Source organism: Myxocyprinus asiaticus, chromosome 25 (genome assembly GCF_019703515.2).
Source record: "Myxocyprinus asiaticus isolate MX2 ecotype Aquarium Trade chromosome 25, UBuf_Myxa_2, whole genome shotgun sequence".
Lineage (NCBI taxonomy): Eukaryota > Metazoa > Chordata > Actinopteri > Cypriniformes > Catostomidae > Myxocyprinus > Myxocyprinus asiaticus.
In genome coordinates, this window is record NC_059368.1 from 6,621,432 (window position 1) to 6,693,520 (window position 72,089).

Here is a 72,089-nt window from a genome sequence, read left to right on the forward strand (position 1 = left end):
CTGTCATTCCCTATTCTTTCTTTTCCTGTTCCTTTTCTCCCTTCCTCCCTCTCTTTTCTCTTCCTTCCATCATTCCATCCTTTTATTTTCTTCCTTTTTTTTCCTCCATTACTCTATTTCCTTCCTTTAATTTCCTGTCCTCTCCTTCATTCTTTTCTTTTTCCTTCCTATCTTCATTCCCATTCGTTTTTCTCCCTATTTCCTTTCATTTCCTTCCTTCCATTCTTCCATTCTTCCTTCTTTCCTTCATTCCTTTCTTTTCCTGTTCTTTCTGTCCTTCCTCCTTTCCTCCCTCCCTCCCTCCCTTCCTAGAGTTTTTGCAATTTTATTGACCCCATGTGGAGAAAAGAATGGGACAAACAGAGAACTGACTTACCTTTCAGTTGCTTCATTATGCTCCAGAGTGATTGCTCGACTGCAGTTTGATTATCTCGGATATTGAACTTGCTTGTTACTGTCAGTATAATTAGTGCCTCTGTCTCTTTCCCATCTTAGTGGGTGATAATGATGGAATTGTGTCACAGGTACAGTACTATATTGCTGCTTTATCATATAAACACCAACTTCTCACAAAAGACTGTGACCTTTAAACAATAATGAATGAAACAAACATTTATAGGTTCCACCACTTGTGTTATAAGTATCTAGATCAATCTAGATTTAGAGATTTTAATATGAAAATTAATGAAAAATAAAAAGTATCAAAACCAAGGTTCCTTGCAGCTTGTTTTTAATGAAACAGAGAATTTGTGTTCACGTTTTGACAGTATGCCATTTTTTTTTTAAAAACAAATATTTGCAGACTTATTCTCACCAGAGGAATATTTTCATGTACAATATCTGCATTTGTTCACATGGTAAATGTAATGAGCTTGGAGTGAATAAATAATAGTATTTGTCCTCAGTACAAAACAAACATTGACTATTGTGACATGAACACAAATATCAATGATTTTTGGTTTGAGTATTATGATAAGATTCCAAAAATCTAATAAGAATTTAAAAAAAAGATACAGAATTTTTTTTTTTAAAAAAAGAGAAGTAACCTTAAAGATTTACAACCATAAAGATTATCCTAACTGGAACAGTTCTCGCACATTGAACATCTATTAAACAGCATTTAGCATCAGTCCTTTGAACTCACACATAACATTGATAAAAGAATAAATGATTTTACTGTCCTATGATAAATATCAGGGGAACACACGCTTGATCTTAATCATGTGATGTCTCATTTAGCTGCTCAGAGTGAAGAGAAATGTTTAAAGGCATGTGCAAAATTGGAATTAATCCGTGAAGGCGCTCAGACAATTTAGACAAAAGAAAAACAGACACATCAAAAATGTACTATTACTTTTGTGTAGTTTGAACCAGCCTGAAAAAATAATCGCAGATACAGATACATAGATATATACAGAAACACAAGTATGTACCCCATTTGTTTCTTTACAAAATTGTTCATCCAAAAATTTAAATTATGTCATTGTCTACTCACCCTCATGATGTTTCAAACTATTATGACTTTCTTTCTTCCGTGGAACACAAAAGAACATGCTACAGTCACCAATTAAATGAATGGTGTCTAACATACTGAGACTAACATCTCCTTTAGTGTTCCACAGAAAAAAGAAAGTCATATGGGTTTGGAACAACATGAGGGTGAGTCTATAAAGACATAATTTTCATTTTCGGTAATGGAGAGCTTTTTTGAAAGTCTCCGTTTACGGTGGGGGAAAACGCTGTTCTAGTGTGGATGAGAGGCGTAAATGTAGCGGAATTAATGCATTTTAAAACAAAATCAATTAGTGTGGACGTGGCAAAGTCTATAATAACCTCTGAACACATAGTATGTGGCTGATATCCAGTTTAAATAATTGAGACAGGACTTGATTTCCAGTGCCAGTGAAATGTTATTACCTCAGAGACAGCCAATGTCCCATGATGCAGTTTCCATGTACTGGTTCTTAGCAAAGGATTAATATCCGGCTACTTTAGTGTTCTTTCTTTCAAGCCTACACTAAATTATTTATACCAACTATTGATCTGAAGTGCCAAAGAGGCAGGTTGATGCTCAAATCAATTACATATACTTACTTTTTATCACAAAATAGTATTTCTGATATTAAAGGGGTCATGACATGAGGAATTCAATTTTCCTTCATCTTTTCACATATCAGAGTTCTTTGTACTATAAAAACATACTGTAAGTTTCAGAACTCAAAACTTCCTCCTTAAGAAGAGCATTTTTTGAAACCAAGCTGCCAAAATGACCGGTTGTCTACTTCCTTCACATTTTGATGTCACACTGTGGTAAACATTTGCATCTGACCATCTCCACAACAACACATCAACACCTACTTTACTACTTCTGTAGCCCCGCTACGGAAACCAAGCGTTTCTGACAGAGGATCAGAATGAGGGTGGAAAATTATCATGTTTTACAAATATATGACTGTTTTTTTGTGCAAAAAACTTGACTAATATTATAAGTGAACCTCAAGGAACATATTAAAATAATACAAAAATGCATGTCATGACCCCTTTAATATTATGAGTATTCTAGTGTAGGTATATTAGCCTCTCTCTCTCTCTCTCTCTCTCTCTCTCTCTCTCTATATATATATATATACAGTGGGCCAAAGAAGAATTTGGTTGCTTAAGCGACACATAAAAATATCAATGCCCTATCAGAGTAACCACAGGTGTAGTTCATCACATTAACTGTGGACATGTTTCACTAATGTTTGATAACCAGAAAGTGTCCAAATAATTTTTGACTTTATTTTGAACAGTATATCTATTTTTATTTATTTTTTTAAACCTAACACTTAAAACATTATTTATTTATTTTGTATTTATTTATTTATTTGTGCAAAACGTTCTGCTTGAAAATTGTGCTTGTGGTATCTTTAAAATAAACAGAGTTTCTATTTGCACCCTGGTGTAAATAGCATCTGCCACACAGTGCAGCTGTTTGCACCCCAATAGTCTGGTGGAACCATCTAAACTTTACGTGTCGCTGCAGTGGCGTGGGGTATAAAGAAGGTGTGTGTATGTGTACTGTTGTCTTGGTGGCCGCGGTTCGAATCCACCTTTTGTCCCACTCTTTTTCCCATCCGATTTCCTGTTTTCACTCTTAATATTTCCTTTAATACTACTTAAAATAACAGATAAAAATGAATATAAATGTTTATTTCATCGCAGTGATTTGGTCACGGTGAATATCGAGGAGTGGAGAAAAGGGTGTGATCTGAAGGCATCGCTTGTATGTAGATTGCATCACTGTATTACTAATATTATAGTAACCATGTTTTTGGAAGAAACCATAGTTTTAATGCAACTAACCATGGTGTAAGTACAGTAAAAATTATTACATTTTGCAGTTAGTGTAAATTTACAAAAAATAGCATGGTGAAACCATTACTGTATTAATACCAAGGTTATTTTTTCTAAGGTAAGGTAAGGTTTAGGGGTAGGGGTTAATGTAGTGTGTCTGTGGGACTCTAAATAATCACAATAAAGACACTGCATTGATGCCCACACTGTATGTTAGTATTTAAATATGGGTGCAATTAATATCTGACACTATTTGCACCAGGGCGCAATTAGTATCTACTATTATTTGCACCAGGGTTTGGGTGCAAATAATATCTGCCACTATTTGCACTGGGGTGTAAATAGCACATACCTTTACTACATAAAACTACATGGAATTTACAATAACATGTTGTTCAAGGTTTAGAAGAAACCTTTAGGTTTTAAAACTAGGATACACCTTTATCAATTATTCATGTTCATCTGAGATTTGAAAAGTAAACAGTCTGCTAACATTATGAAACAGCATGTAAAAAAAAACATGTGTCCTGCTTAACCAATCAAATATTTATAATACTTGGTTCCAGAGGCTGATATTAAAGAGGGTATAAGCATCTTTTCATAACAGAACATCATGTGCTTCAGGGAGGGTGAACGGGCAGTGTGAACCAGTGTAGATGCTCTTCAAATGTGATAAACACAACGTTTGTAAATGTCTGTTCCTTTCCACTGAGGGCAATTTACAGAGAAAAACAACTTCGTTTTTGCAGCACCTTAGGATGTAACCCATAATAGCCAACCAATGTAAACAGAGTGAAGGCATAAGCAAAAGAAATCAGCGCTGTTATAGGGTTTTATAATTTACTCACCGTCATGTAGTTCCACATCCGTATGACTTCCTTTTTTCCATGAAACACAAAAGGAGATCTTTTACATGCAGTGAAAGGCAAAGGGGACAGTTGTGGTCAACATTTATGTTCAATGTGTGAATAAGAGCAGCTTGGACATTTTGTTAGATGACTCTTTTTGTAAGTAACTCATGGGTTTGGAACAACATGATGGTGATGACAGAATTTTCATGTATGGGTGAACTATCCTTTTAAATATACGTTCATAAAAGATAAGCATCCGCATGTTCTTTGGTTGGATGTTTTTCTTTCCAGAGGTCAGTTTAGTTGTATGGTAAGTTTGGATACCTTAGACTTTCATAACACATTTTATTTGCATCAAACAGATTACATTTACAATTCAACACGTTTTCATTTAACATGATAAAATGAGGACACTTCAGACAAACCACAAAGTGATCAGTCCCATTATGAAATAACAAGGAATAAGTTCAAATGAAAGGGAACCTAAAAATGTCACCATTTGTCACCATTTAGGGGCCAGATGCCTTTTTTGTTCGTTGGACAGACATCTTTGAATGTTGACCTATGTCTAGCTGTTTTTTAGATCCCATGTCTAGAATTTAAACTTTTAGAAACATGTCTCGATATTCTATTCACATTCAGTTTTATTCATTGTGCAACACCTAGCGTTTTTTAGCGTAAAAACAAGTTCGGTCTGAATGGCCCCTTACCCTCATGTCATTCCGAACCCGAATTATTATTTTCTTTTTTGAAACACAAAATGAGATGTTAGGCAGGATGTCTAAGCTACTCTTTGCCATACAACAAAAATGGATGGTGATTTATACTGACAAGCTCGAAAAAGTAGTCCATTCGACTCATTTTCAATTAACCACAAATTAATCAGATTTCATATGTTATATATATGCTTATTTTTTCTTGCCAAGTCATAATCAGCACGTGGCATGCAAGAATCAATGCTGTTTAACATCAGTGACATCAAACCTGGTATGACGTGTCTAAATGTGATATTTAGAACTGAACTAAACACAAGAATGAGAATTGAGAGTTCTGGTAGAAGGGAAGATTATCAGTGAACAATTAAAATTTTGGTCTGTTCCTTACTGAAATCTATCACATAATAGAAGACTTTGGATATTATTGAGACCCTTAGTGGACAGAGAGGGAGTTTGTTTTCTGAAATATTTTAGCATTCCCTCACAATAGCTTTATCAATCCTTTATGCAAATTAACCATGGTTTTACTACTGTAACAATAGTTCAACTATGGTATTTTTAGTAAAACCCTAATAACCACAAAACTTATTATGGTTTTACTATTGTACAATAGCCATATTTTAACCATGATATTCGTAGTAAAACCATAGTAATAATACAAGAAATGGTAACTATTACCATATGTGGTTATGGTTTTACTACAAATACCATGGTTGACCTATGATTACTGTTGTAAAACCATGGTAATTTTTATGGTTACTACAAATGTGTGTTTGTGGGTTTTGTGTTATAGGCTCTACAACAACTGTATGTTTAATTCACTTTCACACAAATCACAAGTACAATGGCTGATTATGACATTATAAACACTAATTTTTCCTCTGTTGCTCACATTGCTATGTTATGATTTCAAAACACTTTTACTCTAACGCATCATTTGAAAAATTACATATTTTAATGCTTGTGTTAAAGACCTGCCTACATTTACACATTTATTCCAACATGATTAGCTTGCGGTACCTCACCTGATAAAGTGTTGGACTTGGAATTTGGAAGACCGCGATTCGAGCGCAGCCAAGCACACAATGTGACACGTAAGACGAAAGTGTCATTGAAGCAACACAAAATAACGTGGTTGCTTTAGAAAATGTGCTTTTTATGTCACATTTGCTTTAAGGAAACTACTGGTCAGGTTTAGGATGTCTGTTTTGTTTACCTCTCATTTGCTTTTAGGACACTAGCAGTTAAAGGGTTGGTTTAGGGTAAGGAGGTATTTTTTGCTCACATCTCATTAGCATTTAGGACACCATTGGTTAGGTTTAGATTGAAGTTTTAGGTTAAGGAGGTATGTTTTACTTTTTAAAACCTCTAACATTCACCTCTACAACCTCATCTGATTATGACTCCATTTCACTCGCGCTTGGCGCGCCCCCCCCCCCCCCGCTGGACCTTTTACAGGGAAACTGCAGCAAAACGTGTAATGTTACCATGGTAACACATTTTCATGAGATCAGACTTGTTTAACAACAAATGCAATAGTTCAACTACGGTTACTGTAGTAAAACCATGGCTGATCTTCGTGAGGGATGGATAAAGCTATTGTGAGGGAACCCAAAATAATTCTAAGGGAATGCAAAATGTATTGCGAGGGTACACAAACTATTGCTAGGGAATGCAATACTTTTTGTGAGGAAACGCAAAAATATTTCAGAAAATAAATTCTCTACCTGTCTTCTAAAAGGCTCTGTCGGATATATCGTCATATGGAAAATGTTTAACGTGCTTTTTTGGCCATTTTGGAGCTTGCCAGTACAAATCACGATCCGCTTTTCTTGTACGGTAATCGGAAGCTTGAACATTCTGCCTAACATCTCCTTTTGTTTTTCACAAAAGAAAGAAAATAATATGGGTTTGGGGGTGAGTAAATGATGACAAAATTTTCATTTTTGGTTGAACTACTCTTTTAATGAATTTATCTTGAACCACATTTGATCTTACTTAACATGCTGATATAAAGCCCTACATACTGAATGTTTAACTAAAATGCAAGACGCACCTCCTTTGGAGGTGTGGCGTGATGTGTCAAAGAAATAGTGCAAAAATTCCCTTTTTTTAAATTCAAAGCCACCAAGATAAATCACCGTAACCCCTTGCTAATACTGTGCAACGTAGCAATGTGTTAAGCCTTGTGCTAAGTCACTTCTATGATACACGATTTAACTCCAAATGTGATCATATGGAGTGGCATTGCATCTTGAATAATGAAAAAGGACACAAAAAAGTTCACGGACTCCATTTTGTTCTTCATTTGCCGTAAACCAGGCAAAAATAGCAAGCAAATTCCTTCAAACCATGTACCATACAGATCCACCCATAGGAGTGCAAATCATAGATCCTATTCATACAGCACTAATTGAGTCTCAATCTCTCTGCCTTTCCCAAATGATTGGTCCTCTCCTCCCTGTTTGGACTTGTTTGCATCACATACGAGGTAGATGGTATTCTCCGGGATGTTTTTGGCATCAGAGGTATGGCACAGGTTGGATCTGCCACACAAGTGACCCAACTGGTTTACCTCTCGTTTGAAGGTCTTGCTGAAGACGTAGTAGATGAAGGGGTTATATACAGTGGAAGTCTTGGCGAACAGGCAGGGTAGCATGCTGACCTCAGGTGGGATTGAATCACCAGAGCGGTAGATGGACCACAGGCTGACGATTCCATATGGTGCCCAAGAGCCGATAAACCCGAAACTGATCAACACAGCGATCTGTAAAAGCAAACAATAATGCGTTCAGATTGTTTCTTGGTGCAGATGTTAACAGTTTTACAAAGTTTACACCAGGAGTCAGCAAACTTTTCAACATGCTGATATTTAGTAAAACCTGTAATGATTGGTTAATTTTCACGAAACCTGTTAAGAAAACCTCCTGGTCCTATTTTACTCCGAAATCAAATGAAACAAATAAGAAATTACAATGGAAATGATGGCTATTTTTATGCACATTTTACCCCCCAATTCATTACCATAATGTAAAAAAATGAAAATATTTAAATTTGAAGTATTTATACATCTTATTATTACTCTTTTGGTACTGCTTTTAAAGTTTATTGATTCTTACAAAAAATATATAATACATACAGCATCTTTTGTACTGTTCAAGGGGGAAAAAAAGTGTTTCGATAATGAGAATCATAATTAAAACAATGAGAATAGTAAAAATAAAACATCCGGATATGTTACGCTAGTGAGAATTGGGTGGTAAAATGTGTCTAAGGCCCAAAGTATACTTTGGTTAGACGTGAAAGCTAGGCATCTACGTACAGGACACGTGACATAAATGTTGTCAACAACGGAGTGTTCGAGCAATGAATGAGTGCGGCCCAATGTTTCTAATCGCATGTACTCTGAATGCACAGTATATGCACGCATGTGGAATTATTTGCACTAATTACTCAAAATTTTGCCGTTGCTTTCACAAAAAAGTGCAAGAAGATGTAATTGCAGGTAATCAACAGGAGACAAAGGTGGAAACATCAATCGTGGATGTGCATGTCAAGCGATCACATTTTCCATGCGTACAAATAGAGCGTGTCACTGTCATAGAAATATGCCTGACATTCAACAAGGATGCAGTTAATGAACAAAAGAAGCCCATATTTCAATTCTTCTAATTCATTGCAAACAGTCCATTTACACTACTTACTTTTTATGAAAGTACTGTCTTTGTGTATATCGCTAATGCTTGACGCAGAATGAACTAATAGGACGCTGACGGTTCAATAACCGGAGAAGAACCTCCGAATTAAATTACACTTGACCCAGCCCATTAGTGCTTTGCATGCACAATTTCACCAAACCCAATTGTGCCTAGACTTGGCGCATGCTTGCATGAAAAATACCAAAACTCCACGGCCATGCTCATTGACTTTGTGCCTATGACTTGAAGCATAGCGCTGCATTTAGCGCTAGCACTCTTAAAATAGGCCATAGATCCTTACAAATATTTACTTTGAATTAAATTGACTTTTCTTTCTTTCTTATTTTTACTATTAATGTTAGATGTATAAAACTAAAAAGAAAGATAGACATATACAATTAAATGTATTTGTATATCACATTTCACAATACTGTTCCAAAAAACATTTACAGAGAATAATATGACTTAACAACCCTCAGTAAGCAAATTAAAGCTGACAGTTTAAGGTTCAAGAAATATCTTATAGAAAAACTATATGCAGGTTTGTTTATTTTTTCTTACGGTTAAAATATATGGCTGTCAATAGGATAAAACTATTACAATTTATCTCATGACTTCCAACCAGACTTCAGAAAGCAGAATAAAATAGTAGTAGGAATGATAAATTTAGGGGGTAAAAACATGCCATATGGGAATACATATTAATCCATTAAGGTTCCCAAGCCCTGTTCTGTAGTACAGTAAAAAAAATGCAAAACACCTTTAAACAAACAACATATCACTCTCTATTGAGCATGTCAAAAAATAAAAAAAATGTCAAAGGTCATTCAACACTACAATTTACCATTTTAGAAAATACACCCTATTTTGTGTTTCACAATGCTATAGCATTTAGCAGCATGAATAAAATTCTCTCCCTGAATAAATTCCTAAGCAAAATATCAATGCAGAATACATCAGTGTATACAAAACCTTCACTGAAATGAACCGACTGCCTACAGCATATTTTGAAATGGATACGCAATTTGGAAAAGAAAACAGGTGTGCATTTATTCATTTACATGTTTAGTTTTAGCAAGAGAGAACTGTTTCTTTGAAAAACTCAAGGGCTTTACAGATTAATAGAGTTCACTTCTGATTGAGAAATGGTCACCTGTTATCAAAGCACAGGGAGACAAGAGTTTGTCCTGGGATAAATATTTCTGAATGAATATATAGTCAGTATTGTATCTCACCAGGAAGTGACTGATTTTCTGTGGGGTGTAGCAGAGAGGCTTATCGAAAGATCTGAATGGATGACTCACAATGGTGGCCATGAGTCATCATTGTTGTGCCATTTGAGCAAGGGAACTTAAAGAATTAATTTCAATAGAATCCAGCTGCAGCTTCGCAGCACCTGCAGTTTCAAGGCAGAAGCGCTAGTACTGCAGTCTCTGGGTGGGAGTGGGCGGAGCTAAAGTCTTATACCCCAGCAGTATGTTTCAAGCAGCATTTGAGGATGAATGTCTGTTTGGTGAAGTTGTTTACTCGCTAACTGCTTGGATATGTTTTCTGTTAATGTTTTGGATGCTTATATTTGTTGTCACGCTTTAGTGAGTCGAATATTCCCCGGGGATATCGTGTTTACCATTTGAATTGGTGAAGTGTTCAGTAGAGATGTATGCTGGTAAAACTGTAACATGTTTACAAATATTCATGAGTTCTGAGTATTTCTTTCTCTTAAAATACCCCAGATAAAACTATTCAGAATGACCATTCATTCCCCAAGCCACAGCAATTAAATTCGCAACTTGGTTGGAAACATAGCAACTGTCATAGAAACCTGCCTGACATTCAACAAGGATGCAGTTTATGCACAAAAGAACTTAAGTCCATAATTCTATTCTTCTAATTCATTGCATACAGCCCATTTGAACTACCAACTTCTTATGAATGTGCTGTTTTTGTTTATTTAGCTGGTGCCTAACAGAGAATGGACAATATAATAGGATGCAGATGGTGCAATAACCAAAAAAGAACCTCAGAATTAAATTGCAATTGACCTAGCCCATTAGCGCTTTGCGCAAGCAATTTTGCCAAACCCACTTGCACCTAGACTTAGTGCGTGCTGCACAAAAATATCAAAACTTCATGGCCATGCCCGTTGACTTTGCATGTATGAATTACCAATAATTGTAAGAGCTAGCACTCTTAAAATAGGACCCGTAATGTCTTAAGCAATTTATTCACCAATAGTGTTACCAAACGAAACTGTAAAAAATAGCAGTTGCTTTCAAAATGTTTCTGTGAACAAAGCTCTGTCTGTCTTTAGTCCACAAACAGATAAATAATAATTTTCCAGAAAGACAAGGAAATGTCTGATAAATATATCAAATTTTCATTTGTGTTTTCATTTGTAAAATTTTAAAAACCACATGCTACGTTTCAGTGCTGTGTCACGTTTGTAACATCTTAGAGGTTAAGTTTACATCAATTAAACTATGCGAATAATTTGAACTTTTTGAACAAAGCTAACTTATGTTCATTTTAAGTATGATGAACATCATACTTAACTCCCTTCTTTACCTAAAATCCCAATAATAATGCATTATGGACGCTTTATATGAAATCATTTGGATATCAATGGGAGAATCATAAACCTCCACTGCTCGTTCTTTTACCACGATGATCCAGATAGATCGCTTTTTATTGCTTTGATCTCTGATGTGTTTAATCTTGCTGCATTCATAGCCAACAGTTGGGAAGTGATCATTTTGACAAACTTTGCGATTTGAATTGTAATATGATAAAAATGATCTAATATTGCTACCACACACACCCGCTAGAGGGCGCTTCTCAATCACACAGCATTGACCGAAGCTGTGTAAGTTGCTTTTGGGTTTTGTAATCGTGCAATGTCATATCGTGACTTCAACCTTAATTCAGGCCCACATGCCTTGATGGACAGCATACTCAAGTCTGCAGGTTTCAAAGCGTTTTGGATAGTTTTCCCTCATCATGTAACTTCTACTTTAACAACTGTCACATCTGTAACTAAGAGATGTCACGTCTGTAATGCTGTTTTTATGTGATAATGACAATTAAAAAAATTTAATATTACATGTTTTTAGGAGTGCCAACCCTTCTATATTCTGTGGCTATCTGGAGTTTTTACAGAGTGTGCGGTCTTTCCATGTCCATTTTTGTCACGTCCGTAACGCAAGTTAATTTCATCTACCCTGGAAAAAAAAAAAAAAAAAAAACTTGTCTAGACTGAAAGTATTCTGATGTCTGGGCTGTGAAGTGAAATTTTCATGTTTTCACTGCCAATGTCATGTCCGTAACATCGGAACTGAATATAAAAAATTTTATTACTGTGCTGGGTCGCCACTTGATGTCCAATGTAGAATCTGATCCCAGAACAGCTGGTAGAGTAATCAACTAGACCAAACTTACGATCATGAGCCGGCGCTGCATTCTTATCATGTTGGGAATGCGATTGCTGTCATCCATAGACTTGTAGGTGACGTATAGTTTCAGAGCGATGCCAGAGTAGCACGAGATGATGATGATGGCCGGGATGACCAGGTTCATGAGGAAGATGGTGATGACAAACGACTGGCTGTGTTCCTTCATGTCTGTCCAGGCCAGCGTACAGGATAGGCCGAAGGGCTCCGGGCCATATTTACCCCAGCCAATAAGAGGAAACAGAGCCCACAGCAGAGCGTACAGCCATGTGGTCGCCACAAGGATCTTTGCATTCCTTTTGCTAATTTTTTCCTCTGTGGACAGAAAGACAGACAGGTGAGGGTGTGATTATAGAGGTCTACAGAGCAAAAGCAGTTTGCTTGTTGAATGTATGGGCAAAAATGTGGGCAAGGGTGCTTCTCATTTCTGAATTTGTGCATTCTTGTTTCCTTTCCTTGCTTCCTCTTAGGAAAAGAGGGAAGGATGCAAGAAAAGGGAACGTGGACAGAGGAATCAAAGCAAGACAGGCAATGTTGTGTTGTTAAAACTTGATTAATATATATTTGCATAATAAAACCTAATAATTTAAGATGCACTGTCAAAGCATGTGAATATTGTGGTTTATGTAAACCGCAAAGGTGAAACATGAATTAAAACTGTGGTGTCAGATGTGAAGGGCGAGGACAGTTTATGCGTGAGTCAGGTTCTTTCAACCAAAAAGCTTATCACATAGGATGCTCCTGTGCTTCCTCGCTCAAGCGTCCTTGGTAAGCTTCCTCTGTCCTCAGTCCTCGCCTCCATACGGTGCATTAAGAGAATTGATACTTCCTTCATGATGGCGGACTTTGATAGGTTTCTGGGTCACGAGCTCAAGGACGGAGGAGTGAGGAAACTAGGATGCACAATTTAAGAAATGAGAAGCACCCACAGTTTTCAAACTGGTGCCAGAAACCTCCCTACATCTTCCATTGTTTGTACAAATAGATAGTCCCACCCCAAACTCACTCCATTGGTCAAGCCATGTTGCTTTGTCGGGCTGGAAGTGCTGCTCAAACAAAAGAGAAATCTTTTGAAAGTGGTGCACAACCACGTTGTTTAACGTCTAACTTCTAACATTCTAACACTGAGAATTAACAGGGGTGTAAAGTAATTGAGTATAATAACGTAAGTATTATACTTAAATATTATTTTTTGGGATTTGTACTTTAGTGTATATTAAACAGAATACTTAATTACATTTCCAAAGAAAAAAATAGTGCTTTTTACTCCTTACAATTTTATTTAAACTCGAAAAGTTCTCACTACATTTTTACAGATCATTTTCTTTCATCTTACTGGACTGAAGCCGCCCTTTTACTGCATCCGTCATATGACACATGACAGACCAGAGGTCAGTCATTTCAAATGCAGTGTCGCATGGTGGCTGTGTGGAGTTCCGACCATCTACAGAGGTTGAATTTCGGATCTGATTTGAGCTTTGGATATGTTGAAATATTTGTCGACTAAACTTTATTTGACCGCCTGCTACTTCTACAGATTGGACAGTTATGCAGTCAAAAATGATCATTCACATTGCAAATATATATATATATACACTGCATATAAAAAACAAAAGGCTTTTGTAATTAAATGTGTACATTTTTTCTACACTTGCCTTCATATTTAAATCATATCTATGAATTTATACTCCCTATGTGCTGAATTATTATTGTTGGTTTTAGGCAACTATTAATAATAATAATAATAACAACTATAAAACCAGCACTGATAATGATAATAATAATGATAATAAAAATAATGGAACCTGAGTAAATATTAATTATGAATTTTATTGAATTCATCCATCTGCTCAACAGCAAGGTTTGGTAGCAAACCTCAGAAAACAATTCACCAAACTGACAACATTATTAACTTCCTTAACAGCTTTTATTTTTTTTAATTTTATCTTTCTCTATATCTGAAGGGGCTGGGTGCTTTGACATCACAATTTGTGAGTGCCTTCTCCCATGCAACGAACATCGTGTGACTGTCAACGTTTTTGCAAAATAAAATTATATTTAATTACACGTCTCAGGGCAGTTCCGAAGTGAAATATTCACTGTGTGGCGCTAAAAGCGAGTGAAATGTTCTCTCAAACAGATGACTTTTTTTAAGTTAATGCTCTATCGAGTTTTAAATCAACAAAACCGTCCTCCCTATCCTAAACCTTTAACCTAAACCTAACCTATAGTGTCATAAAAAGCAAATATGAGATGAAAAACAATTTCTGAAGCAACCACAACCTTTTGTGGTGCTTCTATGATACTTTTGCCTCACATGTTGACTCACGTGCTCTTCAGGACTCGTACCCCAATCCTTTGTATTGCATATGCAAAACTCTTATCAGTTGAGCTACCATGCACTATGATCACACTTAAACAAGTTTGTAAATTTAGTTGGTTATGTAATGCAAACGTTAAAATGAGTCATGCACTATAGTAAAAGTGTTTAGGTGCCATAAGATATCACTGTGGGAGGAACAGAGTGAAAAGTAAGTGTTTATGTTTACAATCTGCCATTTTACTCGTGATTTGTGTGAAAGTAAATAAAAGTCATTGTTGTTTTAGCGTCTCTAGTGTTCATTCCACCAGGAAATTGCTGCGTTACATACAACAGGCCACATAAAAATTATTTTGCAAAAATATAGTTATTGTAACATGATTATTTGACCAGGTTGCGAATGTCAGAGACAGTAAAAAGGCGACTGAACAAACCAGTCAAATTTAACAACATCCTCTCTCACACAGTCTCCTCTCTTGATTTTTATTCTAGCTAGGAAAAAAGTTAAAGTTTTTTAATACTTAAGTACAATTTAATGTGAATACTTTTTTACTTTCACTCAAGTATGTTTTTGGCTAGATACTTGGACTTTTAATTGAATACAATTTTTACTCAGTATCCATACTTTCACTTAAGTATAATTTCTGAGTACTTTTTACACCCCTGAAAATTTACACCTTTTGTACAATTTCAAGAATTAAAAGCATAATTATGAGGATTATGCACCAATTAAATTTAAACAACTATGTGACACTGAGCATGCTAAATCCAAAAGGTTCAAGAGGTCAGATTTCCTCATTTCCATTGAACATTCTAAAATCATGCTGGACTAACATCTATCATCAGGTTTCACAGGGTTTTGAGTTTCGTTATGAATTTTAATTAGATTTCTTAAGAAGCTCTAACTCTTAAATTAGAGCCAGCATGGGAAGAATCACTAATCAATCTAATAAATAACCTTCCAAAATAAAAACAAAAACAAAAAATTCATTTGGGACAATCAAAAGCAGTAAAGCTAAAATATATAAAACTTTATAAACATTATGGAATTTCATAATTTAGCAATAATGAAACACTCAGTAACAATAGAATAAATGTTAATGGAATAAGCCCACTTGATTCTATCAGACACTTCTGTGCCAGTTTGCATGGCCCATTTATCAGTACCAGTATATGTCTGGGAATTAGAACAAACAAGAGACCCATTTGTTTCCATCCCCATGTCAAGTTTCATCTCAATAATTCAGTGTTTGTCTCCCGGGGATGAGAAAACAAAAATCCATTAAGTTAGCTTTTCTGAACTGTCATCTCGAGATTGTCGGCAAATGACGACTATTTGTTCCAATGTGGATCACCCCAGCAAATCTCAACGAGAACATATGACCCCGCACAGAGATTAAACAAAATCACTTCGTCTGCCAAAAGATTCCTGGATACTCAAACCTCGTTTTGGAATCAGACAAGTCTGCTATTGTGGAATAAATCAGAAATAATCTGCTGTTTATACAACCTTTTTGGCAGATGTTAAAAATAAACACAATGTTTCTCTCTATTAGATATCTTTAATACTGTTGAATTAGCTCTCTGTGTCTTTACCGTAGTGATTTCCTTGCTTTCTTGTAAACTTGTACTGCAGGAGGAAAAATGTTTTGTCAACACTGAAATAAGTACATTTGCTACAATAAACTTTGTAAGAAACTTTATGAGTTTTGTAATATAACTTTTTATTTATTTATTTTTATTTTTTTATCATTTCACCGTTTTATTAACAAAGTTTGCTTATGGCATCGCAATTGCTTTTGTTTACATGCATTGCATGTTATTAGTATTCATATTTATTTTTAATCTTGACATTATGTATATATCATTAGAAATGTCGAGGACTCTATTTTAGATAATTAACCAATGTGTTATGGCAAAAATGTTACAGCAACAGCATCTTTTATTTATTTTTTTTGCTTCAAGAATACACATCAAAACATGTAAAATCAATACAGGAGATATGAGTTTTAGTATTCAGTAACAGTATGAAGATGTCCCATTCATTAAGCATGGCACTTGATGGCGTTAGAGAATAGTGAAGGTCTCATGACCTGTGGGGCAGTGGTGGCTCTGTTGGCCACTGTTGGGCCCTTGAGCAAGGCCCTTGACCCTATCTGCTCCAGGGGTGCCGTATCATGGCTGACCCTGCACTCTGACCCCAGCTTAGCTGGGATATGTGAAAAAAGAATTTCACTGTATATGTGCAAATGTATAATGTGTGATAAATAAATACAATTATAAATTATAAGATAGACCCCTAGGGAACTTACTGGGTGACTGGAGCGTCAAAGACACAATGAAGCGAACTATAGCCATAATTGTCAGGGTCATCATGCTTGCCGCTCCAAAGAAGAATCCCATCAGGCCATAGTAGACACAGGTGACGTCTCCTCCTATCCAGTGGTGATTCCACGCTGAGGCTACAGCCAGAGGGTACATGGTGACGGCTGCTCCCAGATCTGTCACAGCGAGATTCACACTGAGGAGCTCTGGAGGTTTCATGTGGTTCGACCGCTTGTACGCCAGGACAAGAACCAGAAAGTTGCCCAAAATGGAAAGAATTGCTATGTGAAAGATAAAAGGGAGAAATACACATAGAGAATGAGATGTCAGTACATAAACAAGATATTTGACTGGTTTAATTCAAAATACAGTTCATACTCTAGGCCTCAAAAATGCTCACCAATCACATTTATGTACTGTATATCTGTCAATATTTTTTTTTAAATATTGAGCTGGATTGTCAACTGGTTCTCACAACATAATAAGGAATGGATGACTGTGCATTATCCCGTTGTACTTCATACAAAAATAAATGGACATGAAATTGATTTGAGTTGAAATTATTTTATTTTGTAAGAAGAAAGAGACAGTGGAGCAATTTGAGAGAAAGTGATAGCTACAGGACACCAACAACCTGTGAAAAATGGCTTCAAAATATCTTGGTTTAGTGTTGTTTTTTTGTAATGACTGCAATACTTACGTTCCATTTTCTCTGAATGTGAGCCTAGATGAGCCAAATCCGCTAGTCACAGGACATATACACTCACCGACCACTTTATTAGGTACACCTACTTATTCATGCGATTATCTAATCAGGCTATGTTTTTTCCAGCCTTTAACTGAACAGTTTTGGTGAGCCTCAGCCCACTGCAGCCTGCAGCTTTCTGTTCTTGGCTGACAGAAGTAGAACTCGACGTGGTCTTCTGGTGTTGTAGCCCATCCGCCTCAAGGTTTGACATGTTGTCATTCTGAGATGCCATTCTGCTCATTACAATTGTACAGAGGGGTTATCTGAGTTACCGTAGCATTTCTGTCAACTCGAACTAGTCTGGCCATTCTCCGTTGACCTCTTTCATCGTCAAAGCATTTCCGTCCACAGAACTGCCACTCACTGGATGTTTTTTGTTTTTGGCACTATTCCGAGTAAACTCTAGATACTGTTGTGCGTGAAAATCCCAGGAGATCAGGAGTTACAGAAATACTCAGACCAGCCCTTCTGGCACCAACAATCATGCCATGGCCTCAATCAATGAGATCAAAATTTTTCCCATTCTGATGGTTGATGTGAACATTAACTGAAGCTCCTGACCCATATCTGAATGATTTTATGCACTGCACTGCTGCCACACGATTGGCTAATTAGATCATCGCATGAAAACGTAGGTGTACAGGTGTACCTAATAAAGTGCTCGGTGAGTGTATACTGTAATTAATATACACTATATTGCCAAAAGTATTCGCTCACTCATCCAAATAATTGAATTCAGGTGTTCCAATCACTTCCATGGCCACAGGTGTATAAAATGAAGCACCTAGGCATGCAGACTGCTTCTACAAACATTTGTGAAAGAATGGGCCGCTCTCAGGAGCTCAGTGAATTCCAGCGTGGTACTGTGATAGGATGCCACCTGTGCAACAAGTCCAGTCGTGAAATTTCCTTGCTACTAAATATTCCACAGTCAACTGTCAGTGGGATTATAACAAAGTGGAAGCGATTGGGAATGACAGCAACTCAGCCACGAAGTGGTAGGCCACGTAAAATGACAGAGCGGGGTCAGCGGATGCTGAGGCGCATAGTGCGCAGAGGTCGCCAACTTTCTGCAGAGTCAATCGCTACAGACCTCCAAAGTTCATGTGGCCTTCAGATTAGCTCAAGAACAGTGCGTAGAGAGCTTCATGGAATGGGTTTCCATGGCCGAGCAGCTGCATCCAAGCCATACATCACCAAGTGCAATGCAAAGCGTCGGATGCAGTGGTGTAAAGCACTGGACACTGGACTCTAGAGCAGTGGAGACGCATTCTCTGGAGTGACGAATCACGCTTCTCCATCTGGCAATCTGATGGACGAGTCTGGGTTTGGCGGTTGCCAGGAGAACGGTACTTGTCTGACTGCATTGTGCCAACTGTGAAGTTTGGTGGAGGGGGGATTATGGTGTGGGGTTGTTTTTCAGGAGCTGGGCTTGGCCCCTTAGTTCCAGTAAAAGGAACTCTGAATGCTTCAGCATACCAAGAGATTTTGGACAATTCCATGCTCCCAACTTTGTGGGAACAGTTTGGAGATGGCCCCTTCCTGTTCCAACATGACTGCGCACCAGTGCACAAAGCAAGGTCCATAAAGACATGGATGAGCGAGTTTGGTGTGGAAGAACTTGACTGGCCTGCACAGAGTCCTGACATCAACCCGATAGAGCACCTTTGGGATGAATTAGAGCAAAGACTGCGAGCCAGGCCTTCTCGTCCAACATCAGTGTCTGACCTCACAAATGCGCTTCTGGAAGAATGGTCAAAAATTCCCATAAACACACTCCTAAACCTTGTGGAAAGCCTTCCCAGAAGAGTTGAAGCTGTTATAGCTGCAAAGGGTGGGCCGACGTCATATTAAACCCTATGGATTAAGAATGGGATGTCACTTAAATTCATATGTGTCTAAAGGCAGATGAGCGAATACTTTTGGCAATATAGTGTATATTATATAACTATATATAAAGTTTTGCATGCTATAGGCTTACAGATACATAAAATATGCCTATATACAGTAGACCATTATATTAAGTGTGATGTTGAGTCAGTTACTCAAAGCACATCATGCCAATCAGTGGTTCAATAATGACACTAGTCCTATTTAATCCTCCATTGTCAATAAATTTAAGCAGAACTTGTTTTGATGTGAGTATGAAAAATGTGGCTTTGCAGCATCGTTTTTGGTTTGTCAATGCAATCACCAAAACGCGCTTGTTACTTTCTAGCTAGAACACGGACCCGAACTCCTACGCTGTTGACGCAATGTGATTCCGGTTGTGCCACAGTGGTAGATAATTTTTTTTCTCATGTGAAGTTTGGATGAAATGTAAAAGTTTTTGTGAGATTCAACAATTGACTGTAAAAAACCAAGACTACATTTCCTATTTTGCACATTGATATTGTTCTAAACATTTACAAACAATTGAATAACCAGTAGTTAACTACGAATATGATGTGGAACACATTAGAAAATCTCTGTTCAAGACAACAACAGCCTTCATCATGCACAACAGAAATCATCTCTTTTCAGAGTTTATAAAAAGACGTCTACATTATTAAAACCACATACATCTTATTAGTGATTTCTAGCGAATCCCAAACCAGTTGAAAGCTGGTTTATGTGCCAACCTCACATACTGTATCAGAACACATGGCTTAATGAATGCGACACCATTTCCACTAGCAAGTTGCTGAATGATGCATTTTACTGTCAATATCGGTTTGCATCTTTGCTGTGCTGGTGAAATCCTTTATGAAGGCTGACTGCTGGGAACGTGGATTACATTAAACATGAGACGTCTGTAGTTATACGGCCGTAAGTGATGACCCAAGTTATTGGCTGAAGTTGGTCACTCTCAAGCAGTGTTGGGTAAGTTACTCTAAAAAAGTAATTCATTACTAAATAATTACATCTTCTACAATGTAATTAGATTACTGTACTAATTACTCTGTCTGAAAAGTAATTGCATTACTTATTACTAATTACTTTCTAAAATCCTTATCAGCCTCAACCAGTTGAAAAATACTAGAATAGACTTGAAAATGTTCTTTTAATTATTTCATATAAATCATATAAAATTAATACATTAATAAATTATTCATGACTGGCCAAAGAATTTAAGGGGGCAGCGTTAAATTAAAAAACAGATATTTTAACATTAGCCATTAAATTTCGATTTTAAATTCACTATTGTTTTATATAGAATTACTCTACAGTCTATACAGTACTCAATGAAATTACATTAGAAGTAACTGTAATTAAATTACTGAAAAATTAAGAGTAATCCCTTACTTTACTTTTATCAATGAAAATGTCATTTAATTACAGTATTAATTACTGCTCTCAAAGTAGGACACGCTTATATTAAAGCCCTGCAGGAAAAACTGCATCTTAGGTACTCGCCTGTAATAGCAACAACACCTACAACATCCTTTATTCCTGTGCAAGGAACAGACATTATCATCTCTTTTAAATCAAATAAAATGTACTGCTTTCTGTTGAAAGTCTTAGCACAACATTAATTGCACCAGGTAAGTAGCACTGAGTTTTGTGAAAAAGTCACAATTAATAATACACTAAGATTTTCTTAGAAAGGAGGCAGGTTTGCACTATAAAGGATGACAATGACTTAATTTAATGTCACCATGATTTTACAATATAGGACATGATTCTGGATCAACATCCAATATTGTTTCTGGAATAACATTTTTGTCAATGAAACATAGTCCTATCCAGGGCCGGAGTGGGATTCATATTCAGCCCGGGAATTTAAAAATCATTAACTTAGGTTTTCACTTTGTGACATACAACTTCATTGCATCAGTTGTAAAAATAAGTGAATCTTAAAGGGATAGTTCACCTAAAAATTTTTATTCATTTACCCAACCTCACGTCATCCCAGATGTGTATGAATTTCTTTCTTCTGCAGAACACAAACGAAAATGTTTAGAAAAAATATCCCAGCTCTGTTTATCCTTTCAATGCAAGTGAATGAGAAGCAATGAGAAACAGATCAATATTTAAGTCCTTTTTTACAGTAAATCTCCACTTTAAATTTTTTAAGGGCTCTTCTCTCCTTAGAATTCTTTTTGGTGATTTACATTCTTTGTGCATATTGCCACCTACTGGGCAGGGAGGAGAATTTATAAAAAAAATAAATAAAAAAAAAGCACTTAAAAGTACTGTTTCTCACCCAGACCTATCATATTGCTTTTGAAGATATGGATTTAACCACTGTAGTCATATGGATTACTTTTATGCTGCCTTTATGTGATTTTGGAGCTTCAAATTTCTGGTAACCATTCACTTGCATTGAATGGACCAGATATTCTTCTAAAAATCTTCATTTGTGTTCTGCAGAAGAAAGAAAGTCATACATATCTGGAATGGCATGAAGGTTAATAAATGATGAGAGAACTTTCATTTTTTAATGTCAAGTTTATTTTAAAGTCTACCTAGACAAATAATAACACTATAGAGCTGTAACTGTTCATAAATCTTTCAAGATGTACTGATTCACATTTCAAATGGTCAGTGCTTAGTATTTTGGACAATTAGCATAGCAACAGATCCAACGAAAACATGTGCAGCAATGAAATGCTCAGGAAACAATGAAGGTTGTATTGTATTTTCAAATCAAATCAAATCACTTTGTCACACAACCATATACACAAGTGCAATTGTGTGTGAAATTCTTGGGTGCAGTTCCGAGCAACATAGCAGTCGTGACAGTGATGTGACATACCAATTTACAATAAACATCAGATTAAAACAACACAATATAAAATCTGATACACACATAATTACACAAAACACAATATACAAATAATAACATTCAATGTACAGTATAAAATACACACAATATAGAATACACATTATACAATAAAAAAATTATATATAGTATATATAAAATGTACAGTAGGTTGTATTGTACTGTATTGACATTCAGGCTGTCGGTTGATAGTAAGTTGCCAGTGTGTTGTTAAGAGAGAATATAATATAATAATATAATTTATGACAGTCAAGTGTGAGATACAAGAGTAATAAAGTGCAGTGCTGATGTATTTTGATCGTGGGAGATCAAGAGTTCAAAAGTCTGATTGCTTGGTGGAAGAAGCTGTCATGTAGTCGGCTGGTGCGGGTCCTGACGCTGCGATACTACCTGCCTGATGGTAGCATTGAGAACAGCCCATGGCTCGGGTGGCTGGAGTCTCTGATGATCCTCCGAGCTTTTTTCACACACCGCCTGGTATATATGTCCTGGAGGGAAGGAAGCTGACCTCCGATGATGTGTCTGGCAGTTTGCACCACCCTTTGCAGGGCTTTGCAGTTGTGGGCGGTGCTATTGCCATACCAGGCGGAGATGCAGCCAGTCAGGATGCTCACTACAGTGCTGGTGTAGAACCGTGCGAGGATGTGGCGGTTCATTCCAAACTTCCTCAGCCGTCTCAGGAAGAAGAGGCGCTGATGAGCCTTCTTAACAACGGCTTCAGTGTGGATGGACCATGTGAGTTCCTCAGTGATGTGGACACCCAGGAACTTGAAGCTGCTGACTCTCTCCACTGGTGCTGCATTGATGGTGATGGGACTGTGTTCTCCATCTCTTCTCCTGAAGTCCACCACAAGCTCCTTTGTCTTGCTGACGTTGAGGGAGAGGTTGTGCTCCTGACACCAGTGTGTCAGAGTGTCCACCTCCTCTCTGTAGGCTGTTTCATCATTGTCAGTGATCAGACCTATCACCGTCGTGTCATCAGCAAACTTAATGATGGCATTGGAGCTGTGTGTTGCCACACAATCATGTGTGTACAGAGAATACAGAAGTGGGCTGAGAACACAGCCCTGCGGGGCTCCAGTGTTGAAGGTCAGTGATGAGGAGATGTTGCTGCCCATTCTAACCACCTGGTGTCTGCTTGACAGGAAGTCCAGGATCCAGCTGCACATTTAAGCCCAAAGCCCGGAGTTTCTCATCAAGCTTGGAGGGCACTATGGTGTTGAATGCTGAGCTGTAGTCTACAAGCATCATTCTCACATAAGTGTTCTTTTTTTTCCAGGTGGGAGAGAGCAGTGTGTATTATAGATGCAATGGCATCATCAGTGGAGCGGTTATTGCTTTAAGCAAACTGCAATGGGTCTAGTGATGGAGGCAGCACAGAGCAGGTGTAATCTCTGATTAGTCTCTCAAAGCATTTGCTGATGATGGGGGTCAGAGCAACAGGACGCCAGTCATTTAAGGAAGTGATTTTTGATTGCTTTGGAATAGGCACAATGGTGGATGTTTTAAAGCATGTGGGGACTACAGACAAAGAGAGGGAAAGGTTGAAAATGTCCATAAAAACACCAGCCAGTTGGTTCGCGCACGCTCTGATGATGCAGCCCGGAATGCCGTCTGGACCCGCGGCTTTGCTGATTTTCACCCATCGGAAGGATCGGGTTACATCCGCTACAGAGACGGAGAGTGAACTAACCTCTGTAGCTTCGGCCGCGAGAGCTCTCTCCGCGAGGGCAGTGTTATTTCCCTCGAAACGAGCATAAAAAGTATTTAGCTCATCCGGGAGAGAGACAGCGGTATTCACGGCGGAGTTTTTATTCCCTTTAAAGTCCGTGATGATGTTAATTCCCTGCCACATGCTTCTAGAGTTGGTGGTGTTAAACTGTCCTTCAGTCTTGTTCCTGTACTGATGTTTTGCTGTTCTGATAGTTTTTCAGAGGGCATAACTGGCTTGTTTATGCTCCTCTGCATTCCCGGAATTAAAAGCGGAGGTCCGCACATTAAGTGCCGCATGAACATCGGATAGATCCGTATTGTTCTGGTCGGAACGACGTCTCTACGCACTTTCTGATGAAACACGTTACGCTATAAGCATAAAGCTCAATGTCGTCATCAGAGGCGGACCGGAACAGCTCCCAGTCCACGTGATCAAAACAGTCTTGTAGCGTAGAGTCTGATTGGTCCGACCAGCACTGGATCGTTCTGAGGGTGGGTGCTTCCTGTTTCAGTTTCTGCCTATAAGCGGGCAGAAGCAGAATGGAAGAGTGGTCCGATTTGCCAAATGGTGGCCGGGGGAGGGATTTGTAGCCATCCCGGAAGGGAGAGTAGCAATGGTCCAAAACCCGGTCCCCTCGTGTTATAAAACTAATGTGTTGGTGGTATTTTGGTGCGACTGATTTGAAACTGGCTTTATTAAAGTCCCCGGTCACAATGAACGCGGTCTCAGGGTGCGCGGTTTCCTGCTTGCTTATAATCCCATACAGTTCCTTGAGTGCCCGGTCTGTGGCGGCTTGTGGCGGGATGTTCACAGCTGTGTTAATGGCCGCTGTGAATTCCTTCTGTAACTGGAATGGTCGACACAGAAGCATGAGAAATTCCAGATCAGGAGAGCAGAAAGACTTGATAGAATGTACGTTCCTCTGATCAAACCAGGATTTGTTGATCATAAAACATACACCACCCGCTTTTACCTGAGAGGTCTTTCGCTCTGTCTGCTCGGTGCACGGAGAACCCCGTGGGTTCAATGGCTGAGTCTGGAATCTCCGCAGACATCCAAGTTTCTGTTAGGCAAATAATGCAGCAGTCCCTCGACTCTCGTTGGAAAGAGATCTGCGCTCTCAGCTTGCAGAGTTTGTTGTCCAGAGACTGAACATTTGTTAGTAGAATACTGGGTAGCGGGGGTCGATTTGCACGACGTCTTACTCTGATGAGAACAGCGACTCTGTTTCCCCTTTTCCTTTTGCGTTTCCGCGGCTGGGCTGCCCAGACAAAGGGCTCCACTGGCGTGTTTGTAAATAGCAGGTCGGCATTGAGGAATTTGAAGTCCGATTTATGGTGTGTAATTGCAGAACCAATGTCCAAAAGTGTTTGTCTGTCATAGACAATAAGGCAGACAACATCCAAGACAAAAAACATAAGAATTGTAAACAAAACAAACAAAAGACTACAATGTTGTGTCGGAGCTCGCAACGCAGCAGCCATATCATCTTGAGTGCCATTTAAGAACAGTGCCATTTACCAACAATAAAGAGTGAAAAAAAGACTAAAAAAATGTGTACTTTTCTTTTACTTGGAATGTAAATGTGGCAGTATGGTTATTTTCTCTTTAAGAAGGTTTTCATGCATGAGACAATATTGAAGGCACTCTGCGCAGTTTGTTTTGCTGAGTTTAATGCTTTGAGAGCTGTAAAGTCACATTATTTTTGTACTGTGTCTTGCTGTTGCATCTATATTAATTTACTTTAAGTACTCTTTTATTTTGTGACAATAAACAATATTGTTATAATTCTGCAATGATACGAATAAGGATTTCAGAGATTAACTGATTGAGATTGTGAGACTACAGTGAGCATTAAACTTGTGATGATCTTGTACCTGAACTAATAGCAGTATCTTGTTCTCGCTGGATCTTCCGTCATCCTTCCCCCGCTGTCAAGTGAAGCATCTGTTATGGCACAACAACCAGTGTTTCGTCTCTCACAGCCCACTATCTCATATTTATATATATATGTGTGTGTGTGTGTGTGTGTGTGTGTGTGTGTGTATATATATATATATATATTGTGTATTCTTTATATACTTTTTTTATTTTCAATATTTATCTATTTTTTTAATCAATTTTTATTATTTTTTAAAAGTCTTGTTGCTGTTTTTGTATTGTTGTGTACTGGAAGCTTCTGTCACCAAGACAAATTCCTTGTATGTGTAAGCATACTTGGCAATAAAGCTCATTCTGATTCTGATTCTAAATCAGCCTGCCATACTCAAGACTATAGTGTTTGTCATCTGCTTTGGTGACCAAGGTCTCTGAGGTTAATTTTCATTTATTTGCTTAGACATTGTATTGATTCTTATGCAAGTCTTGATTTTGAGGAGACGGTCAATAACCGACATGCAGTGATAAAGCAGACCAGTTCCAAGTCTCTTCATCCTCAGACTAATGACGTGAAAGATTACTCTGTCCTCCAGCAAACACAATTTTCCCTCCCCTCTCACACATCTCCCAGTTAAACCTGCATACTGATAAGATGATATTAGGTAGGGTGGCTGATACATGATGAGTGGCATACTGTCTATGACTCAACACTCACATATAGGCTACCTCTAATTGCATGACATAACTCTGAGAGTCTATACAAAAACTAACAGCTGAATGCTAAAGTGAATTAATGATGTCGGTGACAAAGGATGGTATAGAATGAAAGTAGCCAATGCAAAATTACATTGCTGAAGTTTATCAGTTAAATCTTGTCTTCTATAAACAGAACATTTAATAGCTCAAAAACTTGATAACATGCTTCAAATGTCCTCTAATAAAAATGTTACAGTACATATGTTTGTATTAGTTATTAAAATACAAACAAATGCAAATAATCTTTACATAAGTCTAAGATTCCCTGATTGGCTGAGTGGATTTTTTTTGTTGTATAGGCTATAATGGGATTTTTGCTCATGTCAAATTGACCCAAACAGATATAATTGTACGATATTGCACTGTAAAAATGGTACCCTGCAATTGTTCCTTTAAAGGGATAGTTTACTCACCCTCATGACAACCCAGATGTGAATGACATTATTTCTTCTGCGGAACATAAAATACGATTTTTAGAAGAATATCTCAGCTCTGTATGTCCATACAATGCATGTGAATGGTGACCAAAACTTTGAAGCTCAAAAAAGCTCATAAAAGCAGCATAAAAGTAATCCATATGACTCCAGTGGTTTAATCCATGTTTTCTGAAGCGATCCAAATATTTTGGGTGAGAACAGGCCAAATTGTAACTCCCTTTTCACTCTAGATTTTGCCATTGCAAAATGACAAGTTTGATTACACTCCTTGTGCTTGATGCATGCACAAAACACTAGACGGAGCAGGTAGTTCAGCATTGTGGCAGGAGGGACACAACATCTCGTTCCCTCAATCAGGTAACAGAGGTTACGCAAGTAACCAGGACGTTCCTTATCTGTCACTCACTCGACGTTGTGTCGATGTAGTGACACTAGGGGTCCCTATACGAAACGCTGGTAACTGGCTGAACTGTGTTACGTGAACTGGTGGTGTGTGACGGCACCACTGTGTGCCTCGTAGCCAGCACACCAGGCCGACACGTAACCTCCCCCAACGCTGTTATGAGTGTCGAACAGCCCTTTGGGGACAAGTCGACTGCCCAAAAGATAGAGACAGGCTAGCCCAGTCGTGGCCTCTTATCCTCTTTTTTTCCCTCTCCCCCAAAAAAAGCCGACTGGGGCCACCAGGTCTACATCGGGGGGGGTGTCCCTCCCAAGGTGAAGACACTGCGGAGACCACACCCCGCCGGGGGGGGGGGGGGGGGGGGGTATTTGAGTGGAAATACGTCACATGGTCTTGTCGAGCTTTGTCGGAAGTATGTCATGTGGAGAAGTCCCATGGTAGGTCCTACCCTATGGGGACGCCCAAGGAAGACGCAGTTTACCAACAGGGAAACGAATTAGTGGAAGATATACGTCGCATGGGGTTACCTATGGGAAACCACCACATGTGGAGCACCTATCCCAGTACAGGGCTTAGTTAGCACATGTACTGAGCCGGCAGCGAGTTTCTCCGTGAACTCATCTGCCACAGGGCTCGGAGGAAATCATCCAGGGAACACAGTTTGTGAACACTACTGGGAGTCAACAGCGCACATCTTGTTGCGAGGAGCGTGAGGTCTGGGAACCATGTCTGGGTGGGCCAGTAGGGTGCTACCAGGATGACCTGCTCCTCATCCTCCCTGACCTTGCACAGGGTCTGTGCAAGTAGGTCCAGGGGGCCAGTTGCCAGCGTGTCTATACCGAGAGGTGCCTCGGTCAGGGCATACCAGAGCGGGCAGTGGGAGGATAAGAGGTCTACCTGTATCTGCCCGAATTGACTCCAAATCAGCTGGACCACCTGAGGGTGGAGACTCCACTCTCCCCTGAGGGTAACCTGCCGTGACAGCGCGTCCGCTGCAGTATTGAGGTCGCCCGGGATGTGAGTGGCTCGCAGCGACTTGAGGTGCTGCTGACTCCAGAGGAGGAGGCGGCGGGCGAGTTGTGACATACAACGGGAGCGCAGACCGCCTTTACGGTTGACATATGCTACCGTTGCTGTGTTGTCTGTCCGAACTAACACATGCTTGCCCTGGATCAACGGCCGAAAACCTCCGCAGGTTGAGCAGAATTGCCAGCAACTCGAGGCAGTTGATGTGCCAACGTAGCCGCGGGCCCGTCCAACTCCAAGCTGAGAAAAGAGATGCTCTGAACCGGGAGGAGCTTGCTCTTTTCTCAGTTTACCCGAAGCCCTTAGCCGGCTGAGGTGTGAGAGCACCAGGTCCCTGTGTGCACACAACACATCCCGAGAGTGAGCTAGGATTAGCCAGTTGTCGAGATAGTTGAGGATGCGAATGCCCACTTCCCTTAGCAGGGCAAGGCTGCCTCTGTGACCTTCATGAAGATGCGGGGGACAAGGACAGGCCGAAATGGAGGACCTTGTACTGATATGACCAACTCTCGAATGCAAACTGCAGGAAGGGTCTGTGTCGAGGTAGAATAGAGACGTGGATGTACGCATCCTTCAGGGCTACCGCCGCAAACCAATCTTGATGCCGGATGCTTGCTAGAATGCGCTTTTGCGTCAGCATCTTGAACGGGAGTCTGTGTAAAGCCCGGTTCAGTACTCAAAGATCCAAGATTGGCCGCAACCCACCGCCTTTCTTCAGTACAATGAAGTTGGGGTTGTAAAACCCCCTCTTCATCTCGGCCGGAGGGACAGGCTCTATCGCATCCTTCCGTATGAGGGTAGTGATCTCCGCATGCAAGGTAGCGGCGTTTTCGCCCTTCACCGAGGTGAAGTGGATGCCGCTGAACCTGGGCGGACGCCTGGTGAACTGAATTGCATAGTCAAGTCGGACAATCCGGACCAGCCATCGCGACGGGTTGGAAAGCGCAAGCCACGTGTCCAAGTTCCGGGTGAGGGGGGCCAAGGGGACAATCTCGTCGGACATACCGGCAGGTGGGGCCTTGCATCGGGGCGGAGCCTGAGGTGCCACACTGTGTCGTGGCCGTGATGAGTTCAGGGACATCGAAGCACTTACCTGGCTCCTTGTGACCACCCCCGGAACAGCCTGGGATGGGTGAGGAAGAGGCCTGTCCTCGTGACCCATGAAGACTGTCACATCGGGGGCGGATTTGTGCCACAGCTGGGCGCGCAGGGGCTGGAGACCACCGCTGGAGCGCCGAACCTGCAAAAAATGGAATGGTGGATGGTGGTCATGATGACAGCCGTGCACACTGGGTATGTGACCCAGGGAACAAGGAAACCACTCTTGCTGAACTCTTGGGTACCGCAGCCACTTGGGCATGCGGCACAATTAAATGCAAAGGTAACAAAAGATTCTCCTCCCGGCCCTCCACCGGGGGATGGAGTGGTCTGCTTACCAGCTCCAGAGCAGCAGGTTTCGTCGTCCCTGGGTCGCCCGTCTCAGGGGTGCTTCAAAGCCTTTTGCGGGTTCTTGGCGGCTGACCGTGAGATGGGTGGTGTCTGCTTCCTGCAGGGGGACGCCCTTGGTGATGAGCAGACGGGGTGCGGGATCTTGAGCCGCGCTGGGGCAGGATGTGCCAGATAGCCTCCGTCTGCTGCTTCACCGCTGAGAACTGCTGGGCAAAGTCCTCGGCGGTGTAGTCCTCAACAGGCCAACCTGGAAAATGAGGGCAGCAAGGAACCGTGCCTTGTCGGCCTCTCCCATCTCAACCAGATTGAGCCAAAGGTGGTGCTCCTGGACCACCAAGGTGGACATCGCCCACCCGAGAGACCACGCCGTGACCTTCGTCGCCTGGAGAGCAAGGTCGGTCGCCGAGCGCGGCTCCTGCATCAATCCCGGGGCAGAACTACCCTTGTGCAGTTCCTTTAGCGCCTTGGCTTGGTGGACTTGCAGGAGAGCCATGGCGTGCAGAGCGGAGGTGGCTTGTCCAGTGGCACCATAGGCTTTAGCCATCAGGGATGACGTAAACCTACAGGCCTTGGACGGGAGCTTTTGGCGCCCACACCAGGTGGCAGCACTTTGCGGGCATAGGTGCACCACGAGCGCCTTATCTACCGGGGGGATTGCCGAATAGCCCTTGGCCACCCACCATCGAGGGTAGTGAGGGCGGGGGAGCTGAAAGATCAGGACCGGGCAGTAAAAGGTGCCTCCCACGACCTTGTCAGCTCCTCGTGCACTTCCGGGAAGAAAGGAACTGGGGCAGGGTGTGGCTGTGAGTGGTGCCACGAGCCCAGGAACCAATCATCGAGCTGCAAGGGTTCAGGGGAGAGCGGAAGGTTCCACTCTAGCCCGACGCTTGCAGCTGCCCGGGAAAGCATGTCCGTCATCTCCGCGTCAGCCTGTAACTGGGCAACTGCACCCGAAAGGAGGAGCCCAGCTGAGGCTTCCACGTCCTTCTGGACGAGCCCGCTCTCCGATGCTGCGCTTGAGAGCTCATCACCTTCGCGGGCTCCGAATAAGAGGTCGAACTCGCCATGAGACGAGCCGGCGGACTCATCCGGAAGCCCGATTGGTGCAGACGAGCGTGCTGGGGAATGGGAGGTCCGTGGGGGGATACCCGGCGGAGGTGGTCCCATTGGGGTCCCCAAATTGCCCCCAGTGCTAGCCGCGCTGGCCTCATACCCGTGGGCAAGCCGCGACCGCATTGTTGCCATGGACATGTTCTCGCAATGAGTACATGACCCATCCACGAATGCTGTCTCCGTGTGGGCAGTGCCCAGACACGAAAGACAGTGATCGTGGCCGTCAGAAGGCGAGAGATAACGACTGCAACCAGGAATAACACACAAACGGAAAGGCATCTTTAAAAAGACGTTCCTTGTGTGCCGCTCTTTTAGAGAAATATACTCTTTTAGAGAAATATACTTTTTTATTTCTGCCGAAGCCCAGGGGCGTTCTCTGCAGTGCACCAGTGCAGAGGGGCGAGAAGCCGCTGAAATGAGCCGTCAGATCCAGCAGAGGTGAATGAACAACCGTGGGAATTCAGCTCAGTGAGCATGGACCGTGGCTCAGAAGAGAAAATCTGAATGAGTGGTTGCATACCAGCTTCTTTTATACCAGTATGTCCAGGGGAGTGGTATGCAAATACCACTCGCCAATTTTCATTTGCCTTTTATCAAAGACCAGAGGTGTTTCGGGCTCCCAAGAGTGACCCCTAGTGTCACTACATCGACACAACGTCGAGTGAGCGACAGGGAATGTGTTTTGTTGGTGTAACAAATTTAGGTTTATTCAATAATGTTAGATACAGTTAATTTAGACATATAAAGTACAGAAACATTTTTTGATAACAACCGGATTTTTGAAAACTGCTTTTTTAAAATGACTATTCTTATTTAGCACCGAGGTCTCTGGGTCCCCAACATAAAGACATTCCAGTAAATTTAAACAGAATGTGAGGGTTAAAGAATATAGCCTATAATGATAGTAAAGCATATATTTTTAATCTCTGTAGAAAACACAACGAGATTAGTGGGTCGTTCCTTAGTTTTCAGAATAACAAATCCCATTTCAGTCACTTACGTAATTAATGAATTATAAAACGGTCAAAAAATAAAACAGTTCAGTAATGCCGTATGAAAACGCACAGACTCACCATTACGCACCATAATCGGTTTAAAGAAGAAAAAAAAAAAAAGTTGGAGATGTCCAGAAACTCATTCTTACCAATGACGAGCAGAAACGCGCCGGCTCCATAATCCACAGCGCGGGATACTTTAGAGGAATAAATATCCATGAGGAGAACTGATGTGTGTTCTTCAGTGGGAGATGAAGATGTTTATTCCCAGTTGTTTTCTTTAACGCGCGGTAATAAACTGAACATTGATAGGTGCGTATTTGGGAGCAAAAGTTACAGAAAATCGACGCACCGCGGAACGGTAAAGGGAAAAGACACTAGATGATACACACTGCTGTCATGTGTCAAAAACATCTGATGTCCAGGAAAGATGAAGAAGGCGATTAGATAATGCTCCCGCCTAACCAACGGAGAATCAAGTGATGCTGTTGTCTTTGGTAAATAACGACTATAACAGAGGAAAATTCCATGAGCGGTTATTGGTGCGCATCCATCTATCCAGCGGACTGTGCTGGATGAGTCTATATAGCATCTCTCCAAGAGTCCGCTATAAGGAAAGTACCCAACAACAGGAGGGGCTTCATGATTAGACCAGACTAGATAAATAGATACTGTAAACTGCTGTATTTGGCACGAATCATTAATCACTGATTATTTCTCAATGAAGTGGTCAGTCTGATTTAGTCTTGTACAATGCTTCCCTGTCGTGACATTATGTTTCGAATGGCACAAGACAGAGATTATCCATTGGGTCCTGTGACCATGACTAATGTAGACACCAAATCAAATGAATTTCAGCACCGTCAAATGTCCATGTCCATGCATCTTTAAGTGGAAAGCAGTCTGTTCATGTTAGCTTTGTCTGCAAAACTGTCGAGCAGAACTAAGATTTGAGTCTTAGAAATCAATTTACTGGCTTATTGGCTACTTTTTCTTGCAGTTACAGTTGTTGCAAGGCAACGTTAGTGTTTCTCTTAAACATTCTGGTTAGGGTTTGTTCAAAACCACTAACCCAAATGATAGAAAAACGTTTGCAAATAATTCATCCCGAACTGCTTAGCATACAGACTACAGTACATTCAAACTTTGTTTTGTCGATAATTTCAGATTTATATATATATATATATATATATATATATATATATACTGGCGGCCAGAAGTTTGGAATAATGTACAGATTTTGCTCTTCTGGAAAGATATTGGTACTTTTATTCACCAAAGTGGCATTCAGCTGATCACAATGTATAGTCAGGACATTAATAATGTGAAAAATTACTATTACAATTTGAAAACATTTTTTAGAACTTCTTAAACTACTTCAAAGAGTCAAAAAATCTTCCACGTGCAACAATGACAGCTTTGCAGATCCTTGGCATTCTAGCTGTCAGTTTGTCCAGATACTCGGGTGACATTTCACCCCACACTTCCTGTAGCACTTGCCATAGATGTGGCTGTCTTGTTGGGCACTTCATGCACCTTACAGTCTAGCTGATCCCACAAAAACTCAATGGGGTTAAGATCCATAACACTCTTTTCCAGTTATCTGTTGTCCAATGTCTGTGTTTCTTTGCCCACTCTAACCTTTTCTTTTTGTATTTCTGTTTCAAAAGTGGCTTTTTCTTTGCCATTCTTCCCATAAGGCCTGAACCTCTGAGTCTTCTCTTTACTGTTTTACAGTTGTGCTCAAAAGTTTGCATACCCCGGCAGAAATTGTGAAATTTTGGCATTGATTTTGAAAATATGACTGATCATGCAAAAAACAAACTGTCTTTTATTTAAGGATAGTGATCATATGAAGCCATTTATCATCACATAGTTGTTTGGCTCCTTTTTTATATCATAATGATAACAGAAATCACCCAAATGGCCCTGATCAAAAGTTTACATACCCTTGAATGTTTGGCCTTGTTACAGACACACAAGGTGACACAAACAGGTTTAAATGACAATTAAAGGTTAATTTCCCACACCTGTGGCTTTTTAAATTGCAATTAGTGTCTGTGTATAAATAGTCAATGAGTTTGTTAGCTCTCATGTGGATGCACTGAGCAGGCTGGATATTGGGCCATGGGGAGCAGAAAAGAACTGTCAAAAGACCTGCGTAACAAGGTAATGGAACTTTATAAAGATGGAAATGGATATAAAAAGATATCCAAAGCCTTGAAAATGCCAGTCAGTACTGTTCAATCACTTATTAAGAAGTGGAAATTCTGAGATCTCTTGATACCAAGCCAAGGTCAGGTAGACCAAGAAAGATTTCAGCCACAACTGCCAGAAGAATTGTTTGGGATACAAAGAAAAACCCACAGGCAACCTCAGGAGAAATACAGGCTGCTCTGGAAAAAGATGGTGTGGTTGTTTCAAGGAGCAAAATACGACGATACTTGAACAAATATGAGCTGTATGGTTGAGTTGCCTCCAATGCCACAAAAAAGCCCGGTTTCAGTATGCCCGACAACACCTTGACACGCCTCAGCTTCTGGCACACTGTAATTTGGAGTGACGAGACCAAAATAGAGCTTTATGGTCACAACCATAAGTGCTATGTTTGGAGAGGGGTCAACAAGGCCTATAGTGAAAAGAATACCATCCCCACTGTGAAGAATGTTGGTGGCTCACTGATGTTTTGGGGGGGTGTGAGCTCTAAAGGCACGGGGAATCTTGTGAAAATTGATGGCAAGATGAATGCAGCATGTTATCAGAAAATACTGGCAGAAAATTTGCATTCTTCTGCACGAAAGCTGCGCATGGGACGCTCTTGGACTTTCCAGCATGACAATGACCCTAAGCACAAGGCCAGGTTGACCCTCCAGTAGTTACAGCAGAAAAAGGTGAAGGTTCTGGAGTCGCCATCACAGTCTCCTGACCTTAATATCATCGAGCCATTCTGGGGAGATCTCAAATGTGCGGTTCATGCAAGACGACCAAAAACTTTGCATGACCTGGAGGCATTTTAGCAAGACGAATGGGCAGCTATACCACCTGCAAGAATTTGAGGCCTCATAGACAACTGTTACAAAAGACTGCACGCTGTCATTGATGCTAAAGGGGGCAATACACAGTATTAAGAACTAAGGGTATGCAGACTTTTGAACAGGGGTCATTTAATATTTTTCATTGTTGCCATGTTTTGTTTTATGATTGTGCCATTCTGTTATAACCTACAGTTGAATATGAATCCCATAAGAAATAAAAGAAATGTTTTTTGCCTGCTCACTCATGTTTTCTTTAAAAATGGTACATATATTACCAATTCTCCAAGGGTATGCAAACCTTTGAGCACAACTGTACATGAAACTGGTGTTGATCATGTAGAATTCAATGAAGCTGTCAGCTGAGGACATGTGAGGCTCTATTTCTCAAACTAGAGACTCTGATGTACTTATCCTCTTGTTTAGTTGTACATCTGGGCCTTCCACATCTCTTTCTGTCCTTGTTAGAGCCAGTTGTCCTTTGTCTTTGAAGACTGTAGTGTACACCTTTGTATGAAATCTTCAGTTTTTTTGGCAATTTCAAGCATTTTGTAGCCTTCATTCCTCAAAACAATGATTGACTGACGATTTTCTAGAGAAAGAAAATCGAAGTTTCTTTTTTGCCATTTTTGACCTAATATTGACCTTAAGACATGCCAGTCTATTGCATACTGTGGCAACTCAAAAACAAACACAAAGACAATGTTAAGCTTCATTTAATGAACCAAATAGCTTTCAACTGTGTTTGATATAATGGCAAGTGATTTTCTAGTACCAAATTAGCAATTTAGCATGATTACACAAGGATAAGGTGTTGGAGTGATGGCTGCTGGAAATGGGGCTTGTCTAGATTTGATCAAAAATTACTTTTTTCAGATAGTGATGGTGCTGTTTTTTACATCAGTAATGTCCTGACTATACTTTGTGATCAGTTGAATGACACTTTGGTGAATAAAATTACCAATTTCTTTCCATAAGAGCAAAATCTGCATATTTTTCCAAACTTTTGGCCATCAGTGTACATATATATACAGTTTTGTCGATAATTTCAGATTTGTATATATACAATATATATTGTATATATACAAATACTGTATATACATGTATATGCAGTATATATATATATATATATATATATATATATATATATATATATATATATATATACACACACACACACACACACACACACACACTACCGTTCAAAAGTTTAGGGTCACTTATTCTTTATTATTATTATTTTTCACATTTTAGAATAATAGTAAATTCATCACAATTATGGAATAATAGAAATGGAAATATGGGAATTGTGTTGTTTCTAACAAAAATCCAAAATAAATAAAAACTATGTAATATTTTAGCATCTTGAAAGTAGTCACCCTTTGCCTATATGAAAGTAGTCACCCATTTTCTCAACCAACTTCTTGAGGTATCACCCTGGGATGCTTTTTAAACAGTATTAAAGGAGTTCCCATCTATGTTGGGCACTTATTGGCTGCTTTTCTTAATTATTCGGTCCAAGTCATCCATTTCAAAAACTTTTTTTTTTTTTTTAAATAAAATGTTAGTTTTATAATGAAATAAATTAATATGTTGGCACAATTATATTTTTGCCTACAAGACTAATTTCAAACATTTAAGCATACGCCTTCAGATCAAAAGGTTGTTAACATCTTGAGAAACATTTCAGTCAAGTGACCCCAAACTTTTGAATGGCAGTATATATATATATATATATATATATATATATATATATATATATATATATATATATATATATATATATATATATATATATAGTGATAAGTTTACTTGATATGTGTGTTTGTGCAATATTTTTTTAAACTAAATAAACACTTGCTTTGATATTTTATTATATTATGCAAATACATTCATACATAAGTGTGGCATATAGTGGCTTAAGTGTCCAAATATGTTTGGGGCCACTGTAAATAACTTTTATTTTCATATATGAGCTATTTTCTATGAATTTACAATGTTTCAATTTATTATGAATGTTGTAATGCTGAATGTAAATTCGCAAGATGCCACAATCAAGTCACAAATTATTTTGAGCACATCAACTGATTAATTTGTAATCACCTTTCTCATTTCCCGACCTGTTCAAGTAGTGTTGTTGGATCATCATATCAATATCAGCCCACAAACACTCATGTTTGAACCTGTTCTAAGACAATCCTGTTTCCTTGGACACTACCACCACAAAGGACACTCAAAAGTCCTCCTTTGCACATCATTATTTGTTGTGCCTAATAACACCTTCACACGGCTCATTTAGAATTTTGTATATATCGCCAATCTCCAGTTAGCAACATTTACTCATGAATCTTAACATTAACATTAATTTACTTATGATCTAAAATAACAAAGAATTATAACTTGGATTTGGCATGAATGTTCACATGTATGATTGTTGTAATCTAAAAAGACTGATTTAAAGACTGTATTTTAACTGTGATTCGTACCATGTATGTAAACAAATTTGTTTCATGTGAAAAAGTTTGAAGCTGAGGTGGTAAGATATAGAGAAATCTTGTAGGCAGTTCATCATTCATACCATCCTTCTATTGCTTTTATTGCTGTCTGCACCTGTCTTTGCAAGGTAAGTTTGAACCCATTGGGCCAACTTCGTTTTGCAGCATTTCAAAAGTTGTTGTGTTTTTTATGATGAATTACTTGTGGTGCACAATTGCTTGTGTTGCACTACTCCCCTCTTGTAAGTTTTTACAATGGTTCAGTTTATTATGAAAGTTGTAATGCTGAGTGTAAATTCGCAAGATGCCACAATCAAGTCACACATTATTTTGAGCACATCAACTGATGAATTTTTAATCACATTTCTCATTTCCCAACCTTTTAAGTAGTGTTGTGACAACAGTGTTTGCTAAATGGATAAAGTGAAATGCTGTGTAGAGTCAATAAACAAATGCTTACTATAGAGGTGGAATTCCATGGCAGGTCAGCTTTAGAGTGTATTTTTTGGGGTATTTTCATCCCACTTTAGCCAATGGAAAAAGCCACCTAACCTGCAAGAGGACAAAAATGTCAAAAGGCATGGCTTTTCTATTAATAGCTAAATATTTTAGCTAATACTGTATTTCTGTTACAAAAATTCTTCTGTAACAAAATGTTATTATCATAATTTTATGCGGTTGAACTTCTATTCATCACTACAGTAATTTCTTTGGGTGGCACCAGTATGTCAACAAAGCATATTTTAGCAGACGACTTTTATCTAGAAGTTTCTGCTTGGTTTTCCTTGGACGTCATGAACGTATGTAGACAAATGGAAGGAAACAAGTGTATTTTCTTCTGCTGATTTAAGACAATGGTCTCTCAAACTACCCAATAGCTCCATGTAAACAAGGACATTATGGCAGCACACTATGGTATATTTGAACGGATATTGTGTGAAAGTTAATGGGGTTAATGGGTGTCCAAGTCAGTCCACTCTGCGGCCATCTTGGGAACGCTTATGGGCCGCTATTTTCTAGCGATACAAGCAGCATGAAAGTTCAGCTCCTATCTTATTGAATGGGGAAATAGACCGAACTCTCCAAAATGGTCCAGCTAATACGCATGCGGGTTCTTGAGTTAACTGACTGGCAATGCTTGTATCTAAAAGGTGACTGGCTCTTTAACCTGTAAGGCAAGACTTCCTTTTCTACACCCACCATATTGGGTGTTCCAATTCCTCCCATTTTTTTTTAATACAAGTGCTTCGTTTCAGGGTAAATAGACTCTGGTGTTATGTCGTCATGACAACAAAGTTGAAATATTAAATATATCTTTTCACAGACAAGTTTAGTAAGTAATTTTTATCACACTACAGTCATGTTAACATATATTATGTTTATGTCCTGTGGCTATATTTTTGAAACAGTGTGTATTTTAATGGTTTAACGGGTAATTAGTTTAATGGTTTAACCTTACTGTCTTACTATACACATGGTTTTTGCTTAAAAAAAAAACTCACAGCATTGGTTGTGTCAATGTTGCTGTTTCGATCTGGACCAGCTACTCAAACAAAGTTTTACACTTTTAAGTTAAATCAACCTATAAATAGCTTACTTATAGTTGACTGCATTTTAAGCTGGGTTAGGTGAAAGAAATTTAATGTAGAAAAAAATTACTCACACCAGCTTTACAGAAAAGGCCCCGGCACACTTGCGGCGAAGTGCTTCTTTGTCCTTTGCTCACTTCCGGCTGCAGATGGCACATTAGTGATGCGTCATTTCAAAGAACAGTGAATTTGAAAACGCCATTTTCGCATTGTAGTGTAGACTGGGAAAACTGATATTTCTGAAAACGATGACGTATTTGGTATCATTTGACGCAGTTATGTGATCCATTCAACCTAAACAATCAAGATGGTGTCCCGTGTTAAAGCAGTGCTGTTGTGCCTGATATTCACTTTGATAATTGTTACTTTGTACAACATTCACATTGCATTCCTTCAAAGGCAACAGGAAGTTTACTTGAAATTGGTGTCCGGCGACAGAACACGAGAACAATTGCGTTTCAGACTGTAAATGCAACAGCGTTTTTTTGCATACACAGTAAGTGGATTTAAGCATTTTCATACATTTCAGTGTGGATGAGCAACTTTTGGAAAATGCTTGAAAATGGCAGTGTGGACAGAGAGCATTTCAAAAACGAAAACATAAATGTTTTCAAATGTATCCGTATTAATGTAGATGTAGCCTTAATTAAACAAATAAATCGCATGACATGTTCTCGGAAAATGTCTACACGAACAATCGGATGTGTATAAATTTGCACTAGCTCACTTATATGCCGGTGTGTTCATGTTGACTAATTGAACAGGAATTAGTTGTTGACCTCAAAGTAGGTGGTGCTCCAGGTCATGCCTACCGATGACGTGGACCAATGGCAGTAAGAAGGTGTTTAGCAGCCGGTAAAAAATTTTCCTGAAAGTTTGCAATTATGAACCACCGAAATGAGCTAAAACCTTATTTTAGACTCATTTGTTTTTGATTTTGAACGAAGAGTGCAGGGGCCTTGAGAGTCCTACACACACACACACACACACATACACACACACACACACAATAAATTAATAATAATTCTTGGCCACTGGTAAAAGTCTACTCGAATATAATGACATATTTATTCTAACAGAGGAAGATGGTGGTAGAAGGGGTGGAAGAAGTGTTTGGAGACATTAGTTATTTCTGCAGTTCTGTTTGGTGACACTTGTTGTGCAGAAATTACACACTTCAGTTAAAAGAGAATCTTTTAGTCCCTTTCAGAATGCAGACACCTCCTTATCATTAATTGTGCCATTCTAAAGGCTGCCTGTCTAACTTTCTTTGATTCTTTGATCCTTGAACTGTAGAAGATGTAGATCTCTTGTGAATACTGAGCTCTTCAAAGGGGGCCAAGGGGAGTAGTGTGAAGTATGAGATGATCACTCTTCTCCTTTGATAAGCCTTGACTAAAGATATGAGAGTGACGGACTATGTTACACAATAGGAGAAAAGAAGGCAAAAGCTTTTGAGGTTCTGGGTTCAATACAAGTTAAGCTCAATCAATAACATTTACCACAAAAAATAATTTCGATTAATCCAAATTTATTATTAACTACCATGTACTACAATGAACAATAGTATATTTATAAATAAGCCAAAACTACTAAATGCTGTAAAAAAAAAAGGTTGTTCGTTCTTAGTTCATGATACCTGATGCATAAAGTTAACAAGTCTAAAGTGTTGAAAACATAAATTCTAAATTGTTAGCAATACAATCACAGTCATATATTTCTAATGGTGGGGATGAACAAACTAATTTCACATTGGTTGCTGATGGCATCACAACATATTCTTCACGTAAGAGATCCAGTGTTCCAGTCCAAGCCTCCAAATTTCAATTTGCACACCATGGAATCAAGTAACTCTGCACTTTGGGGCAATTCTATCAGAATTATATGTTCAGCCATAAAAGGGACTTTTATCAGCTTGTAATGTATGATATACATTGATATTTCCTTACTGCTGTCCATTTGTTACTCTCATAGCATTAAAAGAATGTTTAGAATCCCAAACTGTCCTGGTCATCCTTCTTCCCTTTGATCTTTTCCCTAATTCAATAAGACAACTGGTGCCATAAATAGCCATAAGTTGAGACGCTACTACTTAACATCATTCAGTGTGACAGTATTTCAGATGTTTTCTATAATGCCTTGATCTAGCCATGGAATGAAATAAAAAATGAAAAAGGTAATTCTGTCTTCATATCTCCCAACTGTGACTTTATTTCCCATAATTGCGACTTTATGTCTTGCAACTGGAACTTTATTTCTAATGATTGGAACTTTAATTCTTGTACTTGCGAGTTTGGTGGTGGTGGTGGTGGTGGCGGCATAGTGGGCTAAAGCACAGAACTGGTAAGCATAAAGTTGCCGTTTCAATCCCCACACCGTTATCTGTCAAATCTTACACAATGGTGGTCATTGTGTCCTTGAGCAAGGCACGTAACTCCAGGTTGCTCCAGGGGGATTGTCCCTGTAATAAGTGCACTGTAAATCACTTTGGATAAAAAGCATCTGCCAAATGCATAAATGTCAATGTAAATATCTTGCAATTATGACTTTATCTTGCAATTGTGACTTTATATATTGCAATAGTGACTTTATTTATCGTAATGGTGACAAAATCTTTCAACTGCAAATTTATTTAGCAGAATTGTGACTTTATATCTCACAATTCTGACTTTTTATACGTCACCGCTTACATCACACACGGAAGTGGTGGCAAAAACCGTCCACAAAAAGTACACTTTTATCGGATTCCGTTGTTGAAAAATGACTTAGGGGCTCTCGTAGACGACCGTGTCTTCAAGCCATCATCAGAACTGATTGGACTGAGGAGATCATTTCAACTCTGCAGCAAACATTTATAGTGAACATTATTACATGTTTGTTATTAACTCATATCATTATAATAATAGTAAAGCTAAGAATATGTCTGTATTATAATGGTTTTGTGTCTTTTGTTTAATCATCTTATCTGTCAAATCTAACACAACAGTCTACGAGTTTTCTGCCAACACTTACTGCGCATGCGCTGAAATTTTTGTAAACAAGAGGGTTGGTCAGTTGGAACTTTATTTTGTTTTTACAATTAGGACTTTATTTCTCGCAATTGACACTTTATATCTTGCAATTGCAAATTGTTTTTGTTTTCAGAACTGCAACTTTATATCTTGCAATTGTAACTTTATTATTCACAATTGGAACTAATCGCAATCGTTAGTTTATATCCAGCAATTTTGACTTTATATCTTGTAATTGCATCTTTATATCTCGTAATTGTTACTATATCTTGAAAGTAGAATTTTATTTTTCATGGTTGGAACATTAATTCTTGCAATTGCTAGTTTATATCTAGCAATTTTTACTTTATTTCTTATAACTGCAACTTTATATCTAGCAATTGCAACAATCATCTCAATCATAACTGAGATTTTATATCTCCAAATTGTGACATTATTTCTTGCAATTGTGACTACTTCTCATCATTGCGACTTTGTATCTTGCAATTGCGACTTTTCTCTGAATTGTGAATTTATATCTCACAATTTCAACTTTTATATCTTGCGATTGTGACTTTATATCTCACAATTGTGACTTTATTTCTCGTAATTGCCACTTTATATCTCACAATTGGAATTTTATTTTTTTCACAATTGGAACTTTATTTCTCGCAACCATAAGTCTACATCCTGCAATTTTGACTTTATTTCTTCTAAATGCTACGTTATATCTTGCTAATTAGATACTTATTTTTCACAATTTGAACTTTATCTCTCACAATTGCATGTTTATATCTTGCAATTGTGACTTTATTTCTCATAATTGTGACTATATCTTGCAACTGTAACTTTATTTTCTCCTTTTTATTTTTGTCATCCATGATGGGATTAATACATTTCAAAGAAGCTTTTCTAGTAACTAGCTACTTTTTCCAATGAGTAGTGGTGTATTGCAACAAAACTCTACATCGCTGTTTTTTTATGTCATATTGTATTGTGCACACAGCTTTACAGTCAAGTGAGCTGAAACAATAACCAACTGTGCTGCTGTCCTGCTGTAACTGATTCAGAAAACAAATCCCTGTTGAGCATTTAAGATTTTTTTTAATTATTATTATTATATATATATATATATATATTATTTATTATTTTATTTTTTTTACAGTAAAATAATTAGTTAAATGCTGCTCTTCATTACTTCATTTTCAATTCAGATAAATAAAGTAGGGTAATAAATAAATTAGTGTCATTTATATACATTTAGTTTTTTGAGCATTTAGTGTTATCTGTTCAAACTTAATGCCATCACCCTACTAGAAAAACGATCATTGTTTTTGAGCCAGAAAAATAGGGCTCTGATTAAATGATAAAATATTTAATTGGATATTTAAAAAATACTTTTTTTGTCTATTGTAGTTACTTTTTCCAAAAGAGTATCTTGTCTGTAGTTTAACTATAGATTATGAGCAGTTTGTGGCTTGGCAAGCTACAGTTTCTAAGATGTTTTCGAAGAATCCTTTTCATCCAGTGACAGGAAAGTAGCATGCATGCCCTCTGGCCTGACATGGCAAGTGCGACTCAAATCAAAGTCTTCTCTTTGGGGTGTTTGTATTGAAGAAGTCATGCAAACAGCCACTAAAATGTTCTTTATTTCAATCTGTGTATATCACCCATTGATAGGCCTCTTTCACTAGTAGTAATTGAAGCTTGGATGCATTAATGTGTATACATGGGGCTAAAAAAAACTAGATTCATCAATGATAAGTGACGAACAAAGCATGAAGGGGATGAGGAATATAAAGCGATACACTGAGTGTGAAAAATAGGTCTAGTACGTGCTTTGAAAATCAATAGGTCTTTAGAGTGTTCTTTTTGTCTTTTCTGACTATGTATTTATTTATGTTTTTGAGGGATGGTTCAACCAAAAATTTAAATCCAGTCATTTGTTCACTCACTCTCAATTTGCTTCAAACCTGTTTGAAGCCTAGTACCTATTCATTGTAACTGCATGAAAAACAGCATCCAGTACATTCTTTAAAATTTCAAATTTTGTGTTGCACCAAAGAAAAGTCATATGGGTTTGAAAAACACGAGGCTGAGTAAATGACGACAGAATTTTCTTTTTCGGAAGAATGTTTCCTTTAAACATATGTTGTGCCTTACAAGCACCAATTAAAATCACAGGTTGCCACAAAAAAGTAAAATGGCTTTAATGGAAGATAAGACAGAAAATTCTCTATCGCCATTGCTAAAAGAGTTTTTTTTTTTTTTTTTGATACCCTTTTTTCCCAATTTGGAATGCCCAATTCCCACTACTTAGTAGGTCCTTGTGGTGGCGCGGTTATTCACCTCAATCTGGGTGGCGGAGGACAAGTCTCAGTTGTCTCCACTTCTGAGATCGTCAATCCACACATCTTATCACGTGACTCGTTGTGCATGACACCACGGAGACTCACAGCATGTGGAGGCTCATGCTACTCTCCGCGATCCACGTACAACTTACCACGCGCCCCACTGAGAGCGAGAACCATTAATCGCGACCACGAGGAGGTTACCCCATGTGACTCTACCCTCCCTAGCAACTGGGCCAATTTGGTTGCTTAGGAGACCTGGCTGGAGTCACTCAGCACATCCTGGATTCAAACTCGCGACTCCAGGGGTGGTAGTCAGCGTCAATACTCGCTGAGCTACCCAGGCCCCCGCTAAAAGAGTTTTTGATAAAAGTGGTCATAATGATTAATAAATAAATCATTCAACCATCATATCTTTTTAGAAAGCTTTTTTCCTTCATAAAGGATTACAATATCTTTTATCTCACAATAATCAGACAAAAAAGAAAAAGTCAGACAGCAATAAGAGATTAGATAAATGTGAAATAATAAATAATGAAAGAAAAGAGAAAAGAGACAATGTTCAAACATTTGTTCAATGTTCCTTCATGTGAGGGCATTTGAAGGGAGTTGCTGTATCTCTGATCTCTTGCAGCATCTGTCTGGTACAGGGAATATTTGAAGCTACAGCTGTATTATATTAGTGACCTGTATACTGGAATTGAATAATCTTGGGGATCAAGGATGAAACAATACTGTCATGCTGATTTTAATAGTTAAAAATAACATTCCTCAGATAATTAGCTTTGTGTTTTACCCTTTTAATACTATGCTTTTGAGGACGCTTCTCTGAATGCATTTAAAACAGAGCAGAGACAGCTTATCAAAGCACTTAACAAAATCTTACTGAATAGCAGAATCAACCAAAATAAATTTCTTAACAGATATAGAAACAATGGAAAAATTTAGTTGCAATCAGACATTATGGGGCCAAGTACCAAATAAACATCAAAAACTGTGCATAACAGCAATGGCGCACATCATCCCACATGTGACTCGGACCAACAACCTTTCTTTTACTATAAACCAGAGTTTTACCCACTGGACCAGACCTCCTAAAAGCTTTGTGAATTAAAGCACAAGAAAAAAGACACAAGATAATTGCTGTAGACGATGAGCACAGTGATCCAAATGTCTAAAAGAATCTACAATGAGTAGAACCTCAGGCCAGATTATTCAAAAGTTACATTATTTAATTTCCAAAAGTAAGGTGGCCCCAAAAACTATTTGGAAAATTAAGGCTAAGCCATACTTAAAAATGCATGAAAGTCTTTGCATTACATAACAAAATATCTAACTATGTGACATTTATTTTGAAAGGAATCTAGCACAAACAACTTTTCACCAAAAATTATGATTGTTAGGTTTTAAATAATAACAATAGATATATTGTCCATAATTAAGAAAGTGTTCGAACACGTTCTGGTTGTCAAAGGTTAGTGGAACATGCCCATAGTTAATGTGATGAACTACACATGTGGTTACTCTGCTTGAGCACCTGTGTAAATTTGGGAACATCTACAGTACTAAAAATCACCTGGTTGCCAACTGGTTAAAAGTCATTGGGAAAATGGCTCAGAAAAGTGAAGTTAGTTTTGAGAAAAGGTCTATCAACTTTGTTTGCAGATGCCACTAGGTTTGCTATTTAGTTTTTTAATGCAATGAAATTCAGACAATCTTAAGCATGAATTTAAATACTTTACAAAGTTAAAGAGTTTCAGAAGTTATAAGAAAAAGTCACAACTTGAACTTATGGTGGCACTAGAAGGTTTCACTGGGAGGCTCCCAAATGGATCAGGGGGCTATTCAGACCCCTCCTAATCAGTGTGGCAAATTTCACAACTTTCCTCCAAAATGTTCTATGGCTGCCATAGACTCCCATGACAGAGGAAACTTGGCCCCTAATACTGTAATACTGCAATGTACTCAATATCAATATGTATTCATGAGCTTGCCAACATGGTTTAAAATCAAACGGTCATGAGTAAATTGCTGTAAAGCGCATGTTCATGCTCTCTGAAGCACTTTTTCACTCTTCAAGGTGAACAGATGCACAGATTGTTTAGTGTGTCGGCATGTGATGCAGTCTGATCATTTGAACAGCGTCAGTGAAAGTGTAAACAATCCTAATGCAGGATGATTGCAGGAAAAAGCTTGAAATCCAAGGGAGCCACGACTGGCTCATTTTGTATTAAATATTCCCATTGTTATATGATGTCGGTTAATCTAAAATGCCTTGAACATTACATTTGAGATGAAAACTGTTATTGCTTACAAAGTATTTTCAACAGATTTAAATTTAATTCATACCTGGTGCAGAAGTTTTGACATTTAGGGTAAAACGGGGCTAAAGGCTCCACAGGGTAAAAGGCTCCTTTGATTTTATTTTCTCCCAAAGCAATAAAGAGCATCAAAAAAAAAAACTACCACAGGACTTTCCTAAACAACTGTTTGTCACTATCTGCAAAATGTTCCTGATCTATGAGATCCTTGCATGTAATGTCTAAAGTTTGATTATGAGGTAATTTGAACTATTTAATATATCTTTTTTTAAATATGTAGCTAATGAATATCCTGAAAATCTTCACATTACTTATTTGTCATTTTCAATTTTGTTCAAGGTGATTATATCAAAATAATTTCAATAACTATCCAATAAGTGAAAGGATAGTATTTTTGGGTAAAAAGCCCCCCTGTTGTTTTCCTTAAGAGGGGGGTTATGAAGAATGTTCAAAGTGGGCTCACATTGACTGATCCAATCACAATGGAAATTAATTTTTTTATAGAATACTTGAGATGTAATAAAATGTCAAATGTGATTGAAATTAAAAAATAAATTATCCACCCTTTTCTTAAGCTTTTATTTGATTTGTTACTCAAAAAACCATCTTGCTGTCTCAAAAGTATTTGCATAAGCTGACAAATTGTGCCCTATAACTATTGCCCCAAATATCTACACAATATCCCTATAAAACCCCCTGGGGGCCTTTAACCCCAGGTGTTGGGTAAAAGGCTCCCTCGCCACCTTTAAAAACAAAATATAATAATAATAATTTTATTCAAAACAACCCTCTGTTGTTATTTCTTTTAACACAAATTATGTAATCCCTCAATATTCAATAAAAAGGTATGAATTTCTTGAATCTCAGTACACTATGTGACCACAAAAAGTTGTTCTCAACTAGTGAGTCACAACCCAAAAAGTTGGTGCCTGTTTCCTCTGTTTCCCACCTCTCAGTCTATTGAGAACCCCACTGGGTTCCTCTGATTGTTGTCCTCCTCTTGAAAGGGTCAGTCTGCCCACAGCATCCCAGCAGTGGTGGCAAAAACACAGTTGAATCTGTTGCAGCTCCCTGTGGAAAGACTTGCGGAAAACGTAGTAAACAAAAGGGTTGTACACCGTTGAGCACTTTGCAAAGAGGCAGGGCAGCAAACTGACAATGGGCGCCAGGCTGTCTTTGCCCTCAGAGTGCAACATGGTCCAGAGGCTGATGGCCACATAGGGCGCCCAGGAGACGATGAAGCCAGCACTGATCAGAATGCCCATCTGAAACACAGGAAGAAAATTTGAACTGACAGGTAAAAGAAGTGGAAAGTGCTCAGCTGGTAAAGGCTAGTGATTCAAGTTGGACATGCTACTGCTCTTATGGTCTGGAGCAAAAGGCACTAATGCATTCATTAGAGTGATGGTTCCACATGTTACATTTAATAATTGAAGTTCTGTTAACATCACAGGTTGTCCTTAAATATCCTGGCTGGCAGCACTAAGGTTTAAGTTCAAATGCTTGTTGGTGAGATCTGTGATATGAAGGTTTAAATAAGTTTCATGTTACTATTGTGACCTTACAGTGTTAAATAGTCACCAGCATACTGTATGTAGTGTGTTGGATGCTGGTCCCCAGCACAGGATGCTAATGTTCACCAAACATTCTTAAGAATAAAATATGTTTTAACTACTATTTCCTTCTTATTTTCTAACTTCAGAAAAAAAGTTTAGATTATTTTGTATTCCTGAAAAGTCTTCTTAAGAATGTTCTTATCAATGTTCTTTATGAATTGAATTTAGGAACATTCTTACAAACTCCTTATAATGTTTCCTAAGAACTTTCTTAATAATAGTATGTAATAATGATATTTTTATTTTATTTTGTTTTATAGATTTTCATGAATCCTGCCCCATCAGGCCTCTTAAATAGCTAAACCAGCGAGACATACTTTCTTGGAGAAGCGGAATTACCAGCAGACAATGTTGGTCCCCTATATTCATAACGAACCAGCATAAACTAGCCTGGATCAGCATGGAAATTCATGGTGCTCTATGCTATTCTTCTAGGCAGGGTAGATTCAAAGGGACTTTAGTTTGTCAAGCTTCAAGCTACTCAGGATTTAAAAGAATCAAAAAGCGATATTACAGCGAGGAACTTACAAGGAAAGTGAATGAGGCCAATTTTTGGTAGGTTTAAAGGCAGAAATGTGAAGACTTACATAAATGTTTCGGAAAAAACTTTATTTTTGCATTAATATTGTGTATTATTTAAACCGTAAAGTTGTTTAAATCATCACTTTTTACGGTTGTTTAGGGTTAAGTCGTCATGGCAGCAAAGTTGTAAAATTGAATATAACTTCACACAGAAAAGGTAAGTGATTTTATCACACTAAAATCATGTTAACAAGAATATATCTTATGTCTTTTACATATTCTTTTTGAAACAGTTAGTATCAGAACATTTACGGATTGGCCGCATTCACTTCCATTTCAAGTGCCTCACTGTAACCCAGACTTTTGCTTTTCTTTTAAGAAAAGGAGGGACAGGGGGCCTGGGTAGCTGAGCGAGTATTAACGTTGACTACCACCCCTGGAGTCACGAGTTCGAATCCAGAGCGTGCTGAGTGACTCCAGCCAGGTCTCCTAAGCAACCAAATTGGCCCGGTTGCTAGGGAGGGTAGAGACACATGGGGTAACCTCCTCGTGGTCACGATTAGTGGTTCTCGCTCTCAATGGGGTGCCTGGTAAGTTGTGCGTGGATTGCGGAGAGTAGCATGAGCCTCCACATGCGGAGTCTCCGCGGTGTCATGCACAGCGAGCCACGTGATGAGATGCGCGGATTGACGGTCTCAGAAGCGGAGGCAACTGAGACTTGTCCTCCGCCACCCAGATTGAGGTGAGTAACCATGCCACCACGAGGACCTACTAAGTAGTGGGAATTGGGCATTCCAAATCGGGAGGAAAGAGAATAAAAAAAAAAGGAGGGACAAGAAGAAGAAATACATTTTTGTGGTAATCAACATTTTGCCACAAATGCTGTCAATTGAACTTAACTTGTATTGAACCCGGAATATTCCTTAAAAGTAACTAAACTAAGTTCAAGCCACTCTTTCAAAGTAGCTACATTATTAACAATTCATAATTCTAGTATAAAAAGTAACTAACAACACTGAATCTAATTAAGGGGACAATATATTTGAAAATCTGTTTTTTTATCAGATTATAATTTATAATTTAATGCTAGTATTTCAGTGGCTCACAAACAATAAGGGGTTTTGAATTAATTAATATCAGTTTGGGTGTACTTACATACTGTAAGTAACGAAGACATGAACAGGAGCATTTATAATTTGCTATAAAATAATTTGTTAAATACCTGTAAAGATGGATGCCATGCAATGACTTGTCTGAATGATTCACTTAAATGAATCAGACTTTCCAGTGCTATAGATGAAAGCGTGCACTATTTAGGACAACACAATTACTGCCGTCTCACGCACTGTGCACGTGATGCAAATATCGTCATCAGCATAGTATGTGGGGACTATACACGTGCAACCAGGGGTGCCATGCAGCTATTTTTTTGAGGGGCCGCCAAGGTCAGCCACTGCAACCCCAATCCCCCCAAACCCCAATTAATTCATTTTTATTAGCATAACATCATGCTTTCCCTTGGTGCTCGACCTTCCCTGTAATATCCAAAGCAGCCGTGGGACGCCTCAGTCTGAATGGGCATGACGCCTCTACGTGCAGCCCCTAGACAAATTTTCCTAGACATATGGACAGTCCGCCTCTTTGCGCGTTGTCAGCATCCGTACGGCCTCGCAGTCGAAAATGGCTGATAACTTCACTGTACGCGGGACAGTATGGCATGTGTAGCCTAGGCCGCGTGTGCAATGCATAGTGATAAAAAGAGAGCTACTCCGTTGGAAATAGTATTATAATGGAAAAGCTAATGTATTTTGAATAAAGTTAAACTACTGTCACGCTACTTTAAAATGTAGTTACATTTGTAGCGTTGCTAATTTAAGTTAGTTCAAACAATGCTCAAGAGACTGCAAGTTTTGTGTACAAGGGTCTAGAAAATTACAAGTAAACAAGCATGTGGGCTATATTTATTTATTTATTAGATTTTCTTTGGAAATACATTAGTGCCTTTAAAAATAGGGGTTGACCTTTTTTTCTCTTGTAAAAATGTTCTTAACAGGTTTAAGATTTTAAAAACAAGTGCAAGGGGGGCCAGGGAGTTGGGCAATGGGGGCTGCAAACTATGTCTGTCACTGTGGCAGTAAAAACTATTAAGCGTCAAGCTGATGTGTGATCCCTCAAGGGTTCACACTTACTGTGACCCTGTGTCTTGTTAAAGATATAAAATAAATGAAAAACACAAGCTTTAAAAAAATAAATGACCCCTTTTATAATGTTGCACTCAAAGCTCTAGTCATAATTTGCATATTTTTTGCAAATTATTGTTGAATTCTGCCAGTCATGTGATTATGATTAGTGTAAAAAAAAAAAGGATATTTCAATGGTATGGCATTTACCAGATTAAAGGTTTACCCACGTTACGTCGTCATGACAACAAAGTTGTAATATTGGATATAACTTCACACAGACAGGGATTTTATTACACTAACACATATGTTTACATCTCATGGCTATACTAAAAAAAGTATAGCCATTTTTATACTAAAAAAGTGTGTATGTCATTGTTTCTGGTTTGGCCCCATTCACTGTCATTTATAAGTGCGTATCTACTGTATAACCGTGATTTTTGCTTTTTTATAAATAAATGAGGAATTCAATTTTTTGGTAATCAATATTATGCCACAAATGCTGTAGAATAAGCTTAACTTATATTGAAGGGGAAGATTGGGGGCTTAAGCCCCCGAAATTTTTTGGAAAGCCGCTGATCTTTCATAGGTACACTAGAACCGACGGCGAACATCCACCCACACCCAGGACCGATGGCAAACCAAAGCTAGCCCCTAGCATACATTATTTTATGCTAGCAAAGATTTTTTTTTTCTGTCCAGTAACTAAACAACTCATGGAGTTTTTTTGTTGCAACCGTTGTGATTTAACTCTTACATATCTGAATATCTGCGATCACAGCAAAATAGAATCTCACCAGTGTGACCTTCCTCTCAACGCTGCCCGAGGTTATCATGGCTCTGGATTGACTGATAGGCTTTGTGAAGCTTCCAGGCAATGCCAGAGTAGGAGAACAGGATGACTCCACATGGGATCAAGGTGCACAGGATGGCCAAAGCCATGATGAAGGAAGAGCCATTTAAGGAGTGCTGGTACTCGGCCCAGTACACAGAACATGCCAAACAGAAGGGTTCCGGCCCGTATCCTCCCCAGCCCAGCAGAGGAAACACAGCCCAGATCAGTGAGTACAGCCAGATGACATCAATCAAAATACTTATAGTCCTTCTATGAAACTTGTTGCCTGTAACAGATAGACAATTTTCTGATGTTTTTGTTTTTGCATCTATTTCGAGTATATTATTTGAAATATAGTAGCCCCCAAAAGTATTTACACATTTAAGCCACACTTAAAAATTCACAAATGTTGTAGCAGTAGATCAGGTATTTTTAATTGTGGGTGGCGTGATCGCCTGTCAAGGAGGGTGCGAGATGGCGAGATTTTTATTCATCCCATTGACTTGAGTCAGGTGCCAACAAATGTGTGTAATGTGTAATGAGTGAGTCATTGAATCACTGAGTTGTTTATGACCAAAACAATGGAAGTGAATGAGAATGATTCAATTACTTTTAAAATATGTTCAAAAACATTGATTTGTTCACGAATGAAACACAACTAGTAGGCAAATACTCAAGTGAAGCATAAATGATTGGAGAAAACGATCAAGTATGATGAACAGTGTTGGGGGAGTTATTCAATATAACTATACACTAATCCACTACAAATGACTAATTACTTAATTCCTCAAAACATTTATCACACTATTAATTACTTTAATTTTAAGTTACTTTACAGAGAAGTTCATTGTTGTGTACTCTTCAGTAGTATCAGAAATGCAAACAGATGTACATACTGTATAAACATATGCATTTATATTTGCAATGCATTATACATAATAACATTATTTTAGAATAGTGTAATGCAAGTAACTTAAAAGTACTTTAAAATCAGTAACTGTATTCTGATTACAATAATTAAAAATGTAACATGTTACATTACTTTTTTTGACTACATTTTTCCATTAACGTTTGACAAGTAGAAAGTATCCAAATATCTTCAGTTGCAAAGTTGTGTCCATTGTTTTATTTTATGTAAATCCTAACAAACTTTGTTTTTTAGTTTTTTTGCTTGAAAAGTGTCACTTAAGTGTCCAAGTACTTTTTGAGGTGAAACTAGTGGTATATAACTCGATTAACATTAACTGGCTACCATTAACACACAAAATCTCTATTAAATCAAACAAAAATAACATTGCCAATAACCTATTTTTCTCATTCAGAGTTTCTTTTGAAATAAAGATATCATGCAAAAGGCAATAAAGTACAAAACACTTTCCCTACTACAGTGTGTATAATGTCTAGAAAAACCAAAACACATAGAAACTGTCTCTTTGGAAAACAACTTGGAACAAGTTTGTGTTTAAATAGATCGCTCAGTCACTGGACTGAAAGTTCATTATGTCTGTCTATATTGCTCAATGCCAATTTCATGCATCATTAAGGATTCCAAGGATTCCAAGGTCCTTGTGTTTCAAAATCTAATAAGTAATCATGACCAGGGTGGCAATTACTGACCTCCCTTAAAAGTACACATCAGAGTATTAAGTCTACATATTACATAAGGAATGTGTCAATAGCTCTGTCTGAATGAAGCACGTAATATAATTCAACCACCTCTGAAATGGGTCCTAATATTGACATTGCTTGAGCGGGTTTGGTAAACATGAAGGACTTCAGACTGAAAGCGCTAAGAGCAAAAGTATCTAGACAAGAAACCTTTTCATGAAAGTTCAGCTTGAGTGCTGTTGAAGTGAATTTATCTAACAAACTACTCCACTTTATAGAAACAGCATTTATTTTCTTCAAATAAATAATGCTGAAAATGAATAAGCAAGTGAAATCAACCTATGAGTGGCTCACTTATAGTTGACTCTGCATAATAAGCTGGCATACAAGAAAGAATTTCAACATCGACAATATTACACACAAAGCTGGAAGTTTTATAAGTTTATCAATTTTCAAAGATGCTGTTGTCTCACTTGTGACGCATGACCTAATGCAACCAGCACAATACCTGATTTTGGAGGGTTCCCCATTGCCAGATATCTTACCAACCCCATGATGGCAAGAGTCATGATGCTGGCCACGCTGAAGATCATACCCATTAGGCCATAGTACAGGCAGGAAGGGTTGCCTCTGATCCAAGTGTGGTTGAAGGCAGAGGTGACTGACAGCGGGTACATGCTGAGAGCCATGCCAATGTTCGTCATGGCCAGAATAACCGTGAGGAGCTCAGGAGCTTTGAGGATGCTGTGACGCCGAGTGGCTGTAACTAGCACAGCTGCATTGCTGAGGATGGAGAGGATAGCTGGGAGGAAAAAGAGAGCCAATCTGCAGAAAGCCTAATGGTGAATCCTCAACATGTCCAAAAAAATGTGACACCGAAACAGATGGGTCACAATGGTCCAATAGCATCTGACAACTCAATTAGAAAGGTTGACTAGTTTTGACTAGATTTATTTCTTATAAATCACACTGTAAAAAATTTCCGTAATTTTAATGGTAAAAACTGTAAAAATGCTACAGTCAAAAAAATGTAATTGGTTACCGGGTTGTTACCTTAAAATTTACTGTAAAAAATTCAAATATATTTAAAAAGACATTACATGTAATTGTACTGTAAAATGTTGTAAAAATGACCTTTTTTAGATGTAAAAAGATTGATTTTACCATATAATTAATGGTAAAAATGTATATTATGTTTAACAAGAGAGTACATGTACTTTTTATGGTAAATTATTGTTAAAATTACGGTAAAAACAATAATCGGGCGTTCCCAGAATTCTCTGCGTGACCCATCACATTTCACTATTTTTTATGGGAATAGTTATGTTTCTTCTTATTTTAATATCACTTATCTATATTGGGGTGTTCTGTGTTATATTTCATGTAGTTTAGTTCATGTATATTGCATTAATTTAAATTCACATGTGTTACTTACCCTGATGGTGTTTAGTGTTTGTGTGAGTGTGTCATGGTTTTATGTGTTTTTGTTCATGTTTTGTGTTAATGTGTTGTATTTTGGAAGTTTAGTTCCTGTTTTAGTCATGTGTTCCATGTCATATTATTTCCTGTTTCCCTGCCATGTCATTCCCTGATTCCATGTCAAGTCATGTGATCATCCTGTTTCCCTCCATGTTCATGTGTCTTGTTTTCATTGGTTTATTGTCTTGTTAACTCGTTATCAGTTCTAGTTTGTCATTGGTTTAAGTTTATTAGTCTTGTTATCTTGTTTATAGTTTTGTCTGTTCATTGGTTGTCTTGTTACCCTTGTCCATGTATTTATACCAATATGTTTGCCATGGTCCTTTGTCAGGTATTGTGTTAATGTAACATTGTCATGTCAAGTCAAGTCAAGTCAAGTCCATGTTTGGATTTATGGTTTTGGGATTTCATGTTTGTAATAAACTGCACCTGGGTTCTTCACATCATCTCGTCTTTGTCTGCCTGTCATTGCCAGCCAGCGTTACAGAGTGACACTGAGCGCTGTTTCTAAATGTTTATTGATCAATGCTATTGGAAAGGCCACTACTGATGAACTTCATGTCATTATGTGACTTTCCGTAATTTCTATGGTGAGTAACAATACATTATAAAATGAAAAGCAGATTTTTACAGTTTCAGAAGGTTAAAGGATCAAGTTTATATCATTTAATATTATAAACGGTAATGCACCATAAAATATACAGGCATCAAAATTACATCCTGTGAAGCCCGAAGCATGGTTACCATATTTTTTACAGCGAATCTCTGGCAACCACAGCTGCCAGTTTTTTTTTTTTTTTTACCATAAATGTAACAGTATTTTTTTAATATACACACAACTCTCTAGAATGTCATCATGTGACATAGCATTAGGATTTTTCTTGGCTGGAAGTACGGGAATAGACAAATCCATTAATTAGAAGGTGGTGTCCTCATACTTTTGGCCATGTTTCATGTAGTATATTAACATGCTAATATAAAGGCATGATATCAAGGTCATTTTTTCTTGATGGTGTATATACAGTATGCGCATGGAAGAGCTATTATTTTTCTTTAGCTCGATAAGCTGATGGAGCCATTGAACTGAAGACCACTAGAATTGAAAAATCAAATGTCACTAAGCAGTGATCTTTACCGATGGCTCTTCAACTGAAAAACGATTTTGTGCATCATCAGTGCTGGGTTGAAAAAACACCCTAAGATCAATTTTGCTTCTGTTTTGACCATCAATGTACAACACAAATCAGGTCCTGGGCTGAAAAGGAAGGCTTTTCAAATCAGTTTGGCCAATGGCAACTTGATATGAATCGAGACTTGACTGACTGGTGATGTGTGATCTGCAGTTTTCTTAGAAAGGGTATTCTTCAGTAAAACAACATTTGCGGGACAAGGCAACATTTGCAACTAGGCTTTCGGCCTTTAAGAGACCTCTTGAAGATATGCAGTGTGTAATTTTCATTTGTATGATATTTTGTTCCCAGAAACTGTGGGGTTTGATGCCTGATAGGCGAAATCAAGCCTTATGCAACATTTGTTTTAGCACTCAGAAAATAACTGCTTTCTAAGACTGTACTACAGAAGCAGTCCATGTAAAATCATCTGGAAATTGATTTGTTCACCATGAAAAGCCTGGAAAAATATTTGGACACTTCAGCCACACAGAAACATATGAATGTCATTGCATTACATAGCAAAATATCAACCCATGCATTTCTGTACAAAAAGAAAGCACCCACACCCTATTTTTGCAGATCAATAAATGGTCTTTTTTGACTAGGGATGAGGTTCTGAAAGTTACTGTATGTTTATAGGACACTTAATTATTTTATTTAAAAAAAGATCACGGAATATGTGATGATTTCTCATGGTACAACCCTTTTACATTTTTTAAAATTGTCCAGTAGTGAAAGTGTGCAACCTTTCAGATGACTTCGGAGAGAATAAATCATTAATAATAATAATAAAAAGCCTTCATACAAGGTGACAAGATTACTTAAAATCAGTCATAACCCTCTTCACAAGGACAAGCAAAAAATAAATTGCCACTATCATGAGATTAGGCAATTTACATTTTAAGGGATTTGAGCTAGTTATGCTATAGGGAAAATTCTAATTAAATGTGACTAAGTGTAAACTCTAGGCACAAGACTAGACAGTTTCTTGAAAGAAGCCTTTAGGATTTGTGCTTTATTCACACTTTGTTGGGAATGCGTCTTTTTATGTTAGTAGAAAGGAATAATTTACTCACCAAAAAAAAAAAAAAAGAAACACCTTAAAGGGATATTTCACCCAAAAAAATGAAAGTTCTGTCATAATTTTCTCACCCTCATCTTGTTCCAAACCCCTTATGACTTTCTTTTTTCTGTGGAATACAAAAAGAGATTGTGACGAGGAGGAGGGCGGGGCCGGCCCGTGAGGACACACGGCCAGCCCTGAATTGGGCTAATCAGCTGGGAGGGGGATAAAGACTAGCCGGAGGCACCAGTTCGAGTGAAAGGGAGATGCACACGGCTGCGTTGTGTGTGTGTGTGTCTGTATGTTTTATGTTCATTTATATCATTAAACTTTACGTTGACTGTTCAGCCGGTTCCCCTGAACCAAACCAGACAGTTATAGAAGTGCAAAGGACAGACTCAGTGACTGCTGAGTAGAACTGTATCAGCAGCACCTGTGGCAGGTTGAATTTCCTCAGCTGGCGAAGGAAGAACAACCTCTGCTGGGCCTTTTTTACAATGGAGTCAATGTGGGTCTCCCACTTCAGGTCCTGTGAGATGGTAGTGCCCAGGAACCTGAATGACTCCACTGCTGCCACAGTACTGTTTAGAAAAACAGTAACTAAATTTACATACCCAGTCCTCGCATATGCACCAAACCGTGGTCAAACTCCACACATGCAATCCATATGCATCCTTCAAAAATAATCCATAACAAACACTCAATTTTAACATATAACTCTTGTGAACATATTTAATGTAATTTATAAGCATTCTGTATAAAATTTTATTATAAAATTTTATTAAAAAAACAGGAGCTCTTTTGCTCAATGTATGCTCTCACGTCTCTAACACAAGAGAGTGCTGGAAAGCAGGTGCCACAAAACTCCAGTTCTTAAAGGGGCCACGTCCAGTTAAATTAAATGAAATTTCTCCACTTGGCTACGTATATAAAACTACCTATAAACTTTAAAAACTAAAACAAATCAAATATGATAAAACAATGAACAAGAGTAAATGAAGAATGATAAAACATATTAAAATGTCTGTAAGACAAATAAACAATTAAATAAATGAAATCAATCTTTGATTGACAGCTAAATTCTCCCCTAAAATAATGCTCTGTCACCATCTAAGTTTCTGAAAAATTATAACACAAGGATAATATATTTTCACAGCTTTCAACTTAGAAGAATCCATCAATATTTCTCTAAATGTGCAAACTTTGGACTAAAAGCTCTAATGCTGTTTACTGAAGCACAAGCACTGACATGACATTCAGCAGAACTTGCACCATATGCTGGTTTCACAATGCTGCAGAGCATGCTCAAACATCTCTAGCATGTGATCTATGTATCTGCATCATGCTGGCCCAGTTCCTGATAACATACATATGCAGGAATGTAGAGTTGGGGTACTCGAATTCGGATTCGGACGAGTTCAATTTTAATGGACTTGGATTTGTCATGGCTCGGATGCATTTTTACTCGGACTTGACTCGGACTCAAACCTTTCGGACTTGGGATTTTTTCCCAAGTCTGGCCGAGTCTATGCCATTTGTGATGCAATGAAAAACAAACAAATAAACAAAAAAATAACGTAACAGAGTGACCATATGTCCTCTTTTTCCCAGACAATCCGGCTGGGATTTCAAAATTACCTCAAAATGTCCGGGATTTGACTTTGTCTCCCTAATGATGTGCTCTCTATAGTTAGTACTATCATACATTCTGTGTATTTGATATACTGCGCATCAGTTTTCACGCATATATGTCCTTACGTTTGATTATTCTGGCTGAGAGCAGCAGTGCGCACTTTTTCAAAGTACTTTTTTAACTCTCTCACCCGCACGCCCATGCTGTATGTGTGTGCGGGAAAGAGATCGCCATTTGCCAGACGTGCTCTGCAACTCTCATCCAGAAATATCGTAACGTAAATACACTTTAAAATGTACGCTCCCCAACTCTACAAATGATTAAATAGAACACGTTTGATCAGACTCACGCTTATACGCTAAGTCATTTCTAACTGAAAATGTTGACTATAATCGAGAAAAAAATCAAATTTACTACATATCAGGGACATTTAAACTAATATGATGGATGAAATAGACCATGATGGAAATTGTACAACTCAGTCTGTCACATATTTGTAGCACAACCTCTGTGTGTTACCTGTAAAGCTGGCACTTGGGTTTCAATGGCAAAGGGGAGAAGTATCTATTCACCTATTATCCATACTAAATATAATGTGAAAAGAACGAAACGTCAGCCCAAGGTGAGTTTGATCTTGACTTTAGGGAAGTAGACTACACCTGGACACAGCAGGAGGAATGAAAAGTGTGATGTGTAGTACTGTAGCATCTTTTTAATGGTATCTGATCTTTTCTGGTTTTATTTTATGTTGTTGTATTTAATTTTATGGGCATTATTAAATGTTTTAATATTACCATTTATAAAATGTATTAAACAAGTTAAATGTATTTCATTAATTACATTAAATGTATTTCACCCATAATTTTAGATAAAACTAAACTAAATGAAATGGACAAATTAAAAATGAAGTAGAAATAAAAACTACTTTAAAATTCGAAATAATAACAACTCTGGTTGTAATGACTAACATAGCTTTTGCATTCTTTGGTGTATGTTTGAGTGGAGGGGAAAAGCAACAAATAATTGAAATGTCAGCAGAATGCAATAAAAAGTGTGTTGAAGGACAGTTTTGTCTTCATACACCTAAAGCATATGCTTACATTCTGAAACCACTTTGAAATTTGTTCAGCAGGCTACTAATCATTTGTTTTTTGCATTTATATTGACAAATTGTTTTTCTTAGTTAAAATAAGCTTAAAATATTGATGTTGAGTTTACAGTTACAATTTTAATTCAGATTCTTGAACAGATTCATTCGGACTCGGACACGACTCGAATAAATACCATATTTATGTACCATTCTATATTTGCATGGTGCTTCAAAGTACTTCAAAGAATACCATGTTACTACCATGGTAAATTGATATATGATTACCATATTCATATATTATTGTATTTACATGGTGCTTCAAGGTAATAAAAAATAAAAAATACCATGGTACTTCGCTAGATGATTACCATTTTCATATAGTCTACCATTGTATTAACATAGTGCATCCAGGTAATAGTAATGCAATGGTACTTTTCTATGTGTTTCTGTGTAGGCCAATCCATGTTCTGATACTCTTTTGCTTGGAAAATGTATTCACCTGCAGAAGTCGTTTACAAGCTGCAAACGTTGAAACTTTATAAAGACCTTCTTCATCACTAGCAAACGACAGGATGCATTTGCAGGTTTCGTTTCCATTGATTATAGATCCATTGCTACCAGCATTATCTTTATTTTCCATGTTCTAAAATACTCTGTGAGCTTATTGGCAAGTGAGAGCGTGCACAAATGATTCAGCAGCTCACGCGCAAGCTTTCTGAGGCATTCAGATTGAATCACCGATTCAAGACCGCTTTCACCGATTCAGACTGCTTTCCTATCACGTTTGACCAATTCATTTTAAAGAACCGACTCAGATGAGTGAATAATTTGTGATCAGACATCTTTCGTTTTGATTCAAAACTGGCAATAGTGGGAACAAGGTATGATGTAAAGGTGTAGCTTTTCTCAACGCTATGCCGCTACCTAGTCAAAAATATAGCTTCGCTACTGAAAAGCTACTTGATTTTAAAACTAGCGAAGCTACCACCTCGCTACTCAGAAATGTAATTAAGCTAATTGCTTTGCTATTTGTAGCAAAGCTACTGCCCATCACTGCCAGCTACCATATTAGAAAACACATTTATACAGCTTAAAATGGATTTTCCAGAAGGGATGCTATTGTTCTGCATGGATCTGAAGTGAACGGTAAATACAAATTGTCCCCCAGAGCATTTTGTGGGGATTCACTAGCTCAATGATTTCCTTTTTACAGATCAGTGGAGTAAAATGTCAACTTATCCTAAGCACATCAGGTGGGCCCTTTCAGGAAACATGGGTCTATCTGCTAAACTCTGCAATCCTGGTCTCTCTTTGCTATCGTCATGCAAAGGCAGCCTTTTTGGCAAACATAATGTGAACCACTAGTGATCTCATATAAATGTCACAGAGCCACTTAACCATTGATATAGATATTTAAAAAAAGTTGCATTTGTCAAACAGGACCTTCAAAGAGCACACATAGTGTGCATATAGTGCTGGCAGGAGGTTATTTCATACTGAAGAATGTCTAACCCTCCCTGCAGTCGCAGGAGAAACATGCTCAATGACTTCATTCCTTTGACCTTCAAATGAGATAGAAAAGAGAATTTCTTGAACTGAAACTGGGTGTTTCCTGTGTCTCGCAGTGTGATCTAATGGGCTTTCTACTCTCCAGCTAAAAAAAACATGTACAGAATGCAATATAATTAGAATGTGTGGAATTTAAATTAAATTCAGCAGAAAATGATTACATTTGAACATACAGTGGTGTTTAAATGTCTGAGACCATGTAAAAACCTGTTTTTACGAATTGACCTGTTTCAGTGACGTCACATTTTCCTGCAACCGCCATATTTGTGACCAACAGCGGGAGGAAACAATGGCGGTGAATGGAAAAACACCTGAAAAACGATATCAAGAGAAACATTAAAAATTGCTTCTGCTCCATGCCAAGTCCCAGGAAAAGTTCATATTGGTCAGAAGACAGTACAAATATTGCCAAATTTGACTTTTACGGACATTTGAAGATATCCACAATTCATCTCCGTACGCCGGCAAGTCTGATGTGTGACCACCGGCACATCACCTAAACATCTCTCATTCAGAAGTTACAGATGTATTTGTGTTGTTTTCTGGTCTGATTTATTCACAGTATTTAAAAACATCTGTGATGATCCCATCTGTATGAATGTAAGAGCTGCTTTTAACTCCTGAAGAAGGTGTTTGTTGCATCCCACAGCGCAGCACAATGAAGGTATGTGGCAGGGGTCGGCAACCTTTTTGACATGGAGTGCCGACGTCCACCCTAAATGTTTCTATTTTGCATTTTTCTAATTTAATAGTTTATTTTTCGTCACATTTTAACCTTTTGTTTAGCCTCCCATTCAGCTGATGAAAACATGCTGCGTGATCATGAGGAAGGATTACATCAAGATGCAAACTGGAATGCAGGTGTGGAATTTCGTATAAATAAAATGCCAGTGATTACCCCGCAGACAACAAGGGAATGACAACAAGGCTGTGAGGGATAGACTCACAGTCTCTTCAATGGGTTGTACTGCAGTTTAAAGTGTTTTTGGATCATTCCGCGGACAAACCGTTGAAAAAATATCTGTCCAAGAACATTCAGTATACAAAAAACTCCAGACAACATGAGTTGTGGAAAGTCAGATGTGAACTAGGAGCTTTACACAGCTTTATACCGTTTGTGTCAATGAAGAGACTGTAAGTCTGACACAGCCTCGTTGTCATTTCCATTAAATGCATGTAACATATATACAGGTGCATCTCAATAAATTAGAATGTCGTGGAAAAGTTCATTTATTTCAGTAATTCAACTCAAATTGTGAAACTCGTGTATTAAATAAATTCAATGCACACAGACTGAAGTAGTTTAAGTCTTTGGTTCTTTTAATTGTGATGATTTTGGCTCACATTTAACAAAAACCCACCAATTCACTATCTCAAAAAATTAGAATACATCATAAGACCAATAAAAAAAACATTTTTAGTGAATTGTTGGCCTTCAGGAAAGTATGTTCATTTACTGTATATGTACTCAATACATGGTAGGGGCTCCTTTTGCTTTAATTACTGCCTCAATTCGGCGTGGCATGGAGGTGATCAGTTTGTGGCACTGCTGAGGTGGTATGGAAGCCCACGTTTCTTTGACAGTGGCCTTCAGCTCATCTGCATTTTTTGGTCTCTTGTTTCTCATTTTCCTCTTGACAATACCCCATAGATTCTCTATGGGGTTCAGGTCTGGTGAGTTTGCTGGCCAGTCAAGCACACCAACACCATGGTCATTTAACCAACTTTTGGTGCTTTTGGCAGTGTGGGCAGGTGCCAAATCCTGCTGGAAAATGAAATCAGCATCTTTAAAAAGCTGGTCAGCAGAAGGAAGCATGAAGTGCTCCAAAATTTCTTGGTAAACGGGTGCAGTGACTTTGGTTTTCAAAAAACACAATGGACCAACACCAGCAGATGACATTGCACCCCAAATCATCACAGACTGTGGAAACTTAACACTGGACTTCAAGCAACTTGGGCTATGAGCTTCTCCACCCTTCCTCCAGACTCTAGGACCTTGGTTTCCAAATGAAATACAAAACTTGCTTTCATCTGAAAAGAGGACTTTGGACCACTGGGCAACAGTCCAGTTCTTCTTCTCCTTAGCCCAGGTAAGACGCCTCTGACATTGTCTGTGGTTCAGGAGTGGCTTAACAAGAGGAATACGACAACTGTAGCCAAATTCCTTGACACGTCTGTGTGTGGTGGCTCTTGATGCCTTGACCCCAGCCTCAGTCCATTCCTTGTGAAGTTCACCCAAATTCTTGAATCGATTTTGCTTGACAATCCTCATAAGGCTGCGGTTCTCTCAGTTGGTTGTGCATCTTTTTCTTCCACACTTTTTCCTTCCACTCAACTTTCTGTTAACATGCTTGGATACAGCACTCTGTGAACAGCCAGCTTCTTTGGCAATGAATGTTTGTGGCTTACCCTCCTTGTGAAGGGGGTCAATGATTGTCTTCTGGACAACTGTCAGATCAGCAGTCTTCCCCATGATTGTGTAGCCTAGTGAACCAAACTGAGAGACCATTTTGAAGGCTCAGGAAACCTTTGCAGGTGTTTTGAGTTGATTAGCTGATTGGCATGTCACCATATTCAAATTTTTTGAGATAGTGAATTGGTGGGTTTTTGTTAAATGTGAGCCAAAATCATCACAATTAAAAGAACCAAAGACTTAAACTACTTCAGTCTGTGTGCATTGAATTTATTTAATACACGAGTTTCACAATTTGAGTTGAATTACTGAAATAAATGAACTTTTCCACGACATTCTAATTTATTGAGATGCACCTGTATGTGTCAAATGCAGAGGTGTATTTACCTTATGCACCAGATAAACTAGCGAGCAGGCATCTTGAATAGTTTGTCTTGGAACTTCCGTTCTAGCGGTCCTATATTGATCTCTATGTTGTTGATGTTAAAGTGTAATTAGCTAGCGAAACTGATTTACAGGTTATAGAGTTGCCAAAAGTTATCATGAGTATTTTAAAGTGTTCAGGAGATGTCATACCAACTGGAAGCAGATTGGGGAGATTTAAAACAAGAGAACTTCATTCATAAACACACAAGCTCCTACCTTCAGGCTGTGGACGTACTGATGTGCCTCTGTGCTCATGAAACTCCAAGAGACAATAGAAAGTCATTAAAAATATCTCTGTACGACACCTCTAGATGGCCATCTTTTCATGTCATTCACCCACTGTGTTATTGTTAAGGTGAGTCGATTTTTTTTGCGTTAAACCGGGACGGGGAGGGCTGACACTATATTTATACTCACACACATACACATGTGAAAATGTATGTTTTATTTTATATTCCATTTACAACAATATTAATCACATTTAAGCCTCTAAAAAATGTAGGGTGATAAATTAATTTTAAAAAGTACAATTGTAGTTTTCTTTAATATTATGAACTTGCATGTGTAATGATATGAGCTGTTACTGTTGGACATTTCATAATCAACTACATTTTAACACAAATTATTAACAAGTTGAAACCTAAAAATGGAAGTTAGATGACAAAATTCGGAAGAGCAGAGCACGGAAAAGGGGCGGGGCTAAATAAGGTGAATAGTAACGAAGTACAAATAATTTATTACTGTACTTAAGTATTTTTTTTATATTTGTACTTTACTTGAGTATACATATTTCTTTAGACTTTTACTTCACTACATTTTGAAGAGAAAAATTTATACTTTTACTCTGATAAATTTCTCTAGACTCTTTCGTTACTTTTACGACTGAACACCGCAAAAAATAACATAGCTGTACTTGTAAATTGCATGCAGATCGGCGTTAGTGATGTCTGATTCGTGAAAGAATAATTTGAGTTGAATCTTTTACATTTGATTAAATTGAATCGATCAAAACGATTCAAAAAGTGGTCTGAATGATTAGTTTCACGAATCTGAATCAAAATCACAAGGGAAGCGCACAATGTGTGTTCCGTCTGTCTCCACTGGGGAAGACAAGAAACTGCTCATGTAAGTTTAGATCTGTTTTTTGACTTATTAATTTGATACATTTGGCTTAAACATTATGAAAGCTGTAAAATAATGTGCTATCAGTCTCCCACTTTTCCAGGAGACCTGTTCATCTGAGAGTCGATCAAATGCGTTTACATTTAACCAAGGTGCGATGTGTATGAATAATTACCGGCGCTCATGAAAATGTCTAATAATATTTATTTTATAAACTAATGTGTTCTGGGTGGTTGCTTAAGTGTTCCCTTTGCTTTTTAGCACATTGATGCTACAGTATGTGTTTACTAGTGTGTTGTAGATTGCTGGGGCATGCTATGCAGTTGTCATGGTGATCCGCTGTGTGTTTTAGAGGACTGCTTCAATACACTGATCAGCCATATCATTAAAACCACTGACAGGTGAAGTGAATAACATTGATTATATCGTTACAATGGCACCTGTCAAGGGGTGGGATATATTAGGCAGCAAGTGAACAGTCAGTTCTTGAATTTCATGTGTTTGAAGCAAGAAAAATGGGCAAGCATAAGGATCTGTGCGCCTTTGACAAGGGCCAAATTGTGATGGCTAGATGACTGGGTCAGAGTATCTCCAAAATGGCAGGTCTTGTGGGGTGTTCCCGGTATGCAGTGGTTAGAACCTACCAAAAGTGGTCCAAGGAAGGATAACCAGTGAATCGGCGACAGAGTCATGGGCGCCTAACGCTCACTGATGTGCGTGGGGAGTGAAGGCTAGCCTGTCTGGTCCGATCCCACAGAAGAGCTACTGTAGCACAAATGGCTGAAAGACTTAATTCTGTCCATGATCGAAAGGTGTCAGAACACACAGTGTATCACGGCTTGCTGCGCATGGGGTTTTCGTAGCCGCAGACTGATCAGGGTGCCTATGATGACCACTGTCCACCGCCGAAAGGGCCTATAATGGGCACGTGAGCGTTAGAACTGGACCATGGAGCAATGGAAGAAGGTGGCCTGGTCTGATGAATCACATTTTCTTTTAGATCATGTGCACAGCCGGGTGCGTGTGTGTCATTTACCTGGGGAAGAGATGGCAGCAGGATGCACTATGTGAAAAAGGCAGGCCGGCAGAGGCAGTGTGATGCTCTGGGCAATATTCTGCTGGGAAACCCTGAGTCCTGGTATTCATGTGGATGTTACTTTGACACGTACCACCTACCTAAAGATTGCTGCAGACCACACACCAGATGTTTCCTGATGGCAGTGGCCTCTTTCAGCATGGTTAATGCACCCTGCCACACTGCAAAAATTGTTCAGGAATGGTTTGAGGAACATGATAAAGAGTTCATGGTGTTGAAGTGGCCTCGAAATTCTCCAGATTTCAATCTAATTGAGCATCTATGGGATGTGCTGGACCAACAAGTCCGATCCATGGAGACCCCACCATGGAGATCTTACAGGACTTAAAGGATCTGCTGCTAACGTCTTGGTGCCAGATACCACACAATACCTTCGGATGTCTTGTGGAGTCCATGCCTCGATGGGTCAGAGCTGTTTTGGCGGCACGAGGGGGACCTAAACGATATTAGGCAGGTAGTTTTAATGTTGTGGCTGATTGGTGTATGTGGTTGCTAGGGTGTTCTGGGTGGTTGCCAGATTGTTACTATGCTGTTCGCAAGTTGTTTTCTGTATTTGTAGCACATTGCTATCCAGTTGCTAGGGTGTACTTGGTGGTTGCTGGGTGGTTGCTTATAAGCCCAAACTAAAAGAGCCCACCCACAAGTTTCTGTTCTGGTCACTAAAAATGGCTCAGGTCCCTCCTTCAGTGTTCCATTTTTTTTTGGAAAAACAATTTGTTTTAAAAAAAAATCCACATATGTTTAACGCATAGCCAATATAAACACAATTTCAGTTATGTTGTTGTTCAAACTGCCTTCAATTCCTTTTGGGAAGTTTGTACTTTCAAGGTCAGAATTTGTAATTGTGATGTAATGAGCGTTCAAGTGACAGAATGGGCCTGTTTCGCAAATTTCTTTTTTCACTTAAAAAAGCAAGAAGCTTTTTAGCACCAGTGCAACGACACGTTAGGTGTGTCTTATTTTATCATTGTTGTGTGACCATATACCATACTGATGGTCAATGTTATTTTGTTGCACAAGCCTGCTACCTCATATAAACTAGCAAAATGAGTTTTATTTTCTGGCAAGCTTTATTCTTCATCAATAGCATGAAATACATTAAATCTAAACTGTACAGTCACAAATTTGAGGTCCACTTATAATGTCAGTAAAGTTTTTTTGCACCAAAACAGTTATAATTTAATAATATATGATCTTTTCCACCCTGACTCTTGCTGTCTGTCTGAAAAGCTTGGTTTAAAGCTATCTGTCCCTTTAAGACTTCAGTGTAAATGCCCACTGTTCTGATTGGCTAACTTCATGCAGTCCCTCAAATACAGCCATATTTGAAACTCAATCGGAAGAAAATGAACAAGCTTCACATTACTATTTATAAAACTACATTTATGTGCTGATGCTGGTCTTCACCGGAGTGACATCTCACATCTTCAGTGTTTGTATACACACAGAACAGCACGTGTTTCTCCCAGACAGCAGTGTCAGCTGAATGAGACGCGTTTTTAAAAGTTGCACTTGTACCGCTCTTAAAACGTGGCACACATCACCGGAAATGCATCAAAACAATCAAAGACGTCCATATGGTGCATGTTTATAAAAGAGCAACAATTAAATATAGCACAGATGGGTGCAAAACCGTTCCAGTATGCCTTCAAAACATCAAGAAACAGCGCAGCTTAATGAAACACAATGCAGGTCTCTTATTTAGAGTTTGAACGTGATATTGCATCTTTTAAAAGCGGCGCAAGATGCATGATAACAGTCAAAGCCGTTCATCTAGTGTAGAAAAACATTTAAATCCAGATAGGCACATGAAGGTGTCCTGTATAAGTCCACTTTGCTGTAGATGAATCTCCCATGACAGGCCCTTCTCTCTCCTCTTCACCTGTGTGACTGACTGTGTGTCTGAGCTCCAGTGGGTGGGGCCAAAGGTGCAATGATGAAAAATAGGTGTTTATGTCTTGCTGGAGGCAGTTATATGCAGATGTATTTGGTCCTTGTGATGTCACAAGTTCCACAAATTCCACTGGTTTAAATAAATACTATTTTTCTATTAAGGAGGATGTTCTGAAACTTACAGAAGTTTTTATAGTACAATGACATCTTATATGTCATAAGATCAAGGAAAATTGTATTCCTCATGACATGACCCTTTTAAATGCTTTGGTGACCCACCTTGAGAATTTATGTGGAAGTAACTTCAAAAGATTCATCACAAGCCACCAGTCTATAAAAATATGCTTCGGTTGCCATGGCTCTCTGACATTCACAGTTCTGTCTATACAATACTCCCAAGAATGGTCTGTGCTGAGATGTAATCATTAGTGAAAAGGCCAATTATGTAATCTCTATTTAATGTAATGTTTTCGGATTTCTGGATCTGAATGAGGTAATCCCAGGTTACTTGCTTCATTGATCAGGTTATTTAATTTAATGAGCAAAAAATGCTTAAAAGAGTAGTTCACTTAAAAATGAAAATTCTCTCATCATTTACCTCATGCCTTCCCAGATATGTATGACTTTCTTTCTTCTGCTGAACACAAACAAAATGTAAAGGGGGTACAAGGGAAAGGAGGAGGCAAGAACCGGCTTGACAATTCTCTCTCTCTCGAGCTGCCATCTTCGGTCGCCTTTATCCCTCGCTCGCCTCATCAGGCTGATTGGGGTCCGGGCGTCCGTCATTCCGCCCGGCGCCGCCCTCCTCCACGCTACACAAAGATTGTTAGAAGAATATCTCAGCTCTGTAGATCCATATAATGCAAGTGAATGGGTAGCAAAATTTTGAAGCTCCAAAGGCACATAAAGGCAGCATAAATCCATACGACTCCAGTGTTTATGTCCATGTCTTCTGAACGATGTGATGGGTGAGAAACAGATAAATATTTAATATCCTTTTTTACTATAAATTCTCCCTGCCGGTAGGTGGCGATATGCACGAAGAATGTGAACCACCAAAAGAAGAAGAATTTGAAAATGAATGTGGAGATTTATTGTAAAAAAAAATTACTTACATTTTAATCTGTTTCTGCACTACTGGTCTTCAGTTAGCCAAAGAGGTCTCACACCACTTCACTCTTAATTTCACTCCACTGGCTTCCTGTATCTGCCCGCATTAAATTCAAGGTTTGGACTCTGGCCTTCAGGACAGCCAGTGGAACAGCACCCTCTTATTTCAATTCACTCCTCACATCTAGGATGGCACAAGGGTGATTAGATGAGAGAATTTTCATTTTTGGGTGAATAGCAATATTTTTACTGTCCTTCTTAAAACTGTTTTAAGAACAAGAAATTGTGGCTAATGAGGAATAGGGCTTGGCAATTTTCATCAGAAAATTATTTTTCAGAAATTAACTGTGCTTTCTGTATCCAGCTGGTTTGTCGTGATATCTAGTCCCTTCACTAATGAAATAGCATTCTAGCATGTAGCATGCTTTGCATCAAATCTCAACAAAGTTTACATGCAAAATGCTAACAATTACGTTTAGCATGGCGATGGCCCGAGGTTAGTTACGTTGATATCACTACTTTGATTTGTTATAAGTAGCAGACAGTTATATAGTAGCCTATGATTTGCCGGCATACCCTGTGTTGGATCTCACAATGTTGGTACGAAAAGACGGACAAGGAAATTGCTGGCATCTGGTCATAAAAGTGATATAAAAATAAACCTTTCTAAAAGTCTTTCCAGACAGAATTTATGTACACTATGGCTGTCACGATTATGAAATATGGCTGACGATTAATTGTCAAACAAATAATTGCGATTATGACGATTAATTCTGTTTGAGGGCTATGACGATTAATTGTTGGGCTTTTATGATTAATTGTCATATAAATTGTCATATTTCTTAAAGAGCATGTGTGCTTCATATATCTTAAGTAGTCATTTTTACATATTTAACTTCAATAAATCAAATAATACAATAGGGATATAATATTTCCTTTTAAGGCTTTACAACTAAACTCAGCAAAAAAAAGAAATGTCCTCTCTCTTTCAACTGCTTTTATTTTCAACAAACTTAACATGTGTAAATATTTGTATGAACATAAAAAGATTCAACAACTAAGACATAAACTGAACAAGTTTCACAGACCTGTGACTAACAGAAATGGAATAATGTGTCCCTGAACAAAGAGGGGGGGGGGGTCAAAATCAAAAGTAACAGTCAGTATCTGGTGTGGCCACCAGCTGCATTAAGTACTTCAGTGCGTCTCCTCCTCATGGACTACACCAGATTTGCCAGTTCTTGCTGTGAGATGTTACCCCACTCTTCCACCAAGGCACCTGCAAGTTCCTGGACACTTCTGGTGGGAATGGCCCTAGCCCTCACCACCGATCCAACAGGTCACAGATGTGCTCAATGGGATTGAGATCCGTGCTCTTCGCTGGCCATGGCAGAACACTGACATTCCTGTCTTGCAGGAAATCATGCAAAGAATGAGCAGTATGGCTGGTGGCATTGTCATGCTGGAGGGTCATGTCAGGATGAGCCTGCAGGAAGGCTACCACATGAGGGAGGAGGACGTCTTCCCTGTAACGCACAGCATTGAGATTGCCTGCAATGACAACAAGCTCAGTCCGATGATGCTGTGACACACCGCCACAGACCATGACGGACCCTCCACCTCCAAATTGATCCCACCCCAGAGTACAGGCCTCAGTGTAACGCTCATTCCTTCGACGATAAACGCATGTCCAACCATCACCCCTGGTGAGACAAAACCGTGACTCGTCAGTGAAAAGCACTTTTAGCCAGTCCTGTCTGGTCCAGTGAAGGTGGGTTTGATCAGAGGAACGTTCATTCTATCAAGTCTTTCTGCTCTCCTGATCTGGAATTTCTTATGCTTCTGTGTCGACCATTCTGGCTACCGAGGGAATTCACAGCGGTCATTATCACAGCTGTGTACATTCCCCCACAAGCCGACACAGACCGGGCACTTAAGGAACTGTATGGGATTATAAGTGAGCAGGAAACCACGCACCCTGAGGCCGCGTTCATTGTGACCGGGGACTTTAATAAAGCCAGTTTAAAATCAGTCGCACCAAAATACCACCAGCACATTAGTTTCAACACACGAGGGGACCGGGTTTTGGACCATTGCTACTCTCCCTTCCGGGATGGCTACAAATCCCTCCCCCACCCACCATTTGGCAAATCGGACCACTCTTCCATTCTGCTTCTGCCCTCTTACAGGCAGAAATTGAAACAGGAAGCACCCACCCTCAGAACGATCCAGTGCTGGTCGGACCAATCAGACTCTACGCTACAGGACTGTTTTGATCACACAGACTGGGAGATGTTCCGGTCCACCTCTGATGACGACATCGAGCTTTACACTGATAGCGTAATGTGCTTCATCAGAACGTGCGTAGAGGACGTGGTTCCAACCAGAACAGTACGGATCTATCCGAATCAGAAACCTTAGATTAATAGCGTTATTCGCGCGGCACTTAATGTGCGGACCTCCGCTTTTAATTCCGGGAATGCGGAGGAGCATAAACAAGCCAGTTAT

General features: G+C 38.6%; 1 protein-coding gene and 1 pseudogene across 1 annotated transcript; both read right to left on the reverse strand.

The window, feature by feature from the left end:
* Positions 1 to 4,524: 4,524 nt before the first annotated feature.
* LOC127415678 (opsin-5-like) lies at positions 4,525 to 32,542 on the reverse strand. The gene is made up of 4 exons (XM_051654491.1): positions 32,126 to 32,542; positions 16,680 to 16,973; positions 12,037 to 12,362; positions 4,525 to 7,670 (listed from the first exon to the last, which is right to left on the reverse strand). Exons 1-4 carry the CDS (start codon positions 32,193 to 32,195, stop codon positions 7,299 to 7,301), a joined length of 1,062 nt encoding a protein of 353 aa, XP_051510451.1. The 5' UTR covers positions 32,196 to 32,542; the 3' UTR covers positions 4,525 to 7,298.
* Positions 32,543 to 47,653: 15,111 nt separating this feature from the next.
* Positions 47,654 to 72,089, reverse strand: part of LOC127415586 (opsin-5-like) — a 28,044-nt pseudogene continuing 3,608 nt past the window's right edge.

What these genes read in the sequence shown, in the direction of transcription:
- LOC127415678 (XM_051654491.1), bottom strand. Translation starts at nt 32,195, where the DNA reads ATGGATATTTATTCCTCTAAAGTATCCCGCGCTGTGGATTATGGAGCC. An exon ending in CGCGTTTCTGCTCGTCATTG is followed by an intron (nt 16,974 to 32,125) that starts GTAAGAATGAGT and finishes TCTTTCACATAG; the next exon opens with CAATTCTTTCCATTTTGGGC. An exon ending in TTTGACGCTCCAGTCACCCA is followed by an intron (nt 12,363 to 16,679) that starts GTAAGTTCCCTA and finishes TTCTGTCCACAG; the next exon opens with AGGAAAAAATTAGCAAAAGG.